The 61,045-nt window shown below is 36.0% G+C and overlaps 5 protein-coding genes across 18 annotated transcripts; 4 read left to right on the forward strand and 1 right to left on the reverse strand.

Moving 5' to 3' along the window:
* The first annotated feature begins 4,122 nt into the window (after nucleotides 1-4,122).
* LOC132286491 (uncharacterized) lies at nucleotides 4,123-8,187 on the forward strand. Its single transcript, XM_059788840.1, has 2 exons — nucleotides 4,123-5,152; nucleotides 7,743-8,187. The coding sequence occupies exons 1-2, from the start codon at nucleotides 4,326-4,328 to the stop codon at nucleotides 7,765-7,767; spliced, it is 852 nt and encodes a 283-aa protein (XP_059644823.1). The 5' UTR covers nucleotides 4,123-4,325; the 3' UTR covers nucleotides 7,768-8,187.
* A 5,159-nt stretch (nucleotides 8,188-13,346) lies between these two features.
* On the forward strand, nucleotides 13,347-22,541 carry LOC132283697 (uncharacterized). Of its 14 annotated transcripts, none has more exons than XR_009472105.1 (9): nucleotides 13,347-13,519; nucleotides 16,248-16,313; nucleotides 16,564-16,624; nucleotides 18,179-18,592; nucleotides 18,882-19,961; nucleotides 20,269-20,592; nucleotides 20,700-21,203; nucleotides 21,288-21,332; nucleotides 22,302-22,541. XR_009472105.1 is itself a non-coding variant. In XM_059785696.1 (7 exons), the coding sequence occupies exons 3-6, from the start codon at nucleotides 18,564-18,566 to the stop codon at nucleotides 21,325-21,327; spliced, it is 447 nt and encodes a 148-aa protein (XP_059641679.1). In that variant the 5' UTR covers nucleotides 13,350-13,519; nucleotides 16,248-16,313; nucleotides 18,179-18,563; the 3' UTR covers nucleotides 21,328-21,332; nucleotides 22,302-22,541. The 14 variants fall into 14 exon arrangements, 1 of the variants encoding a protein (XP_059641679.1); XR_009472106.1 differs by lacking the exon at nucleotides 13,347-13,519 and adding an exon at nucleotides 14,768-15,002; XR_009472097.1 differs by lacking the exon at nucleotides 13,347-13,519 and adding an exon at nucleotides 14,768-14,998.
* A 6,244-nt stretch (nucleotides 22,542-28,785) lies between these two features.
* Nucleotides 28,786-30,099, forward strand: LOC132284226 (late embryogenesis abundant protein Dc3-like). Its single transcript, XM_059786308.1, has 2 exons — nucleotides 28,786-28,948; nucleotides 29,295-30,099. Exons 1-2 carry the CDS (start codon nucleotides 28,895-28,897, stop codon nucleotides 29,829-29,831), a joined length of 591 nt encoding a protein of 196 aa, XP_059642291.1. The 5' UTR covers nucleotides 28,786-28,894; the 3' UTR covers nucleotides 29,832-30,099.
* Nucleotides 30,100-36,763: 6,664 nt separating this feature from the next.
* Nucleotides 36,764-38,110, forward strand: LOC132284159 (late embryogenesis abundant protein Dc3-like). Its single transcript, XM_059786234.1, has 2 exons — nucleotides 36,764-36,923; nucleotides 37,304-38,110. Exons 1-2 carry the CDS (start codon nucleotides 36,870-36,872, stop codon nucleotides 37,838-37,840), a joined length of 591 nt encoding a protein of 196 aa, XP_059642217.1. The 5' UTR covers nucleotides 36,764-36,869; the 3' UTR covers nucleotides 37,841-38,110.
* Nucleotides 38,111-38,788: 678 nt separating this feature from the next.
* On the reverse strand, nucleotides 38,789-58,761 carry LOC132283853 (uncharacterized). Its single transcript, XM_059785885.1, has 12 exons — nucleotides 58,530-58,761; nucleotides 57,634-57,738; nucleotides 57,394-57,509; nucleotides 56,521-56,675; nucleotides 56,349-56,437; nucleotides 55,715-56,261; nucleotides 54,929-55,045; nucleotides 41,849-42,090; nucleotides 41,661-41,743; nucleotides 40,154-40,265; nucleotides 39,445-39,519; nucleotides 38,789-39,370 (listed from the first exon to the last, which is right to left on the reverse strand). The coding sequence occupies exons 1-12, from the start codon at nucleotides 58,617-58,619 to the stop codon at nucleotides 39,194-39,196; spliced, it is 1,908 nt and encodes a 635-aa protein (XP_059641868.1). The 5' UTR covers nucleotides 58,620-58,761; the 3' UTR covers nucleotides 38,789-39,193.
* Nucleotides 58,762-61,045: the final 2,284 nt, after the last annotated feature.

Genomic DNA, 61,045 nt, shown 5'->3' on the forward strand with positions numbered 1-61,045 from the left:
AATGCTCTTGCAACACCTTGTTCCACCGGTTCAACAAAACTTTCCAGGACAAGATCTCTCAAGTCCAAACGGAGGTAATGGGAATCTTGAAGAGAAGGATAATCATCCCCCCCAAAATGAGACTGAAGTGGAATAAAGCCAGGTGGGAACCCAACATAGAGAGGTGGTTCACCCATCTCTCCCACGGAGTTCTCGACCTCCTGAAAGCATAGCCTTCTGTCATAAGGAAAAAACAAAGAAAGTTACCCATCTCGACTTGCAGATCAAGGATCTCAAAGGGAAAATGGAAGATGTAATGCAGGCTATGAAAGGGAAAGGTCCTACCGCCGTAGATAACCTGGTACAAAGGACCAACCTACCTTTCAGCCCCGCCGTTATAAAATGTCCACTACCTAGCAAGTTTAGGATGCCCTCGTTCGAAAGCTTCGATGGGACCAAAGATCCCCTCGATCACCTGGAAACTTTTCAAGCTCTTATGCATTTACACGCTGTGCCAGATGAAATCATGTGCCGAGCTTTTCCCACTACACTTAAGGGATCAGCGGGAGTTTGGTTGAACAAGTTGAAGCCAGAAACCATCAACACCTTCGAAGAATTGAGTAAGCAGTTTGTGAGCCACTTCATTACAGGTCAGAGGCATAGAAGGCCGGCTACCTACCTGTTTACCGTAGAGCAACAAAAGGAAGAGTTGATTCGGGAATACATCACCCGATTCAACACAGAAATGTTGTAGGTAGAAGAGGCGGACAACAAAGTAGCTTTGACCGCTTTCATAGGAAGACTCCAAACCTTCAGATTCTTGTTCTCCTTATCAAAAGAACCTCCCACCAGCATGATAGAGTTGCTGGTCAGAGCGCAAAAACATATCAACGCTGAAGACACCATGAGTGCACGGAAGGAAGGAGAGGACAAGAAGAGGCCAGCCCCTCTCGCCAGGGATGAAAATAATACCAAATATAAGAAATCGTTCTTCAGCCAGAGCGATAGCACATATCATGAGAATGACTCAGATGAGTATACCGACTAGAAATTGTGTCTCACGGCTAGAATTAGCCTTATCAAGTCATTCACAATAAAGACTGGGGGCATCTCAGTTAATCATTTTAAATAGAAGGTAGCTCCATCACGTGTTTTTTTGTTTTTAATAAACCTTGAGGCAATGATGGTCTTTAATAAAATTCCTTTTAGTTTATACGTGCAGTATCCCTGTACTATAAGGGATAGTAAATGAGTAACCTGTATTACAAGGACCCGGGTTGAGTGAATCCCGTAATCCATATCCCCGGACTATAAGGGAATAGTAAATGAGTGTCCTGTATTATAAAGACCCGGGCTGAATGAATCTCGTCATCCATATCCCCGGACTATAGGGGATAAGTATCCTGTATTATCAGGACCCGGGCTGAATGAATCCCGTAATCCATATCCCCGCAATATAAGGGATAATAAATGAATGTCATGTACTACAAGGACCCGGGTTGGATGAATCCCGTAATTAATATCCCCTTATAATAAGGGATAGTAAATAAAAATATTTTATTAAAGAGGTGAGCTGAGTAAAACTCGTAAAGTTCAATTCCCTTGCTAAAGGAACGAGTTGAGTAAAACTCGTAAAGTTCAATTCCCTTATTAAGGAGTGAAACTCGTACAATTTATTCATTTATCAAAGGAAGAGTACTGTTCCCTCGGGTGTAAAAAAAAATAAAATAAAATAAAAATTTATTCATGAACAGCACTCGAGGGTTCTGTTCCCTCGGGTGCCAAAAAAAAAAAAAAAAAATATTCCTGAGTTACTATTCACGTGAATAGTGCTTGTGGGTACTGTTCACAGGGGTTAAAAATATATATATATATTATTATTATTATTTATTACATTCCCAAAGCTAGACGTGCAAGTTTGGGAATGGGTGGCAACTGATAGGGAAAAATATAAACCTACCCTACCCTCGATAAGATTGATTAGATTTCATTATCAAGGATAATGAAATCAAATCTGACGTGGTTCAACAGGTAAGAATAATCCTACTATAACTGGAGGAGGTCAAAAGGATTAAATCATATCCCGGCAAATCTGGTAATAAATCTCCTATGATTTCGCACAAGCGGAAGATAAGATCAACCATCGACATCGGCGGAACAATTTTGATTCCAATCGACAGCTATAAATAGGGCATCAAGCCATTAAAGAAGATACGACGTAAAAACTATTATTAATCCCTGCCTTCTTTTTAGACCTCCGTGACTAATTTGATCGTCGGAGAGCTCTTGGCAGGCATCACACCGGTGCCGTCAAGGTTCATCGATCTTCTCCTCTCTTCCTTGCAGGAAAACGGTAACGTATCGGACTGCGCGAATCTCAGCCTCAACAGATATAATGGAAAATGGTAAGTCAATTTAGAATTAGCAGGTAGCTGAACCATTTAATTCAATTCATTTGAATTAAAAATCATAAAAATAGTATTTAAAACATTTAATGAAAATATTCATGAGTTTAAAGCTTTTTGAAACTGTTGGGCTATTCAATTTATTTGAATTAAATTATTATGTGTTTTTATTTAATATGACTTTTATGGTGAAAAAACAAAATTCAAAAATGTTAAGAAATTAGCTACACTTTTAGAATAAATAGATTTCTAAATCTAAATTTAAAATAAACAAAAATGTTTGAAGTGGAGTGGATGTGTATTTTAAAAACAAAAATGTATGTTTTTTTTTTTTTTTTGCCTTTTACGTTTTTCTTTTTCATTTTCATTTTGTTGCGTGAATATTTTTTTGTTTTTGTTTTTAAACAAATAAGGTATATATTTTTTTTTCTTCTACAATTTTTTGTTTTGTTTGGAATAGTGTGAATTAGGCTTTAGAATTTTTGGGAAAATTTTTTGGAAAGGTTTTGTTCATTTTTAAATAGTGGGAATATTATAGTTTTTTTTTTTTTTATGTTTTTTTTTTTCTTATTAAGGAGTATTATTTATTTGAAAGAGTTAAATAAGGTGAATTAATGATACGTGGTTTTTAATAAATAAAATTTGGAAATTACATGACTCAGAAGGGTTGTAAATAAATTAAAAATAAATTGGTAGATAATTTTGGTGCCTTTTTATAGACTCCCAATCAAATGTAATAACAGAAAATTAAAGGATTTTTCATTTGGAACGGTTATATCGTAAAATTTAAAGAAACATAATCATTACACATAATGACAAGAAACTAAAGTGTTGTAATATTTATATAGACATTATGAATCATTATAATATATATGTTAACAATTTTTCTAAATTTAAAATAATCAAAAATGTTTGAAGGGGAGTGGATGTATGTTTTAGAAACAAAAAAGGTGTGTTTTATTTTTCTTTTACATTTTTTTTTCTTTTTTTAGTTCTGAGAGGTAAAGAAGGTGATTTAATGACACGTCATTGGAATTGTTATAAAGAAAAATTAAAAATTGTATGAATCATAAGGTGATTTAATGTTTAATATTTAAAGAAATAATTTTGTATTTTTTAAAAATCTAAAAATGTTAAGAAATTAGCTACACTTTTAGAATATTTCTAAATTTAAAATAAGCAAAAATGTTTGAAGTGGAGTGAATGTGTATTTTAGAAACAAAAAAGGTGTGTTTTATTTTCCTTTTACATTTTTTTTTCTTTTTTTTTAGCAAAAATGTTTTAAGTGGAGTGGATGTGCATGTATTTTAGAAACAAAAAAATGTGTGTTTTATTTTCTTTTTACATTTTTTTTAGTTGTGAGAGTTAAATAAGGTGATTTAATAACACGTCATCGGAATTTTTATAAAGAAAAATTGAAAATTTTATGAATCATAAGGTGATTTAATGTTTAGTATTTAATGAAATAATTTTGTATTTTTTAAAAATATAAAAATGTTAAAAAATTAGCTACACTTTTAGAATAGTATATATATATATATATAGATATAGATATAGATATAGATAGAGGGGTATAGATATAGATACAAATATTTTAAATTTTAGGCCAGCCAGCATGTCACCACCTACAAAGATTGCCATGACTACTTTCCTACAATTTTATCCCACGTTCGCATTATGTTTCATAAGGGCCCAATCTGAAATAATACATACAGATCCAATAACTGAAAAGCCGAATAGCCTGGCATTGGCCCATAGGCCAATCATAATTGATCTCAGCCGTTGGATTGAAAAGATGAAAACCCTAACTTCAATCCAATGCTGGAGGAAGCAAGGAAGGAAGGCACGGAAAAGGGGAACCCTAACCTGAATCCTCCAAATTATTTTTTCTGAGTAAGGTGTAAGGTGAAGGAAGGAAGAGGAACGCAAAGGGCACAGAGGATGAGAGATTCTGAGTCTGCGACGGCGATGGAAGAAACTGCAACTAATGTTGGTGCAAAAGAAGAAGAAGAAGATCCATTGGGCATATGCTTTTGGGTAGTTAGGGAGGAGGCTGAGAGCACAAGATGCTGGCGACCAGCAACAAATATCTGTAACAGTATTCCCGATGATTTTAAAGGGCATGTTATAGAAGCATTTCAAATTAAGGAGACAAAAAGTGGGGATTGCGTGCTTCAGGCTCGTCTTATTAACCACACAATGGATGTACAGTTACTAGTTGAATACAATTTCAATACCAATATATGGAGAACTTGTTCAGAAACCAACAACTTTGGTACCTCTTATGGGGCCCGTAATGTCATTTTTGTTGATGACATCTTGTATTCCTATGTCAAAAACGCAGCAACCTATCTACAGCATCAAGGCTACTGCGAAGATTACAATATCACCCGGTGTTCCATTCTCTGTTTTGATTCCAATAAACCTCAAGCCAAACCTAAAGAAGTCATCTTCTCTGAGAAGGATTTGAATCTGCTTCCCCAACCTTATGACGAGGAATGGAATTTGTTTCCACCTGTCAATTTTCTCCATCTATCCGGCGCAAACTTCGGTCTCATATGGTGTCATCAACAAGAATGGGTAGGACCCAATGGAGATGACCATCAGCTCGGGGTTACCTGCTTAAAGTTTACCGTGTCTAAGAAGCCTCTGCCTTTGACTTCATTGTCGTCTTCCTTCGAAGAACAGCAGGTTGATTTTGTTGCCTCTAATGTGTCTCAGTCAGTTCACTTGGTCAATGGAATGCGAGTTCTCGGCGCCATTGCAATGTAAGTGCCGTTTTATTTTTTCATTTTTATTTTTTGATTATTATAGTTATACTACCTCTGTCCCACAAAAGATGTCTGCGTTTGGAGAAACAGAGGAAGTATATCATATGCAATCAAATATCATAGTTTTATTTTTTTTGGTTTGGTATTCTCCCATATGATTGATCCACCAGCTGCTTTGTAATTTTTGTAGTCATTCTACTACACTTGTATAGAAACCAATAAATATAATAATTAAAAATTTAATCTATAAGCAAAAGTATAGTTATCAATTAATATACTTGTTAATTTTTTAGTGCATAAATTGTTGTGTATCAATTTCAAAGTGGTATACTTTTTAATTACTAGTAATTGATACGCTAAGTAATTTATATAATAATCAGTTGTCAATATATAAATTGATATAAACTTTTGTTAGTAAACATATTATTTTTGTTACAAAGTAATTAATATTTCATTTATCATTTAAATAAGGGCATAAATGGTATAATATTATTTTTAATTCCAAATCCCATTTTAAATTCAATTTGTTCCAAACATATCAATGGAATTTCATTTTAATTCCAATTCTCATTCTTTTTCCTTTTCCAAATCCCAAAATAATTGGTTCCGAACAAAGCGCATGATCAAAGAAAAATGAAATTATAGGTAGCTTCACTGTTTGCAAAAGGTTTCAACCTTCTGCATATTGTTTGGCACCTTTTACTTGTTCCAGCGGAATACCAATACCATACCACTGTTTATTGAAATACTACTTGCTATATATGCTAGACTCGTGAAGCCACTCATCATTTACTTTTGAACTTGGCCCCTTGCTATTTTTCCCTATAACACACTCTCTTTCTTCTTCTACCTTGAGCAACATCTGACCTCTCTTCTCTCCACCTCTTCATCACTCTATGCTCTTTTCTCATCCCTCCTACAATGTTATGAAAACACGATTGTTGTTGCTCCTCATTCTCATCATTGGACCTCAACTTGGCACATATCCAATTATAAGGCGTTATTTCCACAGTGGTGCAAAATTGACATGGCATCATTAATTACGTATTATATGTATATATCTGATGTTGAGTGTTAAAAGCTTAATTGTGTTGCCAAATAAGTTCTCATGTTGGTTTCTGGTATCATGTTATCAAGGATGAAGACGATATAACAAACATATTAGGACTATATTGTAACTTAGAGTACGTACTTGTTATTTTATCATCATTTTCTTTTTGGCAAATTAAATGGTATACTTGGATCAAGAACAAAGTATATACTTCAAAAACTAAGAAAATTGGCCACATGCTAGCGGTTTAAGTTAAATTCAAATGCAGTAAGTAGCTCCCTATTTTTTTGTGTATATATATTTTAATTGTTTCCTCATGTACAACTGTGAACCCCACAAAACTTGAGTTTATTGGTTCTAACTTTTAAGGAGCTCCACATGGGATTTATTGGTTTTATAACTGTACAAATCTAGTTATATTTTCCTAATAACTCTTCTTTTATTTCAGAATGCGTGTGTGTATATATATATGATCCAACAAATTTTGTATATATTCTATACATATGTATACATAAGAAGCATATGTATATATATAAGTGAAGTTGTTAGATTGTCAAGGGTGTGCCGAGGAGATGTGTGATAATGATGTGGTGTTGGCATAACGGCGGTGGAGAAATGGAGGTGCAACTGTGGGGCATGAGGTTGTGGTGGTAGGGCTGTTGGAGACAGTTTTGAGAGATGTCAAGGAATTTTCAGATGAAGGTGGTGGGTTGGGTGACTTTGTATTTTTTTCAAATTTTGTTAATTTTTATTTAAAAACTACCAAAAGGACTTGAGAACAAAGGTGTCTATATTTGGCTGTGTTCTCAATAAGCTCTCTCAGGGGGTGTCAGCTATTTTTTCTGCAACTTCCATCTAAAGCTGATTAGCTAAAATCTTTGGAGAGGTCGGGATAATATACCTTAAATTATATTGTCAAATTCACTTAATTAGATAATAACTTAAATTTCAGAATTAGGAATTTAATTGGGTGACTGAAAAGCACGTTAGTGATGGTGTAAAATTGTATAAAAAGCCCCCAAAAAGGGAGTGCATCCCAAAAGAACTACACAAGGCCAAATTGAGTCTAAAAAATCTACAATCTCCTCAACCAACAAGAAAGTATAGCTGCCACTTGTGCTTATCACCTCCAAAGATTAGAATGAACATAACATTGATGTCTATATAAAGGTGCAAAATTTCAATCAGTTTTGGTTCTTTCTTACGATTGCTCTTACCCAAATGTCAAGCAAAAATGATCACGAGTTTGAGCTACCCTAGATTGAACAAAGCATTACCTGGACACTATGAGCATGTTTACTAGCCTTGAGCTTCAAGGATGTCATTTTTTGGCATCATGTTTGATTACATTTGATTGCATTGATTGATTCTGTATTCACAAAGACACATTGGACAAGAAAAATGTGCTTCTCAACATGCAGTTTAATGTGTTTACCGTTTGTATAGTCTGATGATGTAAATGCTTATATGCTTATTTTTCCGTGACGATGCGAATGCTTATTTTATGTGGATTTGTCTCTGGTTATGGTCCCTCAGATCAACATCAAAGGAGAGCACGTGACGGCACTGGTGGCATGAAGAGAAAATTTGAACCATAGCTATGTAGATGGTTTAGGTCAAATTTCATCCCTTTGTTTGAGTTTTTCAAGAAATATTTTGATTTTTTTTTTTTTTTTGTTAGTGGTCGAATTGTAGATGGCTTTTTGTAGTTATATTATTTATTTAATTTATTATACCTTTTTTTGTGGTCATTCTAAATGGTGTTGTTTTAAGAATTCTTGTACTATTATAATTAGGTGTACTCCATACTTAGCATACAATAACAAAATTCTAATTTTTTATACAATTTGTAATTCCAAAATACATTTATATTGTATTTGGGAGTAGGAATCAATAGCTTGGGAGTAGCTAATTACATTCATGATTCCAAACACAACATAACATGATTCACAATTTAGGTTCGGCTTTGTCAATTTATCGACATATATATATAATTTCGGAAGGTAAAAGTATATTGATGAAGTAATAATTACAAGGAGGCCCAAAAACAAAACGCCACAAGCCTACATTCAAAGCCCAGCCCAACCAACATTTCTCACAATCTCTTAACTTAAGCCAGTAGTCTAGTCATCCTCCCTTTATACACGCACACGCACACTTTGTGGTCTGTGCTCTTGAAATCGTTTGATTTATGTGCCTTTCTGACGTCTTTAAAAGTTTTAGTCAAAATCAAAGTCTGTAGGTTACAATAATAGCAGTGAAAAGACCAGGAAAATCTGGTGGAATACTATATTATAATGACTTTTTTGTCGACCAAATTGCTCCAATGGACTTTGCGGACTGAATTTGAGGCTATGTTTGGTAGTGGGTTTGCAAGAGAGGATAACATTAATTATGAGGGGAAGGGGAAGGGAAGAGAAGGAAAAAGTAATTTTAATCTCCTATCCTATTGGTTGGTTAATAAAGGAAAAGAAAAGAAAAGATAATGATTATTTTGGAAAAAGAAAAGAAATGAAAGTATTTTAATAAATTTATTATTATACCTTTTTATATTTTAAAAGAAAAATTTATAAATTTAAGTATGTAATATTTGTCAAAAAAAAAATAAAAAAACAACAACTTATGTAATATACATATAATCTTTTTAGGACAAATTATTTTAGCCTCTCCACCTTCATCTCTATTCTAACCCACCCCCCCCCCCCCCCCCCCCCCCCCCTTGCAACCGCTAACTTGTATGTATGGGTTTTGTTTTAAATTTTTTTTTCATCAAGGTCTGTAATTCTTGTTTTGCAAACTAAATCCTTGATTTTGTGTGGGTAAATTTTGGCGCCGTTGTTCCCGCGCTGAATACATGCCCTAATATCAACTGTAATCTTGAGGATAAAATTGGCATAACAACTTATCCATCAGTCATTGCCTTCCATTTCCTTCTATTTCCTCCCATTTTTGGAAAGATAAGCAAATTACTGTACAAAACTATACTTAACCCTCCAAAGCCTTCCCTTTCTTTTCCTTTCCTTTCACCCATTTTACCTTAATACAATTTTTTAATCACCCTTCATCACCTCCCTTTTCCTTTCTCCCATTTTCACTCTACCAAACTGAGGCTAAAAGATTCCTTCCATTTTAAGTATGGTTTTAAAGTCATTATTGACAAACTTTTAACAAATATGCGCGGGTAAGAAACAAGTATTTCAAATGTAAAAAATTATAATAATTGCGGTAAATCAAAATGGATTTTGGAGTCAGATAGATAAAGTTTAAATTTTTTAAAAATTAAAATAATAATTTTATATTAAAATGTTCTACTTTCATAAAACATGTGTGTTAACTTAGAGGATGAATGGGTGTGCATGTTTTTTTAATAAGAAATTTATTTCAAAATAATTTTATAAATGGAATAAATAATATTATCATGAATTATACACATTATCCATTGACGACTTGACTTTGACAATGGAAGAAATTAAATTTAAATTCAAAACACTAATTCTATATTTCAAAACGTGACATAAGAGCTAGTTGAACTTAATTTATTATATTTATTTTTAATCTTGAAATTATCAAAAAAAATTTAAAAAGAGACTGTTGCCTTTTGTGTTGGTTTATGCATCTAATTTATCAAGTTTTTGATCAATTTCATTTCGGTTTCGAGCTAGACCTGTTTGATATGATCTGGAAACTTCATTATTATATATGTATTTAGAAAATAAATTCATGAAGAATGTTGTGATAAATCCAAATTACAACAAAGAAATTTTAAAAAGAATTGTGAAATTATATATATGTGTGTGTGTGTATCTAAATGCAGATAGAGAAAAACATCGAATAATCAAATCATTAAAAAAAAAAAATGTGAAGTTTTGAGGGGTTTTGAAAAAAAAAAAAATTCATAAGTACTTTGATGAGATCTAATTTGTGGTTATGTGCTAGAGTTTAAAGAGTAATTTTTTTTTGGTCCCAGAGTGAGGTTAATTAAAAAATCATTTGGGGGTGTGATATATACACGTATATGTATCATAAACCACATATGTATCTTGTTCACTGGTCCGGTCGTCGTCTTTAGCAGCCTGTTGCATGGGATAGGATAGACCCACTTTCTATGCCAATAAATCTGACCAGTATTCCTACTCTTTTGGTGAATAAAGAGATTTTTGTTGGTTTAGCTAGTATTCCATTAAATGTGTACACACCAGGATAGCAGTGTGGTACGAGGAAAAGCCGGAAAAGCTGGAGTCTCTTTGTCCTCAAATGCATTAGGTCCACTCTCTTTAAATGTCTCATCCGCATTGTCATTATATATATATATATATATATATATATATATATATATATGGGTAAAGTGCAAAAATTTCCTCTGAACTTTACCCTCTTTCCTAAAAAACCTCTCTAAACTTTTTTTTTTTTAACAGAAAACCCTCTAAATTATCCCAATTTATGCAAAAAAAAGTCCAAATCACACTGTTCCGTTGTATTTTAGCCGGAAAATAGTCACGTGGCATATAGTGTAAATTCAAAATGACAATCCTACCCTTATATACATACACACATGTTGTAGACTGTAATACAAACATGAATATATCTTCCCTGGTTGCGTACTCTGTTGCAACTCCACCTTTCTTTCCATGAAAGCCTCTCTTTCCATCTTTTATGGAAATCGAGAACTGAACAAACTCACCAAAATCTCAATTGACCTTATCCAACCCAAAAGAGTAGAAACTTACCCAAATTAGGGGAATAAACTTACCAAAATCTCAGAAAAATATTGGGCCTCACCGAAGAAGAAACACTGCTAGGACCGAGATCTCCGTTTAAACCCAAGTAATCGATCGATTTAGAGAGATTATAATCAGTCTTTGCTGCCTATTGAGTTTATCTCTGTTGATCGTACAACTCAGGCTCCAAATCAACTATCATCAAAATCGAAGTGTTTTTCTGAGTTTAAACTCAGTGATTGATCGATTCAGAGAGATTATTTGTTTGCCTATACAACACATAACAAAATAAAACAAAACCCAAATCTGCAAATTGAAACCACCACCAAATTGACCCCAAATTTCTGTTGGAAGTTGGAACCCTATCCCTACCAAATCACCAGCCAAGTAACCATCACAAACAAACCTTAACCTTTCTCTCAATTTCACACACACACACACACATATATTTTCCCCAGTTGCGTACTCTATTGCAACTGCACCTCCTTCCATCTTTCATGTAGATTGAGAACGGAACAACCGCGACACGCCGACATCGCATCCAAAACTGAGAACAACTGATTTGGTTGAACTAATTCGTTGCCGGGAGCAGAGTTGGAGTGTTTCAAACTCACCAAGCGTGACATCAGTTTGACGATGGAGCTCTGAGTCGGCACCACCACGTTCTCACCATGGCCTACATCCTATAAATTGATACAATCAGTCTTTTGGTTTATCCTGTATTCCCAAGATCGAAGTGTTTGTATGAGTTCCAACTCAGTAATTGATCGATTTAGAGAGATAATAAGTTAACAAATGATTATGTGACGAATTTAAAGAGACGACGATCTTGTGAATAGCAAGAGAGAATTGAAGGCTGGCACAGTGCCCGCCAAAGGAGATAACACTGGGACTGTTTCCGGCCACTCCAATCAAAATGAAGGTTTTTCCATTAAAACCGGTGAGAGCCAAACCTCAAACTCCATGACTGCCGACGCCGATGAGAAGCTCTACAAATCAACAAGCAGTGAAACCGGCGAGAGCCCAACCTCAAATTCCATGATCGAGCAAACCAGTGAAGTCTCATTCCGGTGAACACACAGATACAGCCGACAAACCTTTTTGGTGAGCATCATATAAACCAGGCGAAACCTTTTTGGTCGACGGGAAAAATAAAGCGTAGAGAGAGAAAGCCTTGCGTATAAGGCCGTGTTTGGCGGTGACAAGGATGAGGTGATAAGGTCACAATTTTATTGGATGGTTAAGAGTTGAGTTAATACGACGTAGTTTCACTAAGGGTAATATTGTAATCCTCTTTTTCCTGCCGGAAACCTCACCTGAGGTCCTTAACTGCAACTTTATCATAGTTCAGGAGGCACCTGTTAATTCAGGGGAATTTGTGCATTTGCCTGAAAGTTCAGCAGGGTTTTATACACTTTACCCTATATATATATATATAGAGAGAGAGAGAGAGGGAGAGAGTGTGTCATTTAAAGGATCATTAACAACTCTGTATATCATATTACATACAAGAGTAACGATAATATGTCGAAACAAATTGGCTTATTATTCAATTTTATATGTAACTGTAATTATTTAAATAGTTAATATTTTATTTATGACTAAAAATATCAAAAATAATATTAAAAAAAGTTTAAGAGATTTTGACAACTCATCTCAATGTCTCTTATTTCTCTATTTATCTTCTTCGCGTTCCCACTTCGTAATGAACTTTTGAATTTTTTTTTTTATATATATATTTTTAATTAAATCCCCAAAATTGATATAGAAGCTAAAATACATATTGAAAAAAAAAAAAGATGAACATAACAAGAAGTTGGATGATGAACATGACGTCGAAAGAGAGAGTAGGACTTGACAGCTTTTGGGAGAAGATCCTTTGAAAAGCCGCACTTCGTAATGAACTTTTATAATTGTTTTTTTTTAATATTTTTTATTTTATTTTATTTTTAATATTTTATTTTATTACAATTCGGTAACCCTTTGATGAACTAAATAATACATAGGGAACCTATTGAGGTTCGAGAAACCAATCAGACAGTTAAGTGATCGGCTAAGCTCAATTAAATTAAATATATATATATATGTAATATACTATATTAGTATTTTATGATTATTTTTAATTTAATATGTATATAGTATATTATTTTAATAGGTATAATTTATAGAATCGAACCGATCCCGATATTAAATAATGACGGAGTTGAATTACACTTGATGCGTTCGCGGAGACACGTCCTGAGAAGAGACCAAAGGTTATAACTTATAAGGCTTATAACACCAAAATTGGTTTTTTTACTCCCACATGTATATCACATATGCCTTAAAGAATAATTTTTATTTATTTATTTATTATTGTTCAACAAATGAACTTTAAAAAATAAGCTTTATATTGTGGGAAAACGTTCCAGATCCTTCTTACCAAAATTTCATAAAAATTTCTCTCCCTCTCTCTCCCTTTCTCTCTCATCTCTTACCTCAAGGACCCAAATCGCCCAGAATAGTGAGGAGCTTAGTTTGCTAGAGAGAGATTAATCGGTGGCTTCTCTACAAGTTTTGCAGGTTTGATTAGATCTGATCCATCTGGAAACTTGGGTGAGTTCATTTGCTTTTGAAACTGTCCATTTGTGTTTGGTTGGTGAGAAAGTGCAAGAAAAAAAAAATCAATAAATATATAAGCAATGCCTTCCTTGCGAACCCAACTAGTTCCGTAGAGTGATCTTGATTGAAGGATATATATACACACACACAGCTTAACTGGTCTATGCTTTGTTTGGTTTCTTCTAAAACTGCCTAATGCGTTGAGTCTAGTGTTTTTTTTCCCCCCCTCTCTCTCAACTGTGTTATCTATTGAAAATGAAAGAGTAGAGTACACATTTTCTTTCCGTTTTAATTTATGCTTTTCTTACATACCAAACAGTACTGGAATGAAACAGTTGATATACAAGTTTTGGAGGTTTGGTTAGATCTAATCCATCTGGAAATTTGGGTGAGTTCATTTGCTTTTGAAACTGTCCATTTGTGTTTGGTTGGTGAGAAAGTGCAAGAAAAAAAAAAAAAGTATCTATAGATATATAGCTTCGAAATTTTAATGTTGCTAGCATGAGTTCATTTTCTTGTGAAAGTACATGCTTATTAATCTATGTTTGGTTGCTGAGAAAATGTAAAGAAAAAGAAATATCGATCTATATATACAGTGAGGAGCTAGTACGAGTTCATTTTCTTCCGAAACTGTTATTCTTATTAGGCTTTGTTTGGTTGCTGAGAAAGTGCAAGGAAAATAATATACACACACACACAAAGCTTTGCTTTGGTTTCTTCTAAAACTGTCTAATGCGCTGAGTCTAGTGTTTAATTTATGGTTTTCTTACATACCAATCACTCAATCAGTACTGGAATGAAATACTTGATCTAGCAGCAAGTGTAGGAGTGGGCTCTCTTGTGGGCTTGAGCCCACCAAAAAAAAATACTATACTAATTTTGGCCCATCCAATCAAGCCTAAGTCAACTCAGCTACCATACTAAAATAAAGGCCTATTCCAAATAAGCCCAGGGCCGGCCCTGACCCAAGGCAACAAAGGAGGTCGACTAGGTCCTCAAAATATATGGGGCTCAAAATTTATAGGCCCATAGATGATGGGCCTCCAGAAAAAAAAAAGATAAAAAATTTTAGGGCAAATCATTTCAGCCTCCCCAATCGCCTCCATCTCTATTCTCGTTCTCAACTCTGAACTTGCCCTCTATCTCTCTCTGCAACTGCAAACTACAAACTTTACAAGAATCAGAAGTTCAAAACCCATATATTTCAGTTAATCTATCTGTCTGCAAGAATCAAAAGTTCAAAACCTATTACCTATATCAAAACCCATATCGGCATATCATTTCAGATTGTTCAAAAAATCAAAACCCATATCGGCATATCAATTCAGATTGTTCAAAAAATCAAAACCCAAATCTTTCAGTTTCCATAGCCCGCTGTTCCAGTTCGGGTTCGCCGTTCGAAAGCTTCTGCCGCTGTCCCGCTGTCTCTCAACTCTCAAGCTTGCCCGCCTCTCTCTCTGCTACTGCTAACTTGTATGTATGGGTTTTGTTTTAAATTTTTTTTTTTTCTAAATCAACTAATCAAGGTCTGTAATTCTTGTTTTGCAAGCTAAATCCTATTTGGTGAAATTTTTTATGATCTTTTTTATAGATTTTTTTTTTTTTTTTACTATATAAAGTAACAAATTTTGCATTGCATTTTGAGGTAATCATTGCATTGCATTTTGAGGTAAGCACCGTAATCTACGTTTTAATTCAGCAAAAAAAAAAATTTTTTTATTTCTATTACTTCTATTTCTGTTTTTTGTTTTTTGTTGTCAATTATGTCTACAAGAAAATTTGAATCTGGCCATGAAAAATACAATCTGAATTGGATTGAACTGGATTGGAAATCTGCAGAGATTGAATCTGAAACAATTTTTATCGACATGCCAAGCTTTTTGAAGATGGAAATCTTTTCAGAACTAAAAAAAAAAATCATAACAAGAACTTTGACAAGCAAAAGTACTTAATATACTGTAAAGCTCTAAAGTTACTTCTTGAAAATTAAAATACTTACAAAAAGCATGCTTTTGAGTGAATTCCATAGTGGCTTGCCATGAACTACCTCACACTCTGCTTCCACTAGTAGATTCTCAAATAGGATTAGCAAATTGATCAAAAGAAGAGATAGGGTATGAGCGGTGAATTGTTCGGAAATAAATTGGTAATTTTTTTTTTAATTAATTACCCAAATAGGATTTTCTATGCCTTAATCTGTCAATTGTCTAAAGAAACATTGTTAGTTAACTAAAATTGAATTAAACAACAGTTGATTTTGGTTGATATATTTTGATTTAGCCCACCCCATTGAGAAATCCTGGATCCGCCCTACTAATAATGTTTTGTTTCACATCGAAATACAATCTGTGCAATGCACGAAAGATATATTCAATCTTTCTGTCATATTTTTATTTTCAAATTTAGGTTTTGATTTTATTTTGTTATTAGAATGCAGAATATCAGGATATTGATTTGTTAATTTTGAAGATTATTCCTAAACTGATGCATTGTACTTTGTTATTGGATTAATTTAACATAAGAGCTGAGTATAATATGTGCTAATCACACCTATCCGTAATTACACCTCTTTCTACAGATAGGTGTCCAACAATTTGACTGAAAGCATAGTTGGGTTGGGTTGATACATAATACAGATAGTACTTAGATGGTGGTGTTTTAATTGTTATGAGTGAGATTGTGAAACCTCTTCCTCATAACTTGAGTGTTTTCTTATTTTTAGGGTTAGCATCGGGCCTTAACATTTAGCAAGAACAAGGTTCAAGAAACATGCCTCCTTAGTCATCTGGTAACAAACTCTTACTTTTTCTACAATTTTAATTAGCATTTTTAGCTATTGGTTATGTTTATTTATTCATAGTTTACTTACTAATTTTTTGTTTCTACATGCATATATATAATATTGTTATGATGTGATGCTCGAACAATTTATCAATGGGAATTAAAGACTTGGAAGTTCAGTTTTTAATTTCAGAATATATGTTTTACAAGTCTATTAACGCTTTTAAAACTTTTTATCTTTTGTCCTAATAATATAGGTCTCTTTTCCGAAAGAAGAGAGTTGATTGGGAATGGGTGGAGTAGGGAAAAAGAAATTAGGTATGTTTTTTTGCCTAGCTAATTGAATTATATAAATCCCCTTATTGTTGTAGCAGTGATGTTGGTTTTAAAATAACCAATTATGATAGGAAGTCTCTTTTCAGTTTATCTTAATCAAATGTATATCTATGCAACAGGATTACGTGATTCTAGATGACAATTCTTCTTAATCAAATGTATATCTATGGAACATGATTACGTGATTCTAGATGAGGATGCTAATGCTCTAGTGATGATGACTAATGATGTTGACAAGTGTTGATGAGGATGTTAATTACTTCTGTCATATATGTTGATGCACTCAAATTAAGTCTGTTGTTTGAAAGCACTTAGAATTGAAGAAAATTTATAGTTGAAGACATACTGAGCATAGTGTCTAATTCTTAGAATTGAAGGAAATTTAGAGTTAAAGACATACTATTGAGCATAGTGTCTAATTCTTTTAGTTACAAGAATCTTTGGTCAGTTCACACACAATTTTTCAGTTCCTGAAATTCTGAAACAATGGTGTGTAATATGATTCATCTATTTGGGCTCTCTTCTTTTTCATCTCTCTAAACCCTAATTTTATCTGCGAAAAAGAAGACCCTATGCAATTTTAATTGAACTTTATCAGTTTGAACATTCACAAAGGAAATGTTGAAATTGAAACAACAAAGACACAGAAGTGAAAGAGAGAGTCCACCAATAAGAATTACCCAACTTAGGACAAAATAAGTTCTCTGAGTCGTTACCTATGAGTCTTGACTAATATTGGCATGGGAGACTTCTGTAGATATAGACTTGTAAAGAGAAAGATATAAGGAGAGAGATTGGGGGCACAAAAGTGTACGACAACTGTGAACCAACGATAGGGTTGTGAGCTTTTGGTTTGTTTAATGCATCGGATCTCGGAAGTGTACAACAATGAAATGGAAAGCTCTGAGTTGGCTTGTTTCATGCATTGGATCTCGGAAGTGTACAACAATGAAATGGAAAGCTTTGATGCACTCAAAGTTACAGACAGAGACAATAATTAATATTATATATTTATAACTTACTTTACTAATCTAATATGATACTAACGTATATCATACATATATATATATATGTTTTTAACTTTATACTTAGAATTAGATATATTTTGATTTAGCCCACCCCATTGAGAAATCCTGAATCTGCCCTTGTGTAGCAGCTGAGGTCAATAAATGTTTGTTTCTTTTGACGATAACCAGAAGGATTTATTTTTCCTGGAAAAGCTGGTACTATTTCTCTTTTAAAAAAACGAATAAGAGTGGAGAAAATGATTGAGCAGTGTTTCAGTTTTTAATTTTGCTTCTTCATTGTCTACCTGTAAATATTTCTTCATCTTTCGTCTTTCCCTTGGGTATATATATAGATATTGCTATTTAGTAATTTTTTCGTTTTTTGTTTTCAATTTATTTTGGTAATTTTAGTTTTTGTTTCATTTTTAGATTTCTATATACATAGTTTTCAAAACTGCAAAACCCTCGGTGCTTTTGAAACTTGTATTCTTTTTCATTACTAAAACCCTAGAAATTTTTTTCTCCTCAGATATTGCCGGAGAAATGGCAGTTGTAAGCGTCAACACTGACATAGCTGACTTGCAATACCAATTTTTACACCTCGGGGAATCCAAGTTGGGTACCCATGTTCCCCGCAAAGTTGGGCTGGTATTGTACAATACCAGCGATAACCTTGAAGCGAACCTTGCCGAAGCCGACCGAGATTGCGACAAGATAAAACAATACAAGTCAGATTTCATCGTAGATTATCACTTCATCAGTAGCCAGGTACCACACGGTAGTATGGCTCTAGAAGAATTTCATTCCACTTTGGACATTTTTATTGAGCATAACAAAGAATTCACAAAGGAACTAAACTAGCAATACACACCGGAACAAAGAGCACGATTCAAGAAAGCTTCTAGTTCTACCACATGCATTCTAGATTTTGGAGGATCTTTTGGTAAACACAATTATTCTTTTGTCATCTCCTTAATTGATTATAGTATATGATTGTCATCTCTTTAATTGATTATAGTATGACTCTATTTTCTTTGATTGAGATTTTTTTTTTTTTTAATTAATAGAAATTTAGAGCTTCTTACCAGATGATATTTGTTTGGTTTCAATTAGCTACTGGTCCGCCATTGTAATTTGACTACCAATTACAGAGATTCTCTGGAGATATTTGTTAAATTAGCTACCACTCCAGTGGATAATCAATCTCTTTTTTATTTATTTTCTTGAAACAGGGGTGTCACAAACGGACTGAAGACATTGTTCTCTAAGGACATTGTCATGGTATCCTTGAAAACGGAATCACACTTAAGTGGAGCAATACTACTGGGATTGAAGCCAAACTACTCCTGGCTACACCAGGAGAATATAGTGATAAAGTGATGGAAGATGATCTACGGATATGGAAACTTATGGTCAAATTCTTATGTAGAGACCAAATGAATATGAAGGATCAATCTGGATGTGAGAGCTCCCACCCTCCCCGACCTTATGACTTGCCACTGTCCAATGATTTAGATTTTTCCTCCGGGGGCTGAAAAGAAATAGGCCACCCACGATAGAGTAGGAATGAATCCATCCCTAGGGTTTTGTACTACATGCCATACTTTATGCCGTCCCCGTCCCAGAAAGACATAGTTAAAGAGTCCCTGTGCTCAGCAATGGGTAATCTAAATTCTCTTTGCATTATGTTACAAAATTCTTCATCTGAGGTCACTTGTTTGTCATGATAATGAAAGAGCCCATCTCTGTATAGCTTAACCAAATCAGCCATAGCAACGCATTGAGCAGTACGTTGTTGATATTTTCCATAATAAGAAACTCTTCCTCATTCGTTATGTTTTAACACTTGCTTTAGTAGACTGTTATTGTTTTTTCAGCTCTTCCCATCCCTCCTTATTTTTGGAACCATTCTGGTTTTTGGATTTGAAAGATTGGGGTAAAGGGCAGTTTAGACCGGCAAACGCGTCATCGTCATCATTAGTATGTATTTTTCAGATTTTTCTCACGAACCTATTCTTCTGGATAGGAGTCCAAAACTAGAAGTCATCTATGACCCATTCATAGTATTCCTTGCAACTATATCACGAAAAAGAAAACATAAAAAAGTAAGTTCATTCTTAGAAGATAATAAACATCAATCATTTTTTATTAGGAGAAACAAAATTTCCTTCTTACTCTGCCATGGGTGGCCTATTTCTCTTCAGCTCCCGGAGGAAAAAATCTAAATCCTAAACAAAAAGCACGATTCACATTGAAACAAAGAGAAAGCTTCTGGTTCAACCACATGCATTCTAGATTTTGGAGGATCTTTGGTGAACACAATTTTTTTTTTTTTTTGTCATCTCTTTAATTGATTATAGTATATGACTGTCATCTCTTTAATTGATTATAGTATATTACTACTTTCTTTGATTGAGAATTTTATTTTTTATTTTTTATTTTTTATTTAATAGAAATTTAGAGCTTTTTACGAAATGATATTTGTTTGGTTTCAATTAGCTACTGAGTACACCTTTGTAATTTGACTACCAATTACAGAGATTCTCTGAATATATTTGTTAAATTAGCTATCACTTCATTGTATAATCAATCTCTATTTTATTTATCTTCTTGAAACAGGGGAGTGAAAAACGGATTGAAGACATTGTTCTCTAAGGGACAATGTCATGGTAAACTTGAAAACAGAATTGTGTTTAAGTGGAGCAATACTGCTGCGATTGAAGCCAAACTACTCCTGGCTACACCAGGAGAATACAATGATAAAGTGATGAATGATGATCTACGGACACTATGGAAACTTATGGTCAAATTCTTATGTAGAGACCAAATGAATATGAAGGATCAATCCAGATCTTACCCTCCCGGGCCTTATGACTTGCCACTGTCCGGTGATTTAGATTTTTTCCTCTGGGAGCTGAAGAGAAATAGGCCACCCACGGCAAAGTAAGAAGGAAATTTTGTTTCTCCTAATAAAAAATTATTGATGTTCAATAATCTTCTAAGTATGAACTTACTTTTTTATGTTTTCTTTTTTGTTATATGGTTACAAGGAATAGTATGAATGGGTCATAGAAGACTCCTATTTTTGGACTCCTATCTAGAAGAATAGGTTTGTGTGAAAAATCTGGAAAATAGATACTAATGACGACGATGACGCGTTTACTGGTCTAAACTGCCCTTTACCCCAATATTTCAAATCCGAAAACCAGAATGGTTCCAAAAATAAGGAGGGATGGGAGGAGGTGAAAAACAATAACAGTGGACTAAAGCAAGTGTTAAAACATAATGAAGGAGGAGGAGTTTCTTATTATGGAAAATATCAACAATGTACTGCTGAGTGCATTGCTATGGCTGATTTGGTCAAGCTATATAGAGATGGGCTTTTCATTATCATGACAAACAAGTGACCACGGATGAAAAATTTTGTAACATAATGGAAAGAGAGTTAAGATTTCCCATTCCTGAGCTCAAGGACTATTTAACTATGTCTCTCTGGGCAGGGATGGCATAAAGTATGGCATGCAGTACAAAACCGTAGGGATGGATTCATTCGGGTAATGCTCTAAACCTCTATTATTAGTTCATATAAAGTATTTAATTAGATTGTATTTAATTAACATAATCTCAATATTTTACAGGTCGACAATTAAGAAACTTCTCAGTTCAACTGACTTTTAGATATGGTAACTCTCTTTTTGATTCAGATGTATATGTGTAATGACATATAGCCTTTTCAGTAACTGATTATTTTTATTTGACTTTTAATCATTATTTTAGGATTGATTACTTTTGTTGAATTAATTTTTTATTTTTGATTTTAAAGACATTCTGTATATTATTTGGTTGGGAGATTTTGGTGATTTAATTAGGTTCTTGGTGTGATTTAATAGAAAAGTGGGGGTTAAATGTTTGGGGGCAACATGTGATTTTTTTTTTTTTCTCTCTTCTCTGAGAGAAAAAAGGTTGAATGTGAAATCATGTTGGGGATTAGATTGGAATTCAGCTAACACAAGGGACATGTATCTTCTCCTTACCAAACACCTAGAGACATTTCAACCCCTAAGACTCTGCATACACCCAGCTTTCTCTTTCACATTCCATGCAACATTTGAGACTCAAAAGAAGCCAACAGAGAGGGTGGTGAGAGCTAGTGAGAGTTTAGAGAGAGAGAGAGAGAGGAGTAGAAGAAGGGAGGAGGAGGAACCAAGGCTGGACTGTAGGGTCTCATGCATATTCACCATCTCATGTTATTCATCACCATCATCATCAGGCTCAATCAAGTAGGGTTTCTCTAACTTGGGTTACTATGTGTGTTTTCTTTTCTTAATCTCTATGCTTTACCAGGAAAGTGTCCATTGCAAGTGTTGCACATGAATTGCCCTAAAATTTGAAATTGTTTTCCTTCTTGTCATGTTATGAGATTATGGGTTATATGTTGAAAAGTATGATTTGTTCCTTGTTCCTATTTTATTATCTTTCAGCCACATTGTTCCAAGTTCTTGTTCCACTTGGACTTGCATATATCTCTATTCTTGTAAAGCATGCCTTTCTTGTATATGAATTCCCTTAGGAACACTAGTTCGAGTTATTCCATTCCTTAGGAACATTTGTTATTCTTACTGGGAGTTTTGTTTCACCCTACCATTTTGCAGGAATTAAATATCACACGGAATTTGAAGTTGCTGATCTTTTCGATGATTATGTTACAATTGTGGCTGTGACAGGCAACCCTCGAAATTTTTGTTTGTAATAGAAAATGGGTAGTTCTTTGATTGTTACTGAACCTGTGACTCATCTTTGAAAATTTGCTCCTTTCAGTGTATTGTGTAAATTTGTTTCATATGGCTTAGTTCTGAGTATATTTTTTTGCTATATAAAAAACTTTCCCATTATCATCTGTTATTAGTTTTGGTTTTATCCCTTGCCGGTTGGGGAGCAAAATGAGAATTTCGTGGTGGATAGTTCCTTTACTAATTAGGGTGTTTCTTAGATGATATGTGGCAGGTTAGTCCTTATCATCATGTGTCTATGTTTCATTAATGAATGTGTCCATGGGTTTATGCATATTTTACCATATTGCATCTATATATTTATGCATGCTCCTTCTAGTGAATGGTGATGAGATGGTCAAGTGTGTGTGTGTGTGTGTATATATATCTCTTTTCCTTCCAGTTTTGGTGCAATTATATTAATTCAAGTTTTTTTTTTTTTGGTTTTTTTGATTGGCTATAGCTTCAAAATCTATAAAAATTAGCTATTAATGTATTCTATAATCTTCTTGTCGTGCAAACAATGGGATGTTCAATGGATTGTTGAATTCATTTCCTTTAGGCCATGTTTGGTGTGAGTGAATGGAATTAAATGAAGCTGGAATGAAATGCTTTTGTTTTCATTTTCTTGTTTTTGTGTGTCATATTAAAAGTGGAATGGCCATTTCGAGACATTCTTAGGGAATGCCCATTCCTCTTCTTGAAATGTGAAATGACCATTTCATTCTCACCAAATTAATAAAGTAATTTAAAGACAAAAAATATCATTTGCCTTGTGTTCACACAAACCTGTGCGTCCCTTCTCTCACCATCTCTCCCTTCACGCATACACACTATATAATATATATAATATGTATCTATATGCAGTTTGTTTCCCCTTTCCGATTTACACACACAAGGGTGAGACAAAAACAGTGTAATTGAACTTCTATGAGCTTATGCAACTTTCTTAGTCATTGTCTAGCAATAATAATTTATTTATTTATTAATTTTATTATTTTTTGGTCTCTAATGTTATAATAATTATGGTCTTCATCTGTTGGAGAAAAATGAAATGTCATGTGTATGTTGTTTTAGGAATCCAATTCCATCACTGGAGAAATTTAGCAATCTCCCTGTCCTTTTGGAACGGGTTTATGGCATTGGGTCATTACTTTTTTAGGTGTAGGAAATAGACAATTTCATAGGAAAATTTCTAAAATAACATACACATGACATGAATGATCCAGTGATGAAGTGGATTGAAACGGCGGCAACTATGAATAATCTAGACCAGTTTGTTGAAGAAGATGATTGGAAAATTATCTCTTTCTTTTTTATTTTTGCAGTCGTTCGAGAGCCCTTTGTTTCTATTTTCTCTTCTATTTTCTCTTTCTCGTCAATTTTCTTTCTCTATTATCTCTTTCCCTTTTATTTTTGCAGATTAATTTTTTTAGTTAATTTTTTTTACTAATAATAAAATGTAATTTAAAGAAACAATATAAATTCATTCCATTCCAACTTTCTTACCAAACACAGGAAATGAACATTTCATTTTTACACATTCCTTGTTTGCAACCAAAGGTAAAATAAGAATCATCATTCTCATTCCATTATCTTCTCATTCCATTCCACCACACCAAACATGCCCTTAGATTTGAAGCACGGTCCCTTGTCTTGATTTGTTCTTGTTGACTTGTCTTGATGTGTTCTTGTTGATTTTGGGTTACTCTTATTTCAAGGCCCTAGTGGTGTTTCTGTCAAGAATACAATTCCACAATTCCAGCTTTGATCATTGGAATATACTTTCAATGCAACCTGATTGTTGAAAAGATGTGCGATTATCTCATTTATCAGGGTCTCTAGTTGTGCATCAATCTTACCTTTTTTCCCTTTATTATTGATGGAGTAGTGTATTTACATCATTTGAAGTAAGTAGTGTATTTATATAATTTGAAGTAATGGAGAACCAAGTGTGAATTGATACTTTTTTTTTTTTTTTTTTTTTTTTTTTTTTTGAAAGTTAAATTTCAATATAAAAGAAAAGGAACTGTACAGCCCAAGGGTTAGCATATAGCTAACCAAGAGCCCAAGGGCAAACAAACCCGAGAAACAAGAGCCCAAATGAAACCCAAACAAGAGGCCCAACCAAACTCAAACCCCATCATCCCCAATATTAACATGCAAGTGTGAATTGTTACTTGGAAAGTAAAAGATAAGGTCTCTTTATGAACTATTGTCATTGTACTTTGCCTTGGGATGAGTGTTTCAAGTATAGCCGGACACTGTTAGCCAACGATAGGGCTAATTTTTCCCTATTTAAATCTCAATCGAGTCAATTACGGCCTTTTAATTTAGATTGCAAAAAAATTAGGGCCTTCTAATTTTAGATCCAAATTGAGCAGAACTCAAGCTATGTTCGGTTGGGTGAATTTGTACTTTTAAGGTTGGGTGGATTTGTACTTTTAAATTTGAATCGGTAAAATTTAGTTAAATTTTTTAAATTAATTTTTGTTCAATTCCAATTCAAAATATTACTCAAATAAGCTCATGCAACCAAACATACCTCAAGATTTTGGTAATAACTTATGTTCTTAAATTAATGTGTGCGGGCGCGTATATATATATATATATAAAGTAGTGTTCAATTATTCTTTGAAAATAAAAAATCATATGCTCACTTTTAATTGTAGCCTTAGGATCTAATCATATAGCAATTAATTAATTAATTTTTATTTTCTTCATTTTAAAAAACTTACATTTTCTTTCTATACCATTAAATACCGTTAAAGAAAAATGACAAAATTAGACAATTTATTAAAGGAAACAAAAATAAAATAATTTGGCTACTAATTTGTCGGGTTTCTCTGTCCAATAAAAAAACACTTCCCCATCACTACCGATTGTTTGTTCAACAAAGTTTATTCAACAAATTTGCAAGCAACAACAGAAACCAAATAAAATGGCCATTAAATAAAGATTGCTTGAGAAGTTTTGATTATAATCAAAACTCAAATTTCAAGATTGATCTATTTTTTATACTCAGCTTAATAAAATATTTTGAATTTCTTCAGTAACTAATTTAGAATTAGGAGACTACTATTGGCTTCATAAATTTTTTAGAAAGATCCTGCAAAACAACTTTTAATATACTATTATATATCCATCTAAATGTTCTCAGTATTTTTTTATTTTTTATTTTTTTGGTAAATTAAATATTCAAAGTGTTGATCGGTAAAAGCATGCCAAAATATGTATAATATCATTGCAAATCCTAAGTTTTTTCATAATTTATCAATAATTAAGTGTGGAAAAAAACTAAAAATGATGACTTTTAATTTTTGATTAATTTTACTTCGTCTCAATAGCTACTTGCGAATTTGGCAAAAAGTAGCCAAATTATTTTATTATTGTTTTCTTTAATAAATTGTCTAATTCTGTAATTTTTCATATGAAAAAAATAAAAGTCAATTAACTAATTGCCATATCCTAAGGCTACAATTAAAAATGAGTATATAATTTATTTCTCCCAGGGAGTAATTGAACACTACTCTATATATATACTCGGTAATATTTATGTACATAGTTATATAAACACAAGATTAGATGTTTTTGTTTACAATTGATATAAAGGCAACTTTGTAATTTATTATTCAAAGTTGTATGACGTGAGCAATTTTCGTCGTGGATTATCGTTGACTGTTAAAAAAAGGAGGTTGCGTTATAAGGTTTGTTTTTAGAGGAAGTCATATTAGTTTTAAAATTATAGGGGGGGTTTGTGTAATTATGACAAATTCAAGGCAATTCTGTGTAAATTACTCTTAGTTTTATTACTGCAACTTTATAAGGGTAAATGTTAGACTAAGAAAGGAGTGAATTGGAAATTAAATTTCTTCAAGTTCACAGCAATATCAACCAAACCATATAAGGCATTGAACACAAGATATACAAAGATCCCCTGTCAATAGGGGAAAAGTTTAGTTTTTAGCATTAGCCAATAATAAGCTCTACTAGCTGTATGCAAGTAGTTACACATTTATCTGTCTCACACTCTACACACACCATTTATGATACCCTTCGATTCCAAAGTACAGGTTAATCAGGTCCGCGCACAAAACCAAGGAATATAAAAAACAATTAGGTAATAAACGAACACAAAATACAGAAGGATAATAAAAAATAAATAATTGAAGCTGAAAAGAAAACTAAATAATAATTAATTAATTAAATCCTCCAAGAATAAAATTCATTAAATGATAATTATCTCTGATACAAATAATTCTCTAGAATACAACTCGGAAATCCATAACATGTGGATCCCTAATAAATCTAAACTAAAAATAAATAACATGAATAAAGGTCTAAAACTAAATACTGAAAAATGAAGTTGAATCCTACATAAATAATCGGAAGAGTGATGAAGACTGGTCTCTACTTTGCACGAACAATCTCTAAGCCTAATACTGACGAATATCTGAAAAATAATTACGGATCAGACCAATGAACAAGTCATTTATACTATATCCCAAACAGAGACCCGATACATGAATACATCATAGTCAATTCATACATTAGCTACATAGTCCGTATATATAAGTACATACACACTAAAGGACTCTCACTGGACTATAGGCAGACTTAACCGGATAGTAGGCAACATGCAAAACGCACACAAAGTGGGCATGAGTACCATCATCTACCAGGGCACACAACAATCCACTATATCCAGCTATGCATCCCCAAGGCAATATACATTCTCTAACCACTGATTTTGAGTTCTCAAGCTCATTTTGTGGCACATATCTATATATATAAATCCATATCATATCCTAAAAATAAAATAAACTATCTGCCATAGTCTTCAATGACATGTCATCCACATATGAATCCGTGACTTGACACGAAGTATGAGTCTAGACTTATTAACCAACTCATCCATAATATGCCCCCGTATCTTGACAATGGAACATAAATTCAAAACCATATCCTGACAATGGTGCATAAATTCGAAACCATATCCTGACAATGGTTCCGAATTCAATAAATGATGCAAGCATGTATGTACATCAAATAATTCAGAAATAGACATGATAATAATCATACAAATATCTATTGCATTTAATTAAGCAATATGCAACAATTCTAAGTAATATATAATTAACATACAAAACAATAATTAACTTACATCTCAATTAAATTGCATAAACCTCCATGTCATTGCATATTATTGTATATTATGCATTATGGGAATTATTTAGGTCCATTTAAATCATCCAATACGAGCTAAATAGCTTTGGAAACCCCCGAAAACCAAATAAACACCCCAAATACCCCATCTACCAAATTTCCAAAGTGGGAGCTGGCTCCTTCAAAAAAGAGCTGGCTCTCACTCCTGAGGTTGGGCTCAAATTGGGCTGGGTTGAGATTGGACTCGAATCAGGCTGAGTTGGGTCAACCCAAATTACACCCCTAATTAAAATGACTATTTAACCGTGTTCTCAACAAACTTGTAGAGAGGTCGTTAGCAATATGTTCGTGTTCTCAACAAACTCTCAAGAGGCTTCTACTAAGGGTCTGCTAAGCTAAAATCATAGTAGAATTCGGGGGTAATTTAACTTAAAATCACATTACCAAATTCACTTTAATCAAAGAATAATTTAAATTTCAGCGTTAGGAATCTAATCGACTGAAAACATCTTAGTGATATAATGATCGATATGGTTAGATTATAAAAATAAAATTTCTGTCGGAATTTATTGTGGGCATGAGGTTTGTTCCAATTTAAAGTTATATCTGATTTTTACAGGATAAAAATTCAGTAAAATTTAATTATAAGAAAATGAATGGAGGTTTTTCTTAATTATGTGAGTATATTGTACAAAAGTGTGATATTTGCAATGCATGTATATATTCGTGTTTCCTTTGCCTCTGTTTTCAATTTTGAGACAAGATACATAAAGATATCATGGTTATTAAAATATGTCATTTGCAAAACACATGGGCCACAAATCTTTTGAGAGCAACAAGGGGTGCAAACAGTTTACGAACTGGACATATTGGAATGGAGATAGTATATATATATATATATATATATATATGTTCTCCTTTGTTCTGCACCTCTCCTTCTCTATATCCATATTCTGGGAAGGATTACTTAAAGATGGAATATAAGACAAGGTCCCATTACTTAATGCCAGTGTGCCACGTGGCGCTATCAAGTATAAAGTAACGTAGCGTCATCGATCTGATCTTCCGTTTGAAATTACAAAATCGAGGATGCAACGTACAGTTAGCTGTTGGATGACACGTTTGCTGGACACGCGTCGAAAATTTGGACACGTGTTGATCCAAAGCTGGTCACTAAAGCTCTATATATATGCATCTTGCAACACAGCTCTTTTCATCAAAGCTTACCTTGTGTACTGTAAGAGTTTCCTCAACCATTCTATTGTTAGTCACCGATCAATTTCCTTCAAAGTAAGATCAATCCACTGAAAATGTCGTCTAAAGATCAGAGCACCAAAGCCGCCGAAGTGAAGGGTCAAACTCAGGTAAAACTATATCTATATATATGTATGTATGTGTATAGTATATGTATATGTGTGTGTGTGCATGACATGTTGTATAATTCTTTCATGTGCATACATGGTGATTCTTTGATTCTATGTGCATGCACATCTTGCATAGTACATGCACCATTGTGACAAGGTTTTTTGATATATTAGTGGTTGTGACGTGTTATCACGGACATCCATTCAATGTTCCCTCTAAAAATAATGTGTGGTGTATAAGCCATACATTAATATCTTTTTTGATTTAATGTAACGGACTCTGTCTCTGTCAATGTCTGATTTGCAAGTTTAATGATGATTTTGTTAATATATGTAATATACACAGGAGAAGGCCGGGCAGATGATGGACGCCACGAAGCAGAAGGCCCAAGAAGCCATAAACAAGGTCCAAGATACGGCCAAATTTGCAAAAGACAGAACCCTAGAGAGAAAGGACCAGACTGGAAGCTGCCTCTCTGAACAGACGGAGGCTGGCAAAGGGAAGACCTCGGAGATGAGCCAGGCTGCGAAGGAGAAGGCCTGCGGAGCGGCCCAGGCAACGAAGGAGAAGGGGGCGGAGATAGCGGGGACGGCCCGCGGGACGGCCCAATCCGGGAAGGATGAGACTGGAGGGATCCTGCAGAAGACACGGGAGCAAGTGACGAGCGTGGCCCAGGCAACGAAGGAGAAGGCGGCGGGGATGTCGGAGACGGTCTGCAAGACGGCCCAATCCGGGAAGGATGAGACTGGGGGGTTCCTGCAGAAGACAGGGGAGCAAGTGATGAGCGTGGCCCAAAATACTGCTGATACTGTGAAGCGCACCTTGGGCATGGCTGGTACTGAGGGTGACAAAAAGGCCGACACCACCACCAGCAAGGAGTAGTAATTAATAAGTCACATGCCAAGACTGTTGTTGTTGTTGTTCTTGGATGTTGTGTTAATGTTTCATTTTTTTAAGGCAAAAAAAAAAAGTGAGCCTCATATATAGTTGAGGAATGCTTTGTTTAATTCCATTGTTGTAATGGAGGGGAGTGGGGCAAGATTGTAATTTGAACTTGTTATGGAATCCTTGCAATCAGATGTTTCCCTTCCTTTCCTTTGTGGTGTAATACAGTAATCTTCTTTAATCAATGTCTACCCCTGTTGTGTCATTGTGTGTGTGTGTGTGTGTGTGTGTGTTTTTGGTGAAGGCGCTTGAACGTACACTACTATAGATAGATATGGCTTGTGGATTGTAAGGTGAAGATGCTTGCTGTCAAGAATGGTGGTTAGGATATTATTTCATGAATCTAATGCCATTATACATTAAGAATGGTGGGTGCACAGATAAGAAAATGAGGGGACCCACTTTTGTAGAAACTTTTTAACCGACCTGACTCTTGTACCCACATGTTTTGATCAATAGGACCCAGTTGGCAACCAACCAGCTGTTAGGGAGCTGGGTCTACCAACAGGGTAACAAATATCTCATCGACAAATTATTAACAAGAAAAATGTGTAGAAGAGAGAGGTCAAAAAGGAGGGTAGAGAGACGCCTTCAATTAGTACTCTCAGTTACAGACACAGTGTCATGTTTTGAAACTGTGACAAGTTTCCAAAACATGACACTCTTTCTGGAACACGGGAGTAAAATTGTAAAATCCTAGATTTGTGATTGAGAGAGGACAATCAAAACTTCTTGTTCTGGGTTTGGTTTATATATATATATATATAGGAAAGATTCCTAAAATATGAACATTGTTAGGCAAGGGAAAACTGCTTCAATAAGCTCAAAAACAGCAGCACGGAAAAGTTACAGCTACTTAGCTCTAAATGGTCTCTTCTCAGTAGCAGCATCAAAATGTGTCTTGCTTACAGGCAATATAACCAAAAAATTGGTGTAAAAAAAAGCAGGTGAGGTACGAAATATAGAATATTTATGCTTCCTCGTAAGCTCCTGATGCTCGTAGATATATTGTTGCCTTTATTTTCGACTTGAGCTTTAGCAAAAGGGGCTTTGGATGGTGTTCTTGGGCGATTTTTGCAATGGAAAAAAACTCCAAATCGCGCATCTTCAGTCGATATTCTTTCCCGAGTAGTTTACAACAACTCACTGTAAACATTCGATGCAGAATCCAGTTCTTAGATGTGCAACCAACCAGTCTTTAGTGGTCCATCAAATGTCCATGCCATCGCTTCCCTCAGTATCACCATCTTCGGTGAATGTATTTGGTTCGTCGTCTTCTTCATCAGACTCCATAGCATCTTCAGATTCCTGTGTGTCACTTTCATCCTTGTCCTCATAAATAACCGGCGTTATTGTGTCATTCTCGTCTAAGGAGGAGTCGTATAAGAAAATGAAACATGCTCAAAAGGCAACTAGCCCAGTACTCTCTAAGTAACTGTATTGAATGCCTGGAGGGTCTTGACGAGATAGATGATGACATATATTTGAAGGCAATTGAAAAGTTCAAGGAATTGCACTATAGAGAATTGTTCATTAAGATAGTATTTCCAGGAAGTTTGCTTGGTTGAAGAGCTTGGACTGACTTGAAGTTTGCTTGGTTGAAGAGCTTGGACTGACTTGGGTGGTTACTGAATGCAGGGTTTAGTTTTTGGTTGCATGTGACTTGAAACACATATTTAGTTTTATGTGTTATTGAACAATTTCCTTATGCCTTATTTTGTTTTGTTTTTTTGTTTTTTTTTTTTTTTTTTTTTTTGTTTTCCTATGCATGTGACTTTATGTTATATTCGTGCGGGGACAATTTATTATGTTTTATGTTATGAAAACTTTGTTTTGGTGTACCTTTTATTATGTTTAATTTATAATGTTTCATGTAACTCTTTTATTATATTTAAATTTAAGAAGAATGTACATGGAGTCCCATGAAGGGAAAACAAAATACAACCATACAAACAAAAGTCCTTATCTTAAGGATAATATAATTCAAAATGACACAACAATGTCTTCAACACCAGCTTGCACAATAACACTAACCAAAACTTCAAAACTTGGACTCCAAAATCCTCTTTCTGCATAACTCCAAAAGGACACTTCAATGACTTCACAGAGATCTTTGGACGCCAGCTTGCTCCCAAGCACCAAACAGAACCTCCATTTTGGAGTTATGCAGAAAGAGGATGTAATTAAACTTGATTTATGTATATGTGTAACTGTTTTTAAGTTAAGAATAGTAACTAAAATGAATTTACCTCCAACACTTATTTACATTAATAGTTAATATTATAAATTAAAGAAATAAAAAAATGAGGTACAATATATTTTTATTTATTTTCTTAGTTCAGAAAACTATTTTCAAAAACTCATACAACCAAGTAGTTTTATGAGTTTTTGTTTTTTGGAAACTGTTTTGTAAATTCTCTTAACCAAGCAGGTTTGAAATCTGAAAAAATTGAAAACTGTTCTCTGAAAACTATTCTTGAGAACTGTTCTCAAGAATAGTTCTCTGAAATCCAATCCAAGCAAGGCCTTAGCAATCTCCCTGTCCTTTTGGAACGAGTTTATGGCATTGGGTCATTACTTTTTTAGGTGTGTAGGAAACAGACAATTTCATAGGAAAATTTCTAAAACAACATACACATGACATGAATGATCCAGTGATGAAGTGGACTAAAACAGCGCCGACTATGAATAATCTGGACCAGTTTGCTGTAAGTCGTCGGAGAAGATGATTGGAAAATTATCTCTTTCTCTTTTATTTTTGCAGTCATCCGAGAACCGTCTGTTTCTTTTTTCTCGTCTATTTTCTCTCTCTATTATCTCTTTCCCTTTTATTTTTGCACATTAATTTTTTAGTTAATTTTTTTTACTAATAATAAAATGTAATTTAAAGAAACAATATAAATTCATTCAATTTCAACTTTCTTAACAAACACAGGAATGAGAATGAGCATTCCATTTTTACACATTCCATGTTTGCAACCAAAGGGTAGAATAAGAATCATCATTCCCATTCCATTATCTTCTCATTCCATTTCCACCTCCATTCTCATTCAATTCATATTCAATTCACCACACCAAACATGCCCTTTGGGTCTTATGTTAGTCATTCCTTTCAATTTGTTTTAGATTTGAAGCACGTCGCCACATCAGTCCCTTGTCTTGATGTGTTCTTGTTGACTTTGGGTTACCCTTATTTCAAGGCCCCGGTGGTGTTTATGTCAAGAAGACAATTCCAGCTTTGATCATTGGAATATACTTTCAATGCAACATGATTGTTGAATAGATGTGCGATTATCTCATTTATCAGGGTCAATCTTACCTCTTTTCCCTTTATTATTGATGGAATTTTTTTTCTACTGTGAGCTTGCATCTACCTACCCGAAGTTGCAATTGTTGCAATGTAGTAATGTAGTTACATCATTTGAAGTAAGTAGTGTATTTACATAATTTGAAGTAATGGAGAACCAAATGTGAATTGATACTTTTTTTTTTTTTTTTTTTGAAAGTTAAATTTCAATGTAAAAGAAAAGGAATTGTACAGCCTAAGGGTTAGCACAGAGCTAACCACAGATACAAGAGCCCAATGGCAAACAAACCCGAGAAACAAGAGCCTAAGATGAAGCCCAAACAAGAGACCCAACCAAACCCAAACCCCAAGCCTAATATTAAAATGCAAGTGTGAATTGTTACTTGGAAAGTAACTGCCAAATCAACATGCAAAATGCACACATGCAAAGTGGGCATGAGTACCATCATCTACCAGGGTATATAACAATCCACTATATCCAGCTATGCATCCTCAAGGCAATATACGTTCCCTAATGATCTTGAGATCTCAAGCTCATTTCGTGACACATATTTATATATATAAATCCATATCCTATCCTAAAAATAAAATAAACTATCAGCCATAGTCTTCAATGACATGTCATTCACATATGAATCCGTGACCTGACACGAAGTATGAGTTTAGACTTATTAACCAGCTCATCCATAATATGCCCCCGTATCCTGACAATGGTGCATAAATTCGAAACTATATCCTGACAATGGTTCCCAATCCAATAAATGATGCAATCATGTATGTACATCAAATAATTCAGAAATAGATATGATAATAATCATACAAATATCTATTGCATTTAATTAAGCAATATACAACAATTCTAAGTGACATGTAAGTAACTTACAAAATAAGTAATTAACTTACATCTCAATTAGATTGCATAAACCTCCATGTCATTACATATTATTGTATATTATGCATTCTGGGAATTATTTAGGTTCATTTAAAACATCCAATACGAGCTAAATAGCTTTGCAAACCCCCGAAAACCAAATAAACATCCCAAATACCCCATCTACCAAATTTCCAGAGTGGGAGCCGGCTCCTTTTTTTGAGAGAGCCGGCTCCCTCAAAAAGGAGCTAGCTCTTGCTCGTGAGGTTGGGCTCAGATTGGGCTGGGTTGAGGTTGGACTCGGATTGGGCTGAGTTGGGCTCCCTCTAAAAGGAGCTAGCTCTCGCTCGTGAGGTTGGGCACAGATTGGGCTGGGTTGAGGTTGGGCTCGGATTGGGCTGAGTTGGGCCAACCCAAATTACACCCCTAATTAAAATGACTATTTCACAACAAACTTGTAGAAAGGTTGTCAGCATTGTGTTCGTGTTCTCAACAAACTCTTAAGAGGCTTCTACTAAGGGCCCGTTTGGTATGCGTTTTGTTTTTTATGTTTTGTTTTTGGTTAAAACAGAAACAATGTTTTTGTTGTAGGGTGTTTTGGAACAAATTCGAAAGTACGTTTGGGAACTATACTTTGCTGTAGATATGTCAAAAACAAAAACATGTTTGAACACACAAATATATATATATATATATATATATATATATATATATATATAAATTTTTGCAAGGTAATGCTAGAACGAGGTTTGGGATAGTAGACCCCTCTCTCTCTCTCTCAAAAATCACTCTGCAACTCTCTCTTTTTCTCTGGGTTTGGGATAGCAGACCCCTGTAGCCAAACACCGCACAACCACTCTTCTTCTTCTTCAACGAAAGCTGCAACTACCGGCCAGAAACAAAAGACGGCAGCCACTGAAACACCTGCGCCGATGTATGAAGCAAAAAGACGACCGGTGATGAAGCTAGGGACACAACACAGGGCGACGATAGCAAGGAAACTCCGGCGATAGCAAAGAATGAGGTCGCGGCACGAAGAAACAGATAAACAATTTCACGATCTGACAGACAACTCATCGATGATGAAGACGCCAACACACAAAGAAATCTTAGGCTACTGTACTGTCCCTCCGGTTACGATCCTCCAAATTGGGTGGCAAGAAAAAAAATACAACCCCCTAATCAAAATATCGACCCAGTTGCAGAGAGAGAGAGAGAGTGGGCAAGTTCAGGTCTGAGAACGAGAATAGAGATGGAGGCATTATTTATAGGTAATAATAGGTTTTGATTCTTGCAGACAGATAGATAAACTGAAATAAATGGGTTTTAAACTTCTAATTCTTGTAGATTTGGGCAAGTTCAGAGTAGAGAACGAGAATAGAGATGGAGGCGATTGGAAATCGCCCTTGAATCGCAGAGAGAGTATCGGGAGAGGAGAGAGAAAATTTATGCAAAAATGACCTAAAATGTTTATATAGCTAAAACAAATTGGGCCGGCTGTTTCATCTGCTACAGTGCTTTTTATTGGGTTACAGTATTAAAACAACAAAAAACACCATTTTGGTGTTTCACTTTTGGGCCACTATTTGAAACAATGTTTTGTACTGTTTAAAACAAAACAAGTGTTACCAAACATGTTTTTGGGCCTGAAATGAAGCCCTGCAACAAAAACACCAAAGTAAAACACCAAACAAACAGGCCCTAAGGGTCTACTAAGCTAAAATCATGGTAGAATTTGGGAGTAATTTAACTTAAAATCATATTACCAAATTCACTTTAATCAAAGAATAATTTAACATCTTAGTGATATAATGACCGATATGGTTAGATTATAAAAATAAAATTTCTGTCGGAATTTATTGTGGGCATGAGGTTTGTTCCAATTTAAAGTTAAATCTGATTTTTACAGGATAAAATTCAGTAAAATTTAATTATAAGAAAATGAATGGAGGTTTTTCTTAATTATGTGAGTATATTGTACAGAAGTGTGATATTTGCAACGCATGTATATATTTGTGTTTCTTTTGCCTCTGTTCTCAATTTTGAGACAAGATACATAAAGATATCATGGTTATTAAAATATGTCATTTGCAAAACACATGGGCCACAAATCTTTGTGAGAGCAACAAGGGGTGCAAACAGTTTACGAACTGGACATATTGGAATGGAGACAGTATATATATATATGTTCGCCTTTGTTTTGCAACTCTCCTTCTCTATATTCATATTCTGTGAAGGATTACTTAAAGATGGAAGATAAGACAAGGATTACTTAAATATGTCATTTGCAAAACACATGGGCCACAAATCTTTGTGAGAGCAACAAGGGGTGCAAACAGTTTACGAACTGGACATATTGGAATGGAGACAGTATATATATATATATATATATATATATGTTACCCTTTGTTTTGCAACTCTCCTTCTCTATATTCATATTCTGTGAAGGATTACTTAAAGATGGAAGATAAGACAAGGTCCCATTATTTAATGCCAGTGTGCCACGTGGCGCTATCAAGTATAAAGTAACGTCGCGTCATCGATCTGATCTTCCGTTTGAAATTACAAAATCGAGGATGCAACGTACAGTAAGCTGTTGGATGACACGTTTGCTGGACCCGCGTCGGAAATTAGGACACGTGTTGATCCAACGCTGGTCACTAAAGCTCTATATATATGCATCATGCAACACAGCTCTTTTCATCAAAGCTTACCTTGTGTACTGTAAGAGTTTCCTCAACCATTCTATTGTTAGTAACCAATCAATTTTCTTCAAAGTAAGATCAATCAACTGAAAATGTCGTCTAAAGATCAGAGCAACAAAGCCGCCGAAGTCAAGGGTCAAACTCAGGTAAAACTATATCTATATATATGTATGTATATGTATATGTATATGTATATGTATATGTATATGTGTGTGTGTGTGCATGACATGTTGTATAATTCTTTAATGTGCATGACATGGTGATTCTTTGATTCTATGTGCATGCACATCTTGCATAGTACATGCACCGTGGTGAGAAGGTTTTTTTGATATATTAGTGGTTGTGACGTGTTATCATGGACATCCATTCAATGTTACCTGTAAAAATAATGTGTGGTGTAGAAGCCATACATTAATATCTCTATACACCCATATATGTTTTGATTTAATGTAATGGACTCTGTCTCTGTCAATGTCTGATTATGTAAGTTTAATAATGATTTTGTTAATACATGTAATAAACACAGGAGAAGGCCGGGCAGATGATGGACGCCACGAAGCAGAAGGCCCAAGAAGCCATAAACAAGGCCCAAGATACGGCCAAATTTGTAAAAGACAGAACCCTAGAGAGAAAGGACCAGACTGGAAGCTGCCTCTCTGAACAGACGGAGGCTGCCAAAGAGAAGACCTCGGAGATGAGCCAGGCTGCGAAGGAGAAGGCCTGCGGAGCGGCCCAGGCAACGAAGGAGAAGGGGGCGGAGATGGCGGAGACGGCCCGCGTGACAGCCCAATCCGGGAAGGATGAGACTGGAGGGATCCTGCAGAAGACACGGGAGCAAGTGACGAGCGTGGCCCAGGCAACGAAGGAGAAGGCGGCGGGGATGTCGGAGACGGTCTGCAAGACGGCCCAATCCGGGAAGGATGAGACTGGGGGGTTCCTGCAGAAGACAGGGGAGCAAGTGATGAGCGTGGCCCAAAGTACTGCTGATACTGTGAAGCGCACCTTGGGCATGGCTGGTACTGAGGGTGACAAAAAGGCCGACACCACCACCAGGAAGGAGTAGTAATTAATAAGTCACATGCCAAGACTGTTCTTCTTGTTGTTGTTCTTGGATGTTGTGTTAATGTTTCCTTTTTTTTAAGAAAAAAATAAAGTGAGCCTCATATATAGTTGAGGAATGCTTTGTTTAATTCCATTGTTCTAATGGAGGGGAGTGGGGCAAGATTGTAATTTGAACTTGTTATGGAATCCTTGCAATCAGGTGTTTCCCTTCCTTTCCTTTGTGGTGTAATACAATAATCTTCTTTAATCAATGTCTACCCCTGTTGTGTCATTGTGTGTGTGTGTGTGTTTTTGGTGAAGGCGCTTGAACGTACACTACTCTAGATAGATATGGCTTGTGGATTGTAAGGTGAAGATGCTTGTCAAGAATGGTGGTTAGGATATTATTTCATGAATCTAATGCCATTATACATTAAGAATGGTGGGAGGCAGCACCCTCTTGTGGAATAAATTGAGGGTACCCAACCGAACATATTACAGAATTTCTTGTCCACCCAGAATATATATATATATATATACATACACTTTTGGACGAATAGTCAACAGATAAGAAAATGAGGGGACCCAGTTTTGTAGAAACTTTTTTACCGACCTGACTCATGTACACCCACATGTTTTGATCAACCAGCTCTTAGGGAGCTGAGTCTACCAACAGGGTAACAAATATCTCATCGACAAATTATTAACAAGAAAAATGTGTAAAAGAGAGAGGATCAAAAAGGGTAGAGAGACGCCTTCAATTAGTAGTCTCAGTTACACACACACTGTCATGTTTTGAAACTGTGACAAGTTTCCAAAACATGACTCTCTTTCTGGAACACGGGAGTAAAATTGTAGATCCTAGATTTATGTTTGAGAGAGGACAATCAAAACTCCTTGTTCTGGGTTTGGTTTATATATATATATATATATATAGGAAAGATTCCTAAAATATGAACATTGTTAGGCAAGAGAAAACTGCTTCAATAGGCTCAAAAACAGCAGCACTGAAAAGTTATAGCTACTTAGCTCTAAATGGTCTTTTCTCAGTAGCATCAAAATGTGTCTTGCTTACAGGCAATATAACCAAAAAATTGGCGTAAAAAAAAGCAGGTGAGGTACGAAATATAGAATATTTATGCTTCCTCGTAAGCTCCTGATACTCGTAGATATATTGTTGCCTTTATTTTTGACTTGAGCTTTAGCAAAAGGGGCTTTGGATGGTGTTCTTGGGCGATTTTTGCAATGGAAAAAAACTCCAAATCGCGCATCTTCAGTACATATTCTTTCCCGAGTAGTTTACAACAACTCACTGTAGACATTCGATGCAGAATCCAGTTCTTAGATGTGCAACCAACCAGTCTTTAGTGGTCCATCAAATGTCCATGCCATCGCTTCCCTCAGTATCACCATCTTCGGTGAATGTATTTGGTTCGTCGTCTTCTTCATCAGACTCCATAGCATCTTCAGATTCCTGAGTGTCACTTTCATCCTTGTCCTCATAAATAACCGGCGTTATTGTGCCATTCTCGTCTAAACCATCGTCAAGAGTCTGTAGAGAGAAGTTTGCATTAATAAAAGAAATCACATCCACCAACTCAATTTACACATTAAGATATGACTCACCCCTGTATGAAGCAGGTCTATACAACTTGATAGTTGAAGAGCTGGATGAAATGTAGAAACTCTAGAATCTATGAGCTGCATGTGTGTCAGCAAATCCCATTAGACAACATGTAAACAAGGGGTTGTAAAAAAACAACATATTATAGGGTTATGATCATTCAATTGCATGTGCAATTTGATTGATGAAATTTAAGGTGCATCTGATTGTCCTCTAGAGGCCCCATATCATTTGTTAAAACAATAACGTCTTTGAAATCTATGGGGCAACCAATTGTCCTCTAGAGGCCCCATATAGTTTGTTAGAAGAATAACATCTTTTACATTGCATTTAATAAATGATGAAATAAGAGTTGCACAATTCAAAATCATCAGGCCAAAAAGATTAACATCTTCTTGATTTTCCAAATTTTGAAAGTAACCCAATAAATTACCCTTTTATTATTTACCAAAATTTGATTAATACTCATTTTGTAACATGAAATTCAAGAATAAAATATCAGCAGCCCTTGACCGCCTGGTCACAAACATGCTTTTTCTTGGCTATTGTTACATGCGTTCTTACTCTGCAAAAGCCTTTCAAGTCAAAGTTGTTTCTGTGACTATAGATGTAATCAACTGGTTGTTGGCATCATCACACACATAATATGCAAGTAAAAATATTTAATTTCACTTCTATTCAGATATTTTTCTCTGAGTCACATGTTCTGACCTGATACAAAGAATTGAGGGCAAGTAAAGAAGATTCCTGGGACAGTATTCCACTTGCACGTTGAAGAAGTAAACTTCTTAGCCAGGGAAGGGCACAAACCAGCACCGCACCCCTGTAATGGAAATTCATCAGCCACAAATTATTAACCCCAATAATCTAGACCTAGAAGTTTGAACCAAAATAATTGTGAACAAATTACCAAACACCAACAAGACAAAATTGAACACATCAAACTCTCTCAGCCAGTACTATTTCACATTGCAAATCCCTTATTAGGTTCAGTGTGGTCAGCAATAGTCCATGCTTATCAAGCATGAGTTAGCACTAAAAAACTTGATCAATGTTTTAAACAGATAGCTTATGTTATTATAGGGAAGGAAAATCCTTCAGGAACAATCTACTAATAGATTTTAAACAGGCAGGACAAGACAAGGTACCTTTTTATAAAGGGGAATGAATGCTGGCCACTTTGAAAAGTAAAATAGATCTTATGATCATTTCATTTTTTATTTTATTCTTTTCTGGCTGGATAACACGGTCACATAACACTGTATAGGATTTAGCAAGGCCCTTTGTTTGTCTGGCATCTTTCTTAAGTAACATTGCTACATACCTCAAACTGAAATTATACTTCTTTTGCACTGAAATAAATTCCAAAAGGGGGACATAGAGAATTAACAAGAAAGAGGAAATATTCCTACAACTCACCACCACCACCCCTCCAAATTCAAGGATTTCTCAAATCACGACCCAAAGTAGATATGAAGGCAGTTTACAAGATTGGTTCTATTTCATAGAAGATCAGAACCTAGTTTCTTACATTCTATTACATATTCAATTGTGAGTGGGAGCAACCACCACCTGGGCCATCAAATTCAAGGGTATCTCAAATAACGGCCAAAAGTTCACCCCATTTTTGTACATGGGAGCTGTTAGACATATAGACGACTTGTCATCCAAACAAAAGGTTCTTACAATTGGGTCCAATTTTAAGCCAATAACATTGCTCATATGATGTCCCACAATTTGTGACAATACTAATACCTCCAAGTTCCATTAAAATGCTAACCACAAAACAAATTCCTAGAAAAGTATTATGACAATTGTAGTTCTTTTCCAATTATTACTGATAATTTTAGCTGCTTTTAATTTATTAATTTTGTTATTTATATAGGTGGAACCATGAGGAATAAAAATATTTGAATCTTGCCCTTCTGATATTATTTCCAAAGAGAACTTTTGGCATGATTTTCAGCAAAATGTCCACTTCAGCAAATAGCCCAGTACTAGGTTGGCTTCGTAGTAAAAAAAATCTGCAAATGGACCTTTCGGCAATATTTCCAGGGAGAAATCTTTTAACAAAGCTTGGGTTCATAAAAGCACAAGACTAACAAAAGTTTGTAAATATAGTATTACCAATTGAAAATGTAATATAAAAAAAATAATGTTAAATACACTCAAACAGCATAGCATATATATATAACCAATTAAAAATTTTGTGCTTTACCTGGACTGGATAAAGTATATCAGAGACTCTAAAAGCTTGAGAATATCAGATGGATTTAACAGTGAGACTGAATTTGCAATTACCTGAAAACAGAGTATATCATGTTGATTAGCAGATAAAACAAGTGTCTAATATTAGGAGAATTGAACCTTAACATGATAAAACCCTAACTACGGACTGAGAAGGACCTTCTCATCTTGGGTATATAAGCAATTTAATAGAAGTGATCGATCATCAGCATGCAATGCCTGCTTAAGTAGAACATGAATTGAGTCTGCACTTGGCGGCTTTCTGTGCTGGGAAGATTCTTGCTTCTCGAGGCTCATAACATCGTTATTGTCTAGCAAATTTAAACTTGCAAGTTTTTCACCCATGGTTGGCTCATTTAAATCATCATCAACTTGAACTCCATCTGTAGTTTCTTGTATACCTATATCCAGTGCCACAAGCAGGTTATGCTTTAGAAGCAATTGAAAGTTCTCATTCTAGCAGTATTTTTCTTACAAAGGATATCACAAATATTGGAATATCAACCGTAAAAAATGCTACCTTTGGAATAACAATAAAATGATTGATCAGTTGACATGTAATACCTGAAGATAGACTCAACTAGATGATCTAACTTGTAAACAAATTAACCTAACTAATGCATCGGTCATCATCACACTTCAAGAAGAGCATTGAATTAAGTGTGAATATATAACTGAGATGATGTTGTTGACCACTTTGACAGGTATATCATTTTTTTTTTTTTTAAAAAAAAAAAAACAAGTTACTTTAAAAAAACAATTATTTACAATTCTAAATTGACAACGGGGAAAATATTAGACTAGCGAATTGAAAGCATCATCCGAATGTTTCTTGACCAAAGCAAAAGCCAGACCCTCAAACATTATCCAATGCAATCTATGAAACAAGATTATCTATAAGGGAGTCATTTATGTATCACGCATATCCTTATCAGATATTGATACTCTCGGATACTTATGCATGCACGACCTGGTACTTCCTAAGTTTATCCATATTTGAAAAAATATATATTTATTTCAGACATGTATACGATACTTCTCAAATCTCAGATACTCCAAGAGACATGTCTAACACGTCTTAAACATCAAAAGATCATTTCTAAATAATATCACAGTATAAGGCCATCTCTAATGCTAAAAGCTATTTTCACATGCCAAATCTATATTTTGACAGATGTTACAGTGTCAAAATGCAACATGCAAAATACTATTTTTTGACACAACTACCATTCTTTTTCAACTACCATTCCCACTAATCTTATTTGCATTAGTAATATTAATATTAGGCACATTCCAAGTCAAGTTGTAAACATTAGAAGAAAACTAAAATTAAACCTAATTAAAAAGAAGCAAAAATCTAAAATATGTGGTCAAAAAAGGACCAAAAAATAAATAAATAAATAAATATATATATATATATGTATAAATTTATATATTTGATTATATTATTATATAATTTTTTTTTTCTTTTTCAAAAATTTATATATTATATATATATATATATATATGTGTGTATATTATATAGTATATTTGATTATATTATTATTAAAAATATATATATTTTTAGGGCAAATCATTTCAGCCTCCCCAATCGCCTCCATCTCTATTCTCGTTCTCAACTCTGAAATTGCCCCCTCCTCTCTCTATCTCTGTGCAACTTCAAACTACAAAATCAACAAGAATCAGAAGTTCAAAACCTATATCTTTCAGTTTCCATCGCCCGCTGTTCCAATTCGGGTTCGCCGTTCGCAAGCTTCAGTTGCTGTCTCTCAACTCTCAAGCTTGCCCCTTCTCTCTCTGCAACTGCTAACTTATACGTATGGGTTTTGCTTTAATTTTTTTTCTAAATCAACTAATCAAGGTCTGTAATTCTTGTTTTGCAAACTAAATCCTATTTGGTGAAATTTTTTATGATCTTTTTTAAATATATATATATACACAATATGGGTTGGGGTAAATATATATATATACACAATATGGGTTGGGGGGGGGGGGGGGGTCGGTGTTGAAAGATATGGGTTTTGATTTTTTGAACAATCAGAAATGATATGCCGATATGGGTTCAGATATATACCCCCCCCCCAGGGGCGTTCTCTTTTTCTGAAATAGCAATAGCTATTTCTTGTGCTACAATAGGTATAAGTTTTGGCAAAGTTAAAATTTATCAGCCCATATAGCATTGCATTGGAGAAGGTTCATTTTTACCATCTCTTGCTATTTTTTAGAAATGGCAGCCCATATAGCATTGGATTGGAGATGCTCTAAGTGTTAGAAAAAGCATAACAAGGATTTAAACACTTATCCTGTATAATTAGTCCAAAGTCTATGTCCATGCAACATAACTCCCAACTTTTTCATGTGATTTTTAAAATTTTAAGCTAGAAAAACCAAATATTCAATATATCCCAAAAATTACTTGCTTGTTATAATTTTCAAAAGGTAATGTTAGTCGCGATATATGCATATAAATTATAACATGAAAAAATTATTATTTTGAATTTATATATAGATACCTATATATTCTAATTTTATATAGATGTACATGCATATCAGTGCATGATGTCTTTTTAAATATATCGTCGTGTACTGGCCATATATGCATCTTGTTTTTTAAGAATTTGGTTTACCATGGTGTCCAATCATGTCGTAACTATATCACACATCAATGTTCATGCTTAATAGGGTGCAATCATATTCTAATGTAGTTCAAGCAACACAATGAGTTCTTGATGAAAGAGATTTTGAACATCCATCTCCTGCTCCATCATTATAACACTTCAAAAGGTTCAGGATTGAAAGCCTTGTTATCAACTTATCATACGAATACACAGGATAGTATTAGAGAAAATCCATGATCAACAGTAAGCTCAGTCCAGTTACTTTACACCTTTTGTGCAGTTAAGAACTTTGTCAGCCAAGGTTTTATAACTAAGGACGACTGTGTAGCTCAGTCAGAAATCAGCTGAAGTAAGCATCAACTACTTATTTCTTCAATAGTTCTACATAAAAAATCATCATTTTTTTTTTTTTTTTGATAAGTAATAATATATTAGAAAAACGTTCAAAAGGAGAACGTGTCCCTAATACAAGAAAAAAGGTCTAAGGACCAATGGAATCCAAGAGATCAAAGAAATCATCAATCGAGGAACATGCACTTCCTCTTACATAAAAGAATAAAGAAAAAAGAATATGAATTTTTAAAGTAGTTAAAGACGATTCTTTTCCTTCAAATGATCTGTTATTCCTCTCACGCCACAAACACCACCAGACACAATGTGGAACAATCTTCCAATAATCTCGAGCTTGTTCTTTGACATGACACATTTTCCAAGCGTTAATCAATTGAGCGGAGTGCTTAGGCATTACCCAAAAAACACCAAACAAACTAAAAATAAAACTCCAACAATCAAACGCCACAGGACAATGCAAAAAAATGTGGTCCACGGATTCACTATCAGCTTTACATAAACAACACCAATTAACAATAATATTGCCTCTCTTTCTCAAATTGTCCAAAGTCAAAATCTTCCCCAATGTGGCAGTCCAAACAAATAATGCGATTCGAAGAGGAGCTTTAGAGCGCCAGACAGACTTCCAAGGGAACTCAGGACCAACGAAATTGGACAAACAAAAGAACAAAGAGTGAACACCAAATCGACCATGAGCTAAAGGAACCCACAGAATATCATCATACCCTCTGCCAATATCCTTCTGACTATACAACATATCCAAAAAAACACAAGCTTCCTCCATTTCCCAATCCTGAAAGGGCCGCCTAAACCGCACATCCCACGTAACTCCATTGTTATCAAGTTGATAACAATCAATCATGTAAACATGCTTATTGGCTGCAATACTGTAAAGCCTAGGAAAGGAGTGAGACAACAACTGATCGCCGCACCAAAGGTCCTCCCAAAAACGAACATGTCTGTCGTCTCGAACTTTGAATCTAATATGAGTGGAGAAAACATCCCAACCCTTCCGAATGAATTTCCACACACCAACGCCTCCCGTAATAGTGACTGGCTGTGTTACCTGGACTCGCCTATTCAGGCCGAAGTGTCCGTGTCGACACGACACGACACGGACACGGACACTGGATCTGAGTCGGATCCTTCATGGCGTCTACCGGACACGGCTGATAGATGACGAAAACTCAAACAAAGATGTTTGGGTTGGTACTTGTGAAGGATTGCGAACTTTTTTCATGCTTTATTTGTTAAATAGGTTGCCATTAATGAGATCAGAGAACTTACTGGTACAACAATGGCGGTTTGCTTCAAAAGTAGCGTCTTTCGAAGGTTAAAGAAGACTGAAGTGTACGCGCTTTGTTTGCACAAAATTTTGTAACGGCCGAGCGTGTTTTCACATTCTTACTAATGCTTTTAATACCCTTCAACGGTCACGATCATGCCACTTGTCAATTTGGATGTAAAAATATGGGAGAGTTTGGTCTTTTAACAAGGATAATGTTTTACAGCTGTAAAACACTATCTAAGCTATGAACAATTTACAACTGTACTGGGACAGCTGTATTATTTTATTTAAGTAATATCTATCGGTCAATCTTGAGCAATTTTTTTGACCTAACAGTTTGACTTTATAAATAAGGTAATATTATTATAATAGTTGTATTACCTTTTTTTTTTTTTTTTACAGTAAATCCATTCATTAAAAAAAAGAAACTGTACAAGGAAAGGCCTAGCCCAAAGGCAGCCCAGAAAAACAAAACTAAAACAGGCCCACATAGGAGCACATTGCAGTTGCATCCATAACTGTAAGAACAGGTACAAGTGCAACAACAGAGCAAAAAAAGAAAACCTGCATCACAAAAAAATAGAGCTGGGAAGGCTCCACGCTGCTATCTTTACATTTATATATTTATTCAATTTTTCATTAAAAATTTGAGGTCTAACATAAAAAAGGGTACATTTTTTTCTTTTCCTACAAATGTCCAAGTGTCCGTGTCCAACTTTTGGACACTTTTATTCCGTGTCCCCGTGTCCTATATGATAAATGGATTGATCCGACCTTTGGACACGCACCCGTGTCCGACATCCGCACCCGAGTCCAGGTAACATAGGTGACTGGAAGAGATGACCAGCCCCCACTCTCCTCACCAAAACGACAAGAGACAACTCTTCTCCACTGACGATGGCGTTCCCTTCCAAATCTCCATAACCACTTTCCCAAAAGAGCACGATTAAAAGGAACAATTTTTCGAATGCCTAACCCACTTAACCTCAACGGTTGGCAGACTTGATCCCAATTACGAAGATGATATTTAAACTCCTCTCCCCTGCCACGCCAGCGAAAATCCCTCTAAATTTTTTCAATCCTTTCAACAACAGAGCATGGAATTTGAAACAAAGATAAAAAAATAGGAAGGAAGGGATGAGAGAGTACCTTAATAAGTGTGATTTTCCCCCCCTTAGAAAGATACTGCTTTTTCCATCCTGCTAATCTTTTCTCATATCTATTAATCACTGGATCCCAATTCCCAACTCGAGTAGTAGAAACTCCCAAAGACAATCCTAAGTAAGTAAGAGGAAAAGAACCAACTCCACATCCGAAAACAGCAGCTAAGGAGGAAATATCTGGAACATCCCCCACTGGGACAAGTACACTCTTTCTGACATTAATCTTTAACCCAGAAACCGCTTGGAAGCAAGTGAGAGTGCACCTCAGATATCTGAGTTGAAAAACTTCAGCATCACAAAATACCAAAATATCATCAGCGAATAATAAATGGGAAATCTGCATCTGATGTTCAACATCTCTGCCAACTCTGAACCCTCTGATGTAGCCCAAATCTTCCGCTTTCCTCATTAACCTGCTCAAACCTTCCATGACAATGAGAAAAAGAAAAGACGATAATGGATCTCCTTGTCGCAGACCACGCGAGCTAGCAAAAAAACCCGCAAGTGAACCATTCACGAGAACAGAAAACATAACTGACGAGATACAAGTTTCAATCCATTTTATCCACCTATCACCAAACCCCATCCTCCGAAGCAGATACAAAACAAACTTCCAATTAACATGATCATAAGCTTTCTCAATATCAAGCTCACACAAAACGCCAGGAACCCCACTTCTTAATCTAGAATTAACACATTCCCCAACAATAAGAACAGAATCCAAAATCTGCCTTCCGCCAACAAAAGCATTCTGTGATTCTGAAATGAGACCATCCAAAACATTACTCATCCTGGAAACAAGAACCTTGGCAATAAGCTTATATAAACATCCAATTAAGCTAATTGGCCGATAGTCCTTAATATCAGAAGCACCGCCCTTCTTAGGAATAAGAGCAATAAAAGATGTGTTTAGAGATTTCTCAAATGTGCCATGATAATAAAACTCCTGAAAAGTGCCCATCACCTCAATACGCACCACCTCCCAACTCTCCTTAAGAAAGCGCATAGTGAACCCATCTGGCCCTGGAGCTTTGTCCCCGTTGCAACTGGAAAGTGCGTTAAGCACTTCCTCCTCCGTGAATGGAACTCAATTCTATCCCTATCCAATGCAGAAATAGAATTAAATGGAAGACCATCAAGAGTAGGTCTCCAATCCAAAGACTCAGTGTAAAGCTACTGATAAAAAGAAGCGATTCCCCCATGCACATCGCTCTCCCTCCACAATTCAAAACCATTAACCTGGATACGCCCGATATGATTACATCTTCTATGGGCACTGGCAAGTCTATGAAAGAATTTTGTATTTCGATCCCCATCTTTTAACCACAAAGCCCGAGACTTCTGGCACCACGAAATCTCCTCCATATTAGCAATCTCAGCAAAAATCGCTTGGCAAGAGGTTCTTTTAGAGCGTAAAGATTCTCCACTCTGTCCCACCTCGTCAAGACGATCAAGCTCAGCAATATCAGCAAGAACTCTATTCTCCTTCCATTCAAGATTCCCAAACACTTCTTTATTCCACCTTATTAACTCAGCTTTAAGAAACTGAAACTTTCTAGCTAACACATAACTAGCAGAGCCTGTGAAATTCGCTTTATCCCACCAAGACTGAACCTTCCCTTGAAAGCCCTCAGACCTAAGCCACATGTTTTCAAAACGAAAAGGAGTGCGTCTAGAACTCAAGCCACCATAATCTAAAACAAGAGGCACGTGATCAGATGTGACTCTAACCAATACAGCCTGAGAGACATCCGGAAAGTGCTCTTCCCATGCCCTAGAAATCAGGAATCTATCCAACCGGAAAAAAGTAACCGGTTCCCTACCATTAGACCAAGTAAAGACCGCTCCTTCCAATGGAATATCAATAAGGAAATTACTGTCAATAAATTCTGAAAACATGGTCATTTCTGAAGACCACCTGCCCCCTGTGGACCTCTCAAACGGGGTCCTCACAGAATTAAAATCCCCACCTAAGCACCAAGGCAACACCCATAAATCCTTCACATAACAAAGCTCTTCCCACAGGGCTGGTTTATCACTATCAGTAACAGGCCCATACACACCTGAAAACACCCACCTGAAATTGTCTTCCTCTATCTGAAACATACAAGACACAGAGAAAATGCCCTTCCAACAATTCAGACTTGACAACCATCTTCGATCCCACATAAGTAGAATACCACCTAAAGTGCCTGTTGCATTTAACACTTCCTAGTCCACAAACCAACCTCCCCAAAGACTCCTGACAATCTCAACAGTAATATCAGCCATCTTAGTTTCCAGTAAACAGACAACATGAGCACTCCACTTCCTCAAAGCAACCTTGACAACTCTTCTTCTTTTCGGATCATTAAGACCACGAACATTCCATGTTATAAGTCGTAGCTTCATTAAGAACCAAAAACAATCAATTCTCCTCCCCCCCATTTACCACTTCTGGTTCTACCCCTTTCTTTGGTCGTCCCATTCTTCCCGTCATAATTAACACAAGAAATCAGATTCTTCACTTCCTGTTCACCTTTCCGATGTGAATTTCTAGCTTTGACTTCTTTTGTGTCACGATTTGGTTCAGTACAACCATTTCCTGCAACAATTTCGTGAAGAATAGACAAGGTTTGCTAAGAAGGAACATCAACCACTCCTAACTGCAAATTCCCTTTTGTTTCCAAAGCATCAGCTTCTTTGGATGGGGTTGGCAAAATCTCCTCATGCTCAGATGGTAAACTGCTCAACCCTTCAACCGCAGCAAAGAGCCGAAGCTCTTTAAGCAAAGCTACAGCTGAGTCGTTATTCAATTTGAAATGCAGATCTTTCCCAACGCAAACTGTCACTCCATTGAAAAAACCCATACTCCCAGTTGTGACCTTTGAGACATCCAATTTTGACCCATCACGCCATAGACTTGAAGTCCCAATAATACTTCTCTATTGATTTGATACATCCTCCACAACATTCCTTATCTCTCCACCCGAAGAAGAAGAGGTAGAAAGAGCGTTTAAAGGAAGATCAGAACACAAACCTGGAGAAAAAAAGTGAGATCGTGCAACCCATTTTTGTTTCTCAGTCCGAGTCCACCGAGATCCATGGTGACCGACGTTCATTGTTTTCCTCTTAGGTTTCAACAAATGAGTTGAAGTCTTAGAATGGACTTGTGAATCTTTAGGGCCAAGATCAGTAATTGGAAAAGAGATAAGTAACGAATTAGGCCCTTTACGAACCCTTCTTTTAGGCCCAGACCTAATAGGCCCAACCTGAAGCTGCCCACTTTGACCAAATCTAAGTGGCCCTTTCTGTACCCGTCGATTAGGCCCAGAACCCAAATTCGCTCTGTTGGATTTAGAGAGCCCATGATTGAAACCAGGCCCAGTCCTCCTGGCCTGTCTCTTATGGACCAACACTCCGCCTTTCTCAGCCCGAAGCAAATCTTCCCCTACCTTATCATCAAAATATAAGGATAAAGCCGAATTTGAAGGGGCATCTCGTCGGTCACCACGTGTACACCAGCGTTGCTCATCAACGACGCATTTGGCCGGCGCGTGGAACTCACTTTGTCGTCTACCTCCAATAAACTTTATAGCTTGCTGAGTTTCGCGATCCTTCAGCCACTGCTGAATTTCTAGAATCCCTTCTTTTCCTTTACTAAGAATCTCGTTCCATTTCTCTTTCGACATAAGATGAGATCCATCACTGCCTTCAAGGCTCTCCGTTGAAGGAACAAGCTCCGGCGAAATTTCTTCCCAAATCGCAACCTTATAACAGAAAGTGTCATCATTAATAAACACGAACTTCGGACAATCAGGACCGGATCGCACTATTATCCGAACGCTTTTAGCATCCCTAGTCTCATCCGCATCAGATCTGACGAACCCACCGCAAAGTTTTCCCACTTCGGCGAACAAAGCATGACACCAGAGATGCAATGGGAGACCAAACAACCGGATCTGCTTGAGACCTTGATCACTGAGAACGCCACAACATCCAACACGAAAGGACCACAAGTCGATCCTCAAAGTTGCAAAACCCCACTATCGTCGCCCTTCTTTCAACACACGTTTGGCCTCTGCCTGAGAAGGAAATCGGAAGAGAAGCAATGAGTCGGATAACGGTGATACCCCACTCCACAGGTCGTATTCCAAGCCCGCTGTCACGCCCCGCCTATGGAGGTTGTGCCACGCAGGCGACACGCAGACGCTGAGGAGGACGCTGCATGGCATGGGAGTTTTTAGAGTCTTCCGGAATAGTCTAGAGTTATGTGGAAGATTCTAGATATGTGTAGAAATGTGTAGAAGTGTGTGGAAGGTTCTAGAGTTCTCCAGAGTTGTGTGGAGTAGTATGGAGAATTCTAGAATGTTGTAGATACTAGTAGATAAGTATGGAAGTGTGAAGAAGGTGAAAGAAGATTCTAGATAATCAATCTCCACCGTTGGTTAGAATGCATCCTAACCGTCTATTAGGGATGGGGATGCCTATAAATAGAGGTAGGACTTCATTTTGTAGGGAATAAGTCCTAGAGTGAGTCTTGAGAGCCTTGTAGAGAGCTTGAGTGTTAGCCTTGTACAAAGCATTCTTTGAAGTAATAGAAGTGTTCTTTCCTTGCCTACTTAAGTGCCTTAGTGTGTGTGAGTGTGCAAGCCTAAGTGAGGAGAGGGCGAGGGCAACTACAACACTAGCAAGCGCAGGAGGGGAGTGTGTTGGCTAAGGTGTGCATGGGAGTTAGGCTGACCAAGTACTTGCGAGAGAAAAAGCAACGTCTTGGTGCCGCATGGGAGCAGCTAGAGTGGTGCTGAAACTCTAAGCCCGTGACAGTTGGTATCAGAGCCAGGTTCATCAAGGGAGCTTTGTTGGAGTAGACATGGCTAGCGGAGGAGACCACCAAGTCCGCATCTTAGAGCAGAGCTTGGAGGAGAAGCTTGCCACACACTTGGTCTACACGGAGACTAAGTTTAATAGGCTCGAGAGAAGGATGGCGGAGCTCTACGAGCTGATTGATGGCATCGCCAACAAGGCGCAAGAGAAGGAAAGGGACTTGCATGATCTGGTAGACGACTTGCGCGTGGAGATTGCCGAGTGCAAGAAGGAGTTCTCCCAGGCGCGCGAGGTCGTGGTGAAGCCAAGGAAGAAGAAGGTGCCGGAGCCCAAGGAGTACGATGGGGCGAGGAATGCGTGCCAGATTGACAACTTCTTCTGGCACATGGAGCGGTACTTCGAGTGCATGGAGATCGAGGATGATGAGGAGAAGGTGCAGACAGGCACTATGTACCTCACAGACACCGCCGCTCTATGGTGGAGGCAGCGCTTCACCGGTAGGGGCGCAAGAGCAGTTGATACATGGGAGGAGTTCAAAAGGCAGCTCAAGAGGCAGTTCTACCCTGAGTGCGTTGAGGACCTCGCCATGATCAACCTAAGGCACCTGAAGCAGAAGGGCAGCATACGGGAGTATGTGAAGGAGTACTCCAACTTGATGCTGGAGATCCCAGAGATGCCGGAGCGGCAACGCGTGTGCTTGTTCATTGATGGGTTGCAGTCTTGGGTAGCCACAGAGCTGAGAAGGAGGGAGCCTAGAGACTTGGCATCCGCAATGGCTATAGCGGAGCGCCTTAAAGACTTTAGGCGTGATGACAAGAGGGCCACGTCTCCCAGGAGGGACCACGGCAAAGGTGAGGGAGACCGTCGCTTCAAGAAAAAGGGCTCGCCCAAGTCAAGTGATGATGAGCACAGCGATGAGGAGAGACGCCTACGCCATGATAAGGGCAAGGACCATGGAGAGAGATCTAAGGCTAGTGGCAATGGGGAGCGCCGCGATAAGGGCAAGTGGGAACCGAAGTGCTACTTGTGCGAAGGGCCGCACATATTGCGACACTGCCCCAACAAGAAGACCATGAGCGCCCTTGTGAAGGATAAGGGCAAGGGCAAGGGCAAGGTGGACGATGCGGGCAGCGATGAAGATAAGTGCATGGGGGCTATGCAGATGCTGAGTAGCATGTAGCATGGCGCATGACACCAAGAAGAAGGGCAAGGCAAAGAAGGTAGCTAGGGTGCGCTATGTGGATGCGCAGGTTGGTGGCAAAGCCGTGCAAGCGTTGGTGGACACGGGCGCCACACACAACTTCATTACCCCAGAGGAGGCGCAACAACTTGGCTTGGAGATGCGCAAGACGGAGGGCTGGATCAAGGCCGTCAACTCCGAAGAGGCACGCGTGAGTAGAGTGTGCAAGGAGGTGGAGCTATACATGCAAGGATGGAAGGGCAAGGCCGACTTCCAGGTTGCGGAGATGGACGACCACGACATGGTGCTCGGGCTGGAGTTCATGGATAGGAACAACGCCGCGCCACTACCATGCCTTGGTGCGTTGATGATACTTGGAGGCGAGGAAGGTAAGGCCGCATGCATGGTGCCGCTCGTGGGCAGGAAGGAGAGTCTAGAGGTGGCAATCAACACGATGGAGCTCGTGAGGACCTCACATCTCCCAAAGGGCGCGCGTACATTTGGGCCAAGGACTTATGCGCAAGTACTGATAACCTGCGAGAGGCTGGGTCAGCTGAAGAAACCGTGACGAGGGCGTCACGGAAATAGGTGGGGGAGAATGTCACGCCCCGCCTATAGAGGTTGTGCCACGCAGGCGACACGCAGACGCTGAGGAGGACGCTGCATGGCATGGGAGTTTCTAGAGTCTCCGGAATAGTCTAGAGTTATGTGGAAGATTCTAGATATGTGTAGAAGTGTGTGGAAGGTTCTAGAGTTCTCCAGAGTTGTGTGGAATAGTATGGAGAATTCTAGAATGTTGTAGATACTAGTAGATAAGTATGGAAGTGTGAAGAAGGTGGGAGAAGATTCTAGATAATCAATCTCCACCGTTGGTTAGAATGCATCCTAGCCGTCTATTAGGGATGGGGATGCCTATAAATAGAGGTAGGACTTCATTTTGTAGGGAATAAGTCCTAGAGTGAGTCTTGAGATCCTTGTAGAGAGCTTGAGTGTTAGCCTTGTACAAAGCATTCTTTGAAGTAATAGAAGTGTTCTTTCCTTGCCAACTTAAGTGCCTTAGTGTGTGTGAGTGTGCAAGCCTAAGTGAGGAGAGGGTGAGGGCAACTACAACACTAGTAAGCGCAGGAGGGGAGTGTGTTGGCTAAGGTGTGCATGGGAGTTAGGCTGACCAAGTACTTGCGAGAGTAAAAGCAACGTCTTGGTGCCGCACGGGAGCAGCTAGAGTGGTGCTGAAACTCTAAGCCCGTGACACCGCGCTGCCCATTCTTTCACGCGATCACAACTCCCCACTTCCTTGTCAAATCTTCTGACCAAACAGGAGAAGAGAACAGACTTCCTTCCTCCGACAGACTCCCCGTCGATGTACAACGACGGTACTCGGTGAGGAACTGCCGACTTCACTTCCCCACCAAGCGAAATCCGTGGTACTCTTGCAATTTCCAGAAAGGATTTCATCCCAATCGAACAAAGCATAAATCGCCTAACAAATCGCCCCTAGTGTGGTGAAATCGCACATAGTGACGTCATCATAATGTATTTTTAACAAATCGCACATAGTGAAATCATCATTTTTTAAAAATAAAAAATATTTATCTTTTACAAAGTTGAATTAATTTTAAAATACATGACGTGAAAAATTGCACATTGAAAAGGAAGCTGAAGCTAGGTTTCTAGAGTAATTATGCTTAAAACTTGAAGGCATGTTCATCAATAGACAACACAAGCAAATGACATTCTTTTAAAGGTGTCGCCAAATGAACAAGACACAAATCAACTAACTGAGATCTTAACACATAATCATAGCACAATATAAAAACATTTAATTATGCTTACCATTACCAACTGGATTTTCTGTATCTGCAAGACCCAGATCAGATGCTGTACGTTTCTTTTTTGTTTTTTTGTTTTGGATTGGTGCAGCTACTGCTTCTAACTCCAATATGTTTAAGCCTGTAAAGAAGATTTCTTCAGGACTTCAAAACCATTAGAAAGAAATACTCCAACAAAGCACGTAATATATATAGTTTTGCACATATATTAGATGAAAGAAATCAACTTTGCCTTTAAAACATTTACCCATGTAGTCGAACATTGATCATCTGTAGTTCTAATAGGTGTTTAAACTCCTTTAAGAGAAAAATGAGTGTTGAATTTGTGCATTATAAACAGAGAGAACTGATTTTCAACATTGAATCTATTTTTAAGCCAGAACTTTAGAAAACAAGAAAGAATTCTTAATTTCAGTGACAATTGAAAAGTGAAATAAGAAAGAAGTTGAAAACAAAATTTCAGTCAGCACTCCAGATAGACAACACCTTAAAATCAGATTACATAAAGCCACTAGAAGTCAAGATGGAAGCAAATAAAATAAATCAGGAAAAGATAACTCTTAAAAGAGAAAAATAAATAAATAAATAACAAAAAAAATAAACCAACAAAAACCAAAAGCAATAATGAAGTGTGAAAAAAAAAATAATAAAGAAAAGAAAAGAAAAGAAAACTTGCTAGCTTTACCCAGGAAAATAACAAAAAAATAAATAATAAATAAAAAAAATTGTTAGCTTTTTATCTGCCAGTGCGAGGCTGCCAGCTAGCAAGGAAAAAGAACTTCTGGCACACCTTTTTCTGCAAGAACCCCGTCTTCTTGAACGCCCTGAGCAGTAGATTTTCTTGTCTCATCTCTGGCAGCTAGAACAATGTCCTCCCCTGGATTATTAATTTCCAAGAAACTGAACTGTGGTGAATCTAAGGAACCATAGGCAAAAAGGGCTTTCACTCGTCCATCCGCCTCAATATCATGTAATCTAGCAGCAATAAAGGAAGTGCCACTTTTTCTGGTACTTCCACTATTCTGCAGGTCTGTTTCAGCTTTGTTAGTTTTAAAAATCACCCTAGTTGGATTTATTTCCTCCGGAGAGATATTCTCCAAATTCCACACATAAGCTATACCAGACTCTGAAACTGAGAGGACAACTAAACCATCTTCTCTACTGCAACCATTCTTGCATTCAAGAATAATTGGCGGATGTCTCATGGAAAGAACATGTCCTTTGCTTACCGCCTTGGTACTCAAATCATACTTCCACAATTGAAGATGTTTCACATTAGATTCTGATGTAATGATGGACTTGGCTTCATCAGCTATAGAAATGTACTGCACAGGACCCTGTAATAATAAAAAAATTAAAACTATTTTATTCTTTAAGCATTTACAGAGTGATATTCAAAATATGTGATAGTCTAGGTAACTTGCCATATCAGTAGAGAACTTCAGCAGCTCTTTCCCATTTTCCCAACTTAAAACTCGTATCTTAGAACCGGCTACAGCTAAAAATTTCTCATCTGCCATAATAAAATAAGAGATAATGTAACAAACAAAAAACACTAGGTTGATGATGCGGAAGAATAAAGATATAACTACTCACCACAAGAACAAACTGAAGAAGATATAAGGGTCTTCGAAACTTTTAACTCCCTTACGCATGCTCCAGTTTCTGAATTCATCTCAGATGCTATTCCATTAGTACCAACTGTATAAAGACTTCGGCCTCTATTTGCAAACGATAGACCAGCAATGCCACTATATAGAGAAACAAAATGAGAGTTATATAACGCAAACAAGCGATGTATTATAGTCATGATGTCAAATTAACTAGTCATACATGTATGCTGCACATGGCTAAAAATTGGGAACACTAACAACTTTCTCTAGGAAGAAAATTCACATGCCCCATAAAACCAAGAAGTTTACCCAAATCAATGAACAAAAGTAGAAGAAGAGGTCTAACATATGCCATTGCTCTAACTATTACCAAAGAATCTAAGATAATTTATATATACATCAATACATCTTCCAATAAAGGAAAAACTATACAGTATAGAAATAGCAAATAGATCAACTCGTGAGGTTAAATCCCCAATTATCAAATAAGCTAGCTGAACTAGTTAAACCCTTGCACCATGATTTTCTTAACACGAGAAGTTCCAGATCACCACCTATTCAAAAGAATAATATCCATGAAAATGCGTTTAAATATTATATACACAATGGAATGGACAAAAATTGATTGCAGCCCCATTCAATCTATCCTGACTTATAACTTGATTCAATGAATATGCTATGAACAATAAACATAGACCAGTGAGATCAGTTGTTGACATGGGAGATCTTAGCATAAATAATTGAATGATGGGCTTTATCCTTGCCTATAGTACCTATTGACACATATGCAACGCCATCCACATGACCTACCTGACTGATATTTTCATTTTTCCAGATAAGAAGTAAAAAAACTCACCCAGGATGGCTTCCAGTAGATCTCCACTTCCTCTCACCAGTGAAAACATTAATGGCCAAAATTTCCCCAGTTTTTGTGCCAAGAGCTAATAAGAAAGTAGCACCTTCTCTTCTGCGCTAAAAGATTGAGAAAGAAACAAACAACCCAAATATCACATAACCATCATGAAGGAATTTCTAAGCGTCCAAAAGAGAAATGATGAAACACTCTTAAAGGATTTCTCGGAGAGTTTGAGACCACCTTCTTCCCTAAAAAACTACACGCCATTCGAGAAAAACTAATATCAGAATCCCCATCTGACTGCTTCCACTCTGCCAGTAGACTTCCATTACTTGTATTCCAGATCTGTAAATCGAGAAATTAGGTATTTCAATGTATCAGGATAAAAGCACAAAAATACTTATAAACATAAAATACAGCAATAATTGACGAAGAAATGCTGGGAAAATAGTCTCAAGCAATAATTGCTCTTAGGAGGAAAGAGAAAAAAGAAGCTGGTTTGAGATTTATGCAAAACTTCAAGCAACAATTTTAAACCTTTTAATTACCGGGAAAAAAAAATAATAATAATTAAACCTTCTATGTAAATTTCTCCAACTTTATTATACATCCAGAGAAAAAAATAATAATGTTGAGCAAAATTGAAAATAAAAAGCAGTTCTAGAATAACTATATATCAATTTTGAAGTTATTGTTTACAATATGCAACATATATACACAGACAAATATATTAACATTTGCGATTAATTGTTGACAATTGCCAAAATGATATTAATACAGGGTGCCAAATAACATTAAGACTAAATTTCAAATCCAGCCTAAAGGAGAAAATATTTTTAAGGATAGATTGAAGCAATTGAGACGGACCATTTGACTTAGTTCTCAACATATTTTAAGAAAAAAAAAATGTAAGGAATTACAAAATTTGTAAGTGCAGAAGTAGCAATTCAAATACTTTTGGATTAGTTCAAGCAGAAACCTGGAGAAAACGAGAAAGAACAAACCTAATTCACTACTAAAATGGCAAATAGCAATTAGCGATACACATCACTATGAATACCTATTCAATCCTATTCAATTTCTCTTAGAATGAAATTATGTATATATGCAAATATAGAGAGAGAACGAGGGATTACTTTGACGACTCCGTTTGAGGATAAAATGGCGAGATGGTCACCTTCAGGAGTGAAAGATGTTAGGAAAGATTTCAGTTTCATTCTCGCCATAACCAAAAAAGATTAATACCCAAAATCAGCTGATTAGAGAGAGAAAGTAGAGAGAGGAGTTTAACACGAAGAAGAGCTGCGGAGGGTTGAAGACGACACAGACGCTCCCTCCGCAAGGGTTTTGGGTTTTGTACTGTAATAAGGTAAATTGCAACGACATCCCTCATCTTTAGAAAAATTACACAAATAAACTTACCTTGTTGGTGTCAACTGTCAACGTTGATGACTTTCTTGCCCTTATTACGAGTCGTCGAGTACTGCGTACGGACCACAGACGGACGTATAACAATATCTTTAATATAAAATGTTATATTTTCATATTAAATTTATATTTTAATGGGAGTTATAATTTCAAAATATATTAATATTATAGTTTTACAATTAGGTATTTCATTCAAAATGTTATTTTTTTACGTAACAATCATTTCATATTTTTAGAGCTTATTAGAATGCCTAATTTTTATTTTAATAACTTTTGACAATTTTAAAATATAAAAAATCTTTAAGAATTCATTAAAAAAATTTTTTTCATCCACTTATCATATTTTGAGTTTAGAAAGTTATTGGAGATACAATAACGTATACAACCAACTCAATTGCTTGGAGCCACCTTATTTCTCGGTTATTGCACATGAAATAAAGGGTCTGCACGGTCTATTGGTTGAATATGGGTGCTCTAATAATACTAATATACAACCATATATATATATATATATATATATATATATATATATATATATAAATCTTCAATTTATGAGCCAAAAAAAAAATCTCAGCCCAATCACTCACAAGCCACTTGCTTCCTTGCCAATTGTGGTTTATAGGAGGCTTTTGAGGATCGAGGTGTCCGAATTCAAATTTCCTATTTTTTTTTATTTAAATTATTTTCACTATAACATATGTTTTATTAAATATAAATATATATTATTAAACACACGAGAATTGATATACAACAAATTACTAACGGTACTAGTCGTCTAACGGTATCAGTTTCTTACTTTTCAAAAAAATAACAGAAATTCAAGTCTTATAAGAAATTAGTGCTTGTGGTACCAACTAGAAAAAAAAAAAATTTGATATAAGTGTGTGTGAATATCAACTAAAAAAAATAATTAATATAAGTGTGTGTGAGTTTTAACTAGAAAAAACAATTGATATACAACAAATTTAGCAAACTTGCAAAATTCACAAATTATGAATATTTGTACATCTGTAAAATTTTATTAATATATATTTGATATATATATATGTATACAAATACGAAATTTGATATACACATATATATGATGAAACACATTACATATCTTATTAAATTTATAATATATTATATTTAATTGGATAAAAATTTACAACTTTTGCAAATCAATTTGGATCTCTCTATACATTTTGAATTACTCTCACTTCGCATTCAATTATCATCTCCATACCTTCTTCTGCTCGCCTTTGCATCAACAACAGATGGGATGTAGATAGCATATCCACTGATATACCACCACCGTGGTGGTGACTCCAATTAGATTCTCACCATTAAAAAGTTAAAATTGACGTTTGACCTAAAAGTTTTAGACAAAGCAAGACCTTCTACCCTAAATATTACCTTTTCAGTTCAAATATGATGTTACTCTTTTAATTTGAGTTTATTTAAAGGGTAAAAATTGTGATTAAATTTAGAGTAAAATTTTAATATTTGGCGAATGTCTTCATAATCTAAGCGGTAGTGTTGCTTCCCGTTATTCTTGGGAGCTCTGCAGGGTCAACCCTGGGCATAGGTTGTTCACGCGATTGCTTAGGGTCTCCAATTTAGAAGGGCCGCAAACTTTCGAGGGTCTCGCTCGCCTAAAGTTTCTCAAAATTTTAACAATTTCAAGGCTGCTCCTGCAGCCCAAATTCAAGCCTTCGTACTCCCATCTCCTTGCTAATCACTAACTCCTAACATTGTTGTCATGAAAAAAAATAAAAATAAAAATAAAAATAAAACATAAAAAAAAAAAAATGAACTTTAATAAATTTATAATAAAATATATGTGAGAGTGTATATATATATATATATATATATATATATATAGAATAATATTGAGTGAGAGAGCTTAGAGAGAGAGAGCACTGAAAAGAGAGAGACGAACTGATTTTATTATTTTCTACACCCACTCAATTGTAAACAAGAAGCCTATTTATAGGCATATACTGAGGCTTCCCAAACAAGCCATAATAATGGTTTTCACAGTAAGTTAAGCTTCCAATCTTCCTTCTCACGCCACTTTTGTATCATCTATTGACTTAGTTTATTGTGGACCACACATAGATATATATATATATATAACACTCTCCATTGGGGTCCACAATATTATACTAAGAATATGCCTCGTTAAAACCTTGCTAAGGAAAACCCAATGGGACAAAAACCCTAGCGAAGGAAAAAGAGTACA

The sequence above is a fragment of the Cornus florida genome, unplaced genomic scaffold, assembly GCF_030987335.1.
Source record: "Cornus florida cultivar Cherokee Brave unplaced genomic scaffold, ASM3098733v1 CherokeeBrave_3.0.0_Hap2_Chr11, whole genome shotgun sequence".
Lineage (NCBI taxonomy): Eukaryota > Viridiplantae > Streptophyta > Magnoliopsida > Cornales > Cornaceae > Cornus > Cornus florida.

Coding starts and splice junctions, on each gene's coding strand:
- LOC132283853 (XM_059785885.1), bottom strand. CDS start 58,619: ATGGCGAGAATGAAACTGAAATCTTTCCTAACATCTTTCACTCCTGAA. Junction 57,739..58,529: donor CCTCAAACGGAGTCGTCAAA/GTAATCCCTCGT, acceptor CTCGATTTACAG/ATCTGGAATACAAGTAATGG. Junction 55,046..55,714: donor CGGGGTTCTTGCAGAAAAAG/GTGTGCCAGAAG, acceptor TCTTCTTTACAG/GCTTAAACATATTGGAGTTA.
- LOC132286491 (XM_059788840.1), top strand. CDS start 4,326: ATGAGAGATTCTGAGTCTGCGACGGCGATGGAAGAAACTGCAACTAAT. Junction 5,153..7,742: donor GTTCTCGGCGCCATTGCAAT/GTAAGTGCCGTT, acceptor ATGGTCCCTCAG/ATCAACATCAAAGGAGAGCA.
- LOC132284226 (XM_059786308.1), top strand. CDS start 28,895: ATGTCGTCTAAAGATCAGAGCACCAAAGCCGCCGAAGTGAAGGGTCAA. Junction 28,949..29,294: donor AAGTGAAGGGTCAAACTCAG/GTAAAACTATAT, acceptor TAATATACACAG/GAGAAGGCCGGGCAGATGAT.
- LOC132284159 (XM_059786234.1), top strand. CDS start 36,870: ATGTCGTCTAAAGATCAGAGCAACAAAGCCGCCGAAGTCAAGGGTCAA. Junction 36,924..37,303: donor AAGTCAAGGGTCAAACTCAG/GTAAAACTATAT, acceptor TAATAAACACAG/GAGAAGGCCGGGCAGATGAT.
- LOC132283697 (XM_059785696.1), top strand. CDS start 18,564: ATGCATTCTAGATTTTGGAGGATCTTTTG. Junction 18,593..20,268: donor AGATTTTGGAGGATCTTTTG/GTAAACACAATT, acceptor TTCTTGAAACAG/GGGAGTGAAAAACGGATTGA. Junction 20,593..21,149: donor AATAGGCCACCCACGGCAAA/GTAAGAAGGAAA, acceptor CTCTCTGGGCAG/GGATGGCATAAAGTATGGCA.